The sequence below is a fragment of the Syngnathus acus genome, chromosome 12 (genome assembly GCF_901709675.1).
Source record: "Syngnathus acus chromosome 12, fSynAcu1.2, whole genome shotgun sequence".
Lineage (NCBI taxonomy): Eukaryota > Metazoa > Chordata > Actinopteri > Syngnathiformes > Syngnathidae > Syngnathus > Syngnathus acus.
This window is the reverse complement of record NC_051097.1, coordinates 5,396,039-5,456,568: the sequence shown is the minus strand read 5'-3', so window position 1 is coordinate 5,456,568 and position 60,530 is coordinate 5,396,039. Positions and strand designations below refer to the sequence as shown.

The window sequence follows — 60,530 nt, the reverse complement described above, 5'->3', positions numbered from 1 at the left end:
GATCATTTTTACCACTTCAATAACGTCTTTCAATCACGTTTCATAACATAATTCAAACTTTTTGGTCGAGATTGCAAGTGCTAATCAGTGTCTCGTGTGCAAAAAAACAGCTGCAATTTTCGACTTGGACAAAAGATCTCAAAGATTGTTAATTGCGTGTTCTGTACGCAGAACTTTTTGACCTGTGTTGAAAATTTGTATGTAATAAAAAACTACTTAAAAAATCTCTACTATGAATCTAATACAATAAGCAGTCAACTATGTTCTCTCCGAGATTCAAGGTAATTTGCGAAAAAGAACATCTGACTTCAATCTATCAAATTTTTCCTTGCTTGTTTGGAAAAAGTCTCTAAAGGCGCTTTTGTATGCCGATCACATTATTATTTGTCAAGGTGAAATTCTAAGCAATACTTGAAAGGCGCGAAAGTGTGACTTATCTTGATGCCTGCGTCTGCTCGGAGCGCTTTTTGTTTTTCCCCTGGCGTACGATCACAAGCTTTTTGCACCGCGGAGGAAGCACAGAAGAAGAAGAAAGATGGCAGAGGGGGAGAACAAGCAAAAGGTTAAGCATAACTTGACGACATGTGTTGCGAGACGACATTCACTGTCCGTTTACTCTCAGACCTTGCCCGAAAGCTTCTTGCTCGGCCGGCGCGTCGCCGCAAGCGGACGCCTCGGCGCCGTTGGAGATCAAATTTGCGGAGGTGTCGGTGGCCTCCAAGCCGGCTTCCTCCTCCTCCTCCTCCTCCTGGACCCCTCCTCCGCCCTCGGGCTCGGTAGCCGCCGCCACTGAGCCCGGGCTGCCGTCGGCCAGCGCCGGATGAGTCCTCAGGGGGTCTTTGCGCTCCGGATACAGCCTCTGCTCAAAGCTCTTGAAGTCGGCCTCGAAGGGGAGCGCAACTTGTGTCGGGTTGGCGCCCAGGCCCAGGTTCAGACCCACGGCCACGGGGGCGGCGGCACCCATGGCCATGCCGGCGCGGTACACCTCCATGCCGTCGGGCAGCATGGACTTGATTTTAGGCAGCCAGCGCTTGCGGACGCGCCGTGCGTTGGTGCACATGTCAGCAGCAATCACATTCATTTCGCTCTCCTTGAAGTTAGGGTTGAAGTTTTGACAGTACACTGCAACACACAAAAACATTCATCAACCCTACCATTTCAAAACTGTTGCTAACCAAAACAGCAGCACTGACCAGCTTTCATTACTCACTGAAAAACAAAATTAGCTGTTTATGTCCTCAAGTATTACTCTGGCTCCATCTTGGTGTTGTTGTCTAGTCTAATTCATTGATTTTTTTTTTTTTTTGGTCGGCACCTCCTGCATAGTCAAACTGATGTTTTTGCTTCTCCGTCGATGCAGCAACTAATAGCCTGCGCCGTCTGTTTTGGCAACAACATTTATTATTATTGAGTGTACACGACAAAAGCTTTTCTTAATGACTCATGTGGCGTGTTGTCACGTCAGTTTCCACTCCTGTGTTATTTAGGCCAGTATGGCAGCTATTATGATTATAATAATGTAGCGTACGCCCCAACAGTTAATTATTGCTAAGATATGCCACAAGATGGCGACAAACCACTTCTCTTCCTGAGACCAAAACAGCAAAGGCGTAAAAGAGAAGTCTTCTGCTAATAATAGATCACCCATTAATACATTTTCTATTTGATTAAAAATAACTAGTACCTAAATAAAATATAAATTAGTAAATAAATAAAAGTAAATTCTGAGTATATTACATATTTAAATTCATAACACCAAGCCTATTTATTGAGATTCCTTTTTTTTATTGCTACTGATAACAATTCACGATTACGCAGTAAATTACATTTTTAGTTACTTAAAAAGTCATATGGTTATACTGATGACAGTACCTATGTGATTTTATCAACATCCCTTTCTAAAACACAATTGAGTGTTTGTGGTATATTTTTGTAGCAAAGACTCACGTTTGACAGCGTTGAGGACCCTGCTGTCCAGGGGTTTCCTGCTGGGGTCACTGGTGGAGGAGCGGATACCAGTCCCACAGCTGTTTGCTAGTGTGTTTCTGTAATGCACCACAGTGGCCACAACAAGGCAGTTGTCAAACGCACAGTAACAGAAAGTCTTAACAAACAGCATTGGAGACAGTGGACACAGATGGAGTGTGAAAGTAGTTTGTGTGTGTGTGTGACTTTTACAAGACACAAAAGAAATGCCCACAAAGGAGTCTTACCGATCAAAGAATGTCGCCAACAGACGCCGCAGCAAGACCTTGTGTTTGATTCCGGCGCAAAGATGACAGTTCATCAGCTGACCTCGAGTCATGAACACCTGTGTACCTGGATGGTGAGGGAAAAAAAAAAAAAAAAGTCAAATTAGACAATAAACATTCTTTTATCAAGTGTTATGTTTTCCTTTCATGGTTTTGTGTCAAGTGCTAGTTATTTGCTAGCTGATTTTGGCACTTGCCACAAGCTATTGATGTTTGTCCCACTTCATTGCCAATAAAAGACAAATTAATTCACTACTTTTTTCAAATGACACAGAAGTTTGTTACAAAGGAAAAAAATGTCAGTCAAAACAAAACGCTCCATTTCTGGACAAGGCCACGTGGAAAATTCTTCACGGGCATGCTTACATGAGGCTTTTAATTGTGACGGAACAAATAGCCTAGAGCATTTCTAGTTCTAATAAGTATTATTCCCTGTACCGGCTTCACAACTCAAAGTGGGTCAGACTCTTCTTCCGCTGACCTTTTACTCGATTTTGAAAATGTGGACTTTTGTTCCGAGATGTCTTCATAGGATTCACCCCTCAGCCAGTATTGACTACCTGACTAGATTGACTAGTGATCAAATGACTTCAGTTCCAATATTCGGTGACAGGTCAACCCTTTGAAGAAGCCCTGAGTGATGATGTAGACTTAATTTTATCTTCTTCCTCCAGCCACTAACTATAGTCAGGAGACTAAATCCAACTCTCAATCTAAGACGGCATTGACACGTTATCATGAATCACAGTCGAATTCTAGGCAGGACACGCCCCCACTGTAAAATACTGATTGGATACTGCATCCAGGCAGATTACGCCTTGCTGCAATATGAGTGGCTACTGAATCCAGTCACGTATGACTGCTATATGGCAAGTGGGATTCGTTATAACACGCATTTGAGTTATCTTTCGCAAGGAGGAGCAGTGAGTAAACATTCAGACCACTTACAATTGCTTCTCACACGAGCGACTAAAAAAAACTAGCTGCCATGAGGTCATCATGCATGCGTGTGCCACAGTGCCTACCGGCAACCAGTTCCAGCTTCTCCCCGGGGTCTCCCTCTGTGTAGAGTTTAGGGTGACATCGGTAGCCAATCTGGCTGATGAGGCTAGCGGGTAGTGCCACCAGGTCCCGACGAATTAGCACGCAGTTGCGGTTCTCCAAAGCCAGCGGCACGCCCGTGATCTCGTGCTTGTCCGGCACTAAGGAAGAGTGTCAGGTGAGTTGAAGTTGCGGCACACGATATAAAAAAAGGTTAAATAACGCAAATGAAAACATGTCCAAACGAGCAGCGAATACTGCGCTCCCCCAAAAACATTTGCGGTGACATCGACCTCCAATCTTTCTGCAAGTCATGCTGAGTTGTACTTTGAAATTTGGCTAGACATCAAATGAATCTCCTCCATCAGGCACGAGCCAAAGTCAATGGGAGAAAAAAATACTGCACTTAGCCAAGCCCACACAGACTGTATACTAATGAATGTCTTATTATCCACTGAAGGATGACGCACGAGTTGCGTCTCCAGGACATACTGTGAGGCGAACTGGGTTGAAACACAACAAACAGTGGATACTAAACAGCTGGACAGCAAAGTGTGGCAACCAGGCAAATTGATCAGAGATAATGTAACACTAACAGGTCAGTTTCAAGATTCCATGCCGTTAACAGTAGTTAAGGGAAGCTTAAACCTTGCTAATGTTGGTTATCAGAAAGCTAACGGGATTTTAAAGGCAGCCAGGTGGTTTAAAGTAGCTAACTGTGCAGGTTGAGGTTAATATAATTCTAACAAGTGTCAAAATTCAACACAATTAACAAAATCGACAGGATCTAACATTACATTACTCACTGCCATAGGGGTTGCCTGGACGTGCATACAGGTGACTGAAGCTGTCCTCCACCATTCCGTCAAAGGGCTCTTCCTCAAACTCCTCATCCTCGTTCTGGTACGACGTGGGACTATCGGTGGTGGGCAAACTGGATTCACCGGGACTTGAACGCTCGCCTGTGGCTCCGCCCCCGGCCCCGCCTCCCCCAACCCCCAGAAGGTGGTAAGGGGGCACGCCCGGAATGGTGGTCCCTCCCGCGGTGGTGTAAAAGAGCGAACTGGCCCTCGCTAGACGGCTGCCCAACTCAGAGGAGGAGATTTTGCCTTGGGTGGTTGCGATGGTGAGGGGTGTGGGCTCGCCACTCTCTAGCTTAATCTTGCGCGGCGGCATAAGGAGGGACGGGGACCAGCCAGTGTTCGCAAGGAGAGCGGCCACAGCCAGGCCGTTGCCGTTGTTGCACGGACTCTGTGGCTCCGAGCCCGTCTCCTCCAAGTTGCCGGCCGTCTGTGAATCGCAGTGCGGCGAGTTGGCCTTGAACATCAGGTCCATGCCGCGCTCCACGATGTGCTGGATCTGCAGGTAGCCCGCTGTGTACATGACCACCAGCTGCTCACTTGCCGCCATGGTCAGCTTACCCGTATAACAGAATGAGAGGATCTGCTCAAAGCATGCCGGCGTGACTGAGGAGGGCAACTCGAACTGGGTCTTGGTCGACGTGCTGAAGAGGTCACGAAAGTATAGGCTGCTGGCGGCCAGCACTGCCCGGTGGGCTTTGAATGCCTGACCTGGAATCACGAAAAGAAAAGACCATCAGGACGGCTGATTTAATGAAAATTGAAACTGTCATTTTTAGTCGACAACAAGTGGCAAAATGGCCGACCTCTGGATGGATACTTTTGCTTCACTCATACTTCACAAATGCAAAAATAATCCAAATACTGTGTGTTTTGCTCATGCGGTCACATACAACAAACTATTTTAAATTGTAAAGATTGTTCCCATTGACTTTTCCCACTTCTGCACCTTTGACCAGGATGGAGACATCGCAGTAGTGTCCCAACAAACGCTGCTCATTCAGGGAGCCTAGCACCGTGGCTCCGAAGTTTGGGATCTCCACGTGGAGGAGCTGCGACATATTTGGACCAGGAGACTTCAGCTATGGACCGCAGAACGCGCCAGTGAGGGGAGGAATCTGTAAACAAACAAAATAAACATAAGGAGCGCTGCAATCGACCTGGCAGGAAGAGCGCTGTGAAAAAGAGATGGCTATGCAAACGGGTCTGGTCGAGAGGCGGGGCCGCCGCCGACAAAAGGACGGCTGAAGTCAGTCAACTAAATATAAACAGAGCCGAGCTGTGTGTATATGAGGCCAATGTCAAACGCGTTAGTGTATACGACACTGCAACTCCGAGGCAACATGGCCTCATTTCACGCATGGCCCTTCTTGGCCGGACTGCACAGCAACATGAACATACATGTACGGGAAATTTACCACTTTCAGAATTGAAAAACGATCTGTTCCAGGTTCACTTTTGCCATATTAAAATAGCAAAACAATTGTTACAATCCGGCTAATTTGTATTTTGCCACAAATATTTTTTTACCTGAAAACTCACCTATTGGCATTTTTTTTTCACCCTTTCCAAAACACCCGACATTGCTGCCAAAGCACTGCTTTAATGGGAAAAGCTTTTCTCCCCAAATTATCCATATTCCACTGTTATGTCTTAAAAGATATGCTAAGGTCTTTGTTACTATGTATGATAATTGACCACGGTTTTGAGCAACTTGTGGAAATTCTTTCCTGTAACTGAAATTTCTACTTTAATATGTATTATGAGATAAGGGCTTCGTTGTCAAGCATGACCAATGCTTTGAAGACTTATATAACTTGCGGTTTATTTTTTTATTTTTCCCAAAAATTTACATTTTCACTGTTCCTTTATTACATCTAGTGAGATTTGCATGGCCACAGTTTGAACTCCAAAGTTTTAAATGAACTGACTGCCTCCCGACACCACCGTTTTTTTATTACATTTTATAATAGTTAGGATCTTTGCTGTTATACGACTTGAGGCAATTTCTTCCAAAAATGGACCTTATTTCCACAATACTTGTCAGACACAATGAGGTCTTGCGCAACATTGTTGTTAACCATGACCACGGTTTGAACTTGACAGTTTTTTCCCCCAAAAAATTAAGGCACAACTCTACATTGTATAGTATACTGTGCTCGACTTCTGCAGCACCAATCTCATATTAATTTACTTTTTTTTTAAATTATTATAAATTGTGTGGCCCTTTCCCCATGCACGTTCCGTCTTCCCCGACATGAACTTTGAATCCCAACCATGCCCCACCACACACCACGGATAAATATATATATACCACATACCAGTTTCATCATTGAGCAATGGTGCAGAGCAGTTTCCAGGAATACAAAGTGAAAAAAATGTCACCGCCTCTCACGTACTCCCTCTTTTTCTCACTTCATGCGCACGCACGCGCGCACAACCACGCGCGCGCGCACTTTGCCTTACTTACATAAAAGTATGCACGCCTAAACACACACGGTGTGTCACACAGCGCAAGCTGAATAGGGAAATGAGTGTGGATTCCTGCACGTAAGCGCTCACTCACCTGGGGAAAGCGGCACATAACCGTGCACTAATGCAGAGAAACGTGCTCAGACAGTCTTTGCAGTCGAGGTGCAGACAAAGCGTCGATGGGCTGACTGGTTGCCGGTGTGAGGTCCCAAAAGCGGAGTTTGACGCGCACTCTTAAAGTGTCACTCCGATTGAATCCCCCTCAAAATGACAGGATTCTTTTTTTTTGCTCTGCGACATGACTGGACTGACTTTCCCGTCTCCTATTCGTCTTTTGTCGGTATTCCATTCTGTGCTGTAAAGACTCCCCCTGCCTGCCTGTCATGAGCTCTCCGCCGCTCTCCCATCTCTCCGTCCTTCTCCGCAGGCTCAGATTCAACAAGTGCCGGTGAAGAAAGAGACAGAGAGAAATGTGTGATAGATAGAGCGAGAGAAAGCAGTGTAAATCAATGATGAAAGGAGTGGGAGGCTCACTTGTGTGCGTGTGTGTGTGTGTGTGTCGGATCAATGCAGTATCTATACGTCGCAGGGAGTGGGAGGGAGAGGGGAAAAAAAACACAGGCTACAGTTACAGACGGAGTCAGAAAGTGGGCAGAGCTGGAGAGAGCGTGGAGATGGAAGGGGTGGGGAGGAAAGGGGAGAGGGTGGAGTAGAGGGGGGGGGGGGGGGTTGCCGAGACAGACTGAGAAAGTCATATGAGGACAGTACGAGCAGAGAAAGACAATTAGGTTGAGGCAAGTTGCGCCGCTCGCCCCCCTGGACGAGGCGGCGTCGATCCGCATGGGATCGTTCACATGACTGCTCACATAAGAGGGCTATAAGTTACCGTGACGTAGCTATAGCCACAGTTCTTTCCTGTCCAGTGAAAAAAAACGGAGCACTCTTGTCGTGTCATAACGTGGAAGCGTGGTCCCATGACTTATTCATTCCATGACCGTACTCATAACTCAAAAGATTCATAGCTTAAAAATAATCAATTTGTGCATGATGATAATTCAGTGGGCATTGTGCTGCTCTTCATGGCGTGCACACATTGGCCACTAGGCGGCAGTGAGATTCACAGACTTTTCATGTAGATTTCATGTTGTTATTGCTTTTTCGATATTAGTAAAAGTTGTAGCAAGTTATCATGGTATAAGCTATTTTCGACACTATGACCTTTTTTTTAGCAATGAGATCAATTTTCGAGGTTTTAACTACTGTCAACACGATAACACTTGTTTTTGTGCCAACAATGACAAAGGGTTGAGCAAGACAAATAAATAAATAGTAAATCACATGTTTTGTCAACAACATGGAAGTTTTTGGGTGGTATTGTAGTATAAGCTACTGTTGACGCAAATATTTTCTGTTTCCAAAAAAAAAACTTAGCACTGCATCACTGCAAAGCCATTGTTGATGCAATTCTGATTGTTCCCTGTCAACAATATGAAATGTTTACTGTCTGATCATGCTATAGCGACTGTCGACACAATAGTTTTTTTTTAATTTTCGCAACAAGAATCATTCTAGTGCTGTATCATGAGGCTGTGCATGCTATCACAGTATACAGTACCTGTGTTAATGTTGACCGCGGTAGGCTCACAAACAGGGAGACAAAGGGAAAGATGACTCAAATAAAAGGAAATATATCTTTGTGAGGCAGGACTAATCGTCTGGACATCCAATGATGTAAACTGCTGAAATCCCTGCTCTACATGCACGTCAGAGGAAAAGGGGGAAAAAAAAGGGGCCAATTCTTCTTGCTTGGTATACAACAATTGTTTTTCTTTTTCATGTCGAATGTAGCCGAAATGCATCGCGGCAAAGTTGTTTGGAGTATGGTGGAGGACAATGTTTTTTTATTCTTTTTTTTTTTTTTTAAGTTGACTTGAATAAGTGTTGTGTGCTTTACGGTGAATCATGCAGACCTTTCCTGCGAACCACCTACACGGAAAGAAAACACTGTCAGGGAGCCACACGTAGCTTGGATTTATGCCCAAATTGTGACATGATTATGTTTATGCATCATTGGATGATGCTTGAGTCGCCGCGTTTCTCTGAAGGTTTGTCGCAAAGGGCAAAGCAAGAATATTACAAACAACTGTCTTTCAGACTGCATTTTTAACACCTTATTTTCCACACTCGATGCTGTGTATACCTGCTAAAGGTATTGAAAGGTTAGCAGTCGATCGCAAAGCACATATACTGTCACACGACCATTTCGAGTCTTCCATTAACCTTCTAACATGCAGTTTTTGGAATGCTGGAGTAAACACAGAAAGGGGAGGGGGGTGGAGCCATGATTGAAACCCAGGACCTCTGGACTGTGAGTCAAATGTTAAAACCGCTACCTCACCTGGCCAAATTTCTGCTTCTGACGTCGTAGTCTCACTAACAAAAAAGAACAATTATAAAAAAGTTACAAGAATGACGTCCCAAGTCTTTCAAGTGGCGCATCATCCACACTGTGGTGCAGCATGATACAATTAAAAACTATTACTAGAGAGTCAAAGGGTTGGGGATTTTAATTTTTTTTGGTAACAGGTGCCAGTAAATAATGTTAAAATGTTACTTCAAACTAACCCTGCAAGCTTACTGATAGCCATAGCTTGACCCTGCAACAGATTAATTTACTAATTCCTAAGACTGAGTGTTCTATTGGTTTTACATTTCGATTTTAACTGGCTTGCACCAGATATGAATGTTCAAATGTTACTTAAAAAAGCCAATAAAGGGTTGCTGGTGGCCAGTTTGACGACTTTTTTTGTTTTCTGTGGTAGGAAGTGTCAAGGAAACAAACTACTTTTGGCGTTTCCATTCGGATAGACTGCATTGTGTTTACTGAGAAAGTTGTGCTCAACTTTATCTCAGCTGTGGTAGGAATAATAATAATAATAATGCAAAAAAAATAGTTCTCACACACACAAAAGCAGCAGTACTGACTGCGGCTTTTAAGAGCTTGTGCCTGGCACCGTGATATCTGCACTGCACATATAGGCTCACATGAGCGAGCAGGCACAAAAGGCAGGAGACGCAAATCCGCTAATACAATCGGACATATACGACACACACACACACAGACACACGCAGAGATATACACACACTCCCCTCCTCCCTCGCTGTGTTCTTTTATAGACACAGTCACGTCATCTCCCTGTACACACTGAGGAATGCACACTCTTGTTTGTTGCCGTGTGTGTCGTCGTGAACCTGCTCATCCATCCATCAGTTACCGTGACGATTGTCCTCATGTTACCCCCCCTCCCTCTCTTCACTCTCCCCCTCCTCGCCTGCATAGCACGTAGCCGCTGTCTCGCTGCCAATTAATGCACAGAGGGCTGCATTGCAGTGAAGTTGGCGCGCTATTGAGTCTACAGACATGCATGTTCGTGCCAGCCAAGTGAGAGAGAGAGAGGAGAAAAGAAGGCAGGGGTGTGTGTGTTGGTGAGGGGGAAGTTAATGGAGGGGAGGGATGTAGAATATGTTGAGTCAGGCAGACAGAACGGGCCGAGAGTGTTCACACAAATGCACACACAGCCGCATATTCACTGTAATATATGCAGGGAGTGAATAGCGGGGCACGTATGCATGCGCCAACATTAAACTCCCCTCCCATTGGCATTAAATATAAATTCTGCACATGCCTGATGAAAAATAAAAAAGCCCCCCCCCCCCCCCCGCCTTCTTTCGTGTCCTCATTTTCGCGCCCTGCGATTGCACCTCAAACTTTTCCCAGAGTTTTTTTTTTCCCCCCAATTCGGTTGTCTCGCCATCTTGAGTCACGGCGGCGATGTTCCCCCCCCTTCTTTTGGCAGATTTTTTATTAAGGATTTCATACCGACGCACGGTGGCATTCTCTCTAGCAGCAGGTCCAGACATATTTGAATAAAATCAAGACGGAGACAATTGACCAGACGGCATACACACACGACGCCTACGCACACACGCATGCAGTACATTCTGATCTTTGATAACTAACAAAAAGACTGCACTGGAATATAAAACATGTAGATGGAAGTGGTTCTCATTTTACGACAAGTTCTATTCCTATGGCGGCTACATAACCTGAGTTTGCACATAAATCTGAACGTGTACTAGTCTCGTCTAATCTAGGTTAGTAGTGGAGTACAACCAGAATGACAGAAAATGCAGTATTTTGTGGAATCATACGGTCATAAATAAGGCACCTGTCGCTAAAGCCAAACTATGGCACGGTTTTTACTTTCTGGACATGACCTCGCAGCCATTAGGTTGACCGTAGATATTTTTGATAACATTTTACACTACATCCCAACTTAACTAAAAATGGGTTTTTTATTTTGCTTCAGGTGCATTAAGACACAAATAATAAATCGCGCAGGAGTTTTTGACGATGAATTAATCTACTTTCGAGAACGCATCTGAATCCAGTACTGGAAAAAAGAAAAATCCTCAGTTTTGACTGACAAACCTATATTACCGTAACACTGAGTTTATTATTGCGGTTGCACTTTACAGCTAAATTGTCTGCCCAAAATATTAAAAACAGCTTTTGGTCTGATGCAGTGCAGTTGTAGAAAAGTGCTGACACAGACGAAGTTGAGATGTTTGTAGTTAAACGCTGTTTAAAAGTCAGAATGCCTGCTGTTTATTTCTCCATCCATACAATGCCAATGTGAACAATGGCCATGTTATAAATATTCAGATCCTGCAGTTGTTCTCATGTCTAAAGTGTACCAGACAACAGATTCTATCCACGTTGAGACGGCAACGCTCCCTGGCAACAGTTCTACCAATGGGGACCAAGCGGCTGTCTGCATGTCTGAGTATCATTATGGGATGTTGAGAGCGAGAGAGAGACAGAGAGAGAGGTTGCTTATCACTGCTTATAATGCAACATCACTTACAGTGAGGATAGCTGGACCTTACTGGGTGAAGTTGTCTGCGTACGCCAAGGGTCAAGAATCATCATTTTTTGTCTTTATACAAAAATACAACAACAAAACCCTCCATGATTCACGCAGTTATGTAACAAACAGACAGAAAATAAATGATCCGTAGTGGGTTCATTTGTGTCTGGTATCTTTCCACTCAAAACGTAACACTGTTAGAAGGAACGTGGGTGGGGAGGAGAAGATGGGGGTGAATTCCAGGTTGAAAAATGGAGTGTAATCTTTACAAAGCAGCTGAGTTATATGATGCTTAACGTTAAACTTTTATCATCCGTTAAATGCAATCGTAAATATTAAAGTGGCTGTAAACAAAAGCGTTCTGGTTTTGGTCCCTTCTCGGCACTCACGCGGTAATCGGCTTTGGCTGTTGAAGCCACACAGAACCAAAGAAACTGAAAAAAAAAGGGGGAAAAAAAAGTTTGCACCATCTGGGAACAAGATGCCTTCATCAGGTCACTTTCAAGACAGTTGGTAGAAACTTAAGTCTGGTTCACCCATACAATCCAATCCGAACAACTGTGCATTTTTGCTTTATTTTCCACTTCTACCAATTTTTTTTCAGGAATTTTCAAGAACGCACCTATAAAACTACACCCAAAACACGTCAACAAACGAGAATTATCCGCGTTGGTACAAGCTAACTTTGATGCCATTTTGTAGCAGTACAAACTGCAGTAAAGCGGCAAAGCAGTTATTGCTGCCAAATGGCAACTGTTTTTCACGACCTAGTATTTTTTGTCTGCATCAGGCAAACTACTGCTACTAATGTCTCACAATATAGTAATAGTGATCCATTCATTTTCTATAGCGTTTGTCCTCATCAGGGTCACGAACGGGCGAGTTGAAACCAATCCCAGCTGACTTTGGTTGAGAGGCATGGTACACACTGAACTTGTCACCGGCCAATTGCTGGGCAGACAATAAATTAGAAAACCCACACGAGCACGGGGAGTACATTCAAACTTCACACAAGAAGGCCAAAGCTGAGACTTGAACCCGGGACCTCAACTGTGAGGCAGATGTGCTAACCACTAGGTCTACTCTGCTGCCTCGTTAAATCTTACTTTTTCACAAATTTTATATGGCCCAGTTAGGACTTGTAAAAACTACAATGGGCCCAATTCTACCACCCCTGATTCCCGATCCACACAGCATGACTGCCATAATGAAACCTGAGACGGGCCAATGCATGATGTCTTTTTGCGCGAGCATCTTTGTGTGTGTGTGTGCGTGATCCCTTGAGGCAAAGGCAAATGGACTCCAAGTGGCTGCGGGAGGTAAACAAACAAACAAACAAACAGCAGCCGCATCTAATGCCTCAAGAAGCACGCAAACGCATAAAGCACCTCCATTCTAAATCTATGGATGGCATTTGTAGTCCCAAGCTCAAGAGATAGAAAAATTAACTGAACAGCCGTGAGAGCAAATACACGAACAAAAGGAGTGAGGAGCGATAATGTGCGTGTGTGTGTGTGTCAAACGCAAACAGAACAAGTATGAAGTTGCAAAATCACAGTTGCGGGGAGAAGACAATTAGACACAAGGGGAGGAGGAGGGAGGGTGACAAAGAAAGGTGAAGCTGCCAAAGAGAAGCCTGCAGGGAAGATACATGGATATGCTTTGGAAACAATCTTCATTCACTCCAATGAAAAGCTTTTCTTTCATACACTGGAAAGCCTATCAGGCGGGGAAGCCACGTGGCTTATATATGCTCCTCTTATTTATTATGTTATTTGTTTATTTATTACTTATTCATAACTCTTATTTATTCATTGTTTGTGCCTTCTTGTTTTTATTTTCTTGTGTTATTTACTTGTATGTATATTGTGTACTATGTCTTGTCACCGTGGGATAGTGGAAACGTAATTTCGATTTCTTTGTGTGTCTTGGCATGTGAAGAAATTGACAATAAAGCGGACTTTGACTTTGATATCATAATTCATTTCAAAAGAAATGCAACACATTTAGTTACGCAGTGTTGACGTCCAGCTTCTTGGAATTTCAACACGTTTTAAAAAAGCCATTTTCAAAAACAGTATGAAATCTATTTACGAAGAAGTAAAGCTGCTTGCCTTTCATACTTTGTTACGCAGTGTTGACTTCTTGGAATTTCAATACATTAAAAACAAAAACAAACAAAAAAATAGTATGAAATCTGTGTTTACGAAAAAGTAAAGCTACTCGCCCTTCAAAACAGTTGAGTCCTTATCATGTCCTTGTTAGCTTTCCAGTACATGCTATTTACATAGGAATATGCTTAAAAATAAAAAAATAAAAAAAATAATCTAAGCAGGAAACAAATAATGGACGTAAAATTGCTTAATTTTTTTTCAAACTAAAAGCAGATGTTCACAAATATCACTCTCCTTTTATGGAAGATGGCAGAAATGGCTGAGTATTTACTGTCAAAGAAGTTGAAATTTCGAGGCTTGGGACAATTTCAAATTAAACTAGGTCTCTAAACAATATATTGATTATCAAAAATAGTTTTGGATTTATTTGGTAATTTGGTGTCTACTAATCATTGTACCTCTCAAATAAATGAAGCAAAACACTTTAAGGTCACTTTGATGCTACTCATTAGCATTCGGGCTACATGGTAGTTATGTTTTAACTAATATTTAGTGATGTATTGCACATAATTGTACAGCCCGGTCACACATTTTTTATTCCAATACAGAAAGTTGGTGACCCCTGTACTAGACTTTTTCTTTTATCGCATTTCTCTTCCATGGAATATCATATGGAATCAATATGCTAGCAAAAAATTGTGCAGAATTAACGCTTTGAACACTGGCTGATTTGAAGTCTGGCAAAAAATTTTAGACATCATGCAAAAAAGAAAATGGCAGTGTTCTTTGGGTAACGGACGACATCACATGAAATGTGCTGACACGCCACTGAATCAGCAAAAAAAAACAACAACATTCGTTATCTAGTGGCAACAAACTTGCAGGGAGCCCAACATAATAAGTTTCTGCGTGACAATATCAATTATCATCACCATAAAAAAAAAACACCAGGCAGTTTTTTTGTTGGGTCATATCCAGCTCTTACACACTAACACACACATACACACAAAGTGACACAAATCAGCCAGCTAACAGATGAACAAACAAATCAACACTGGCTATAAACTGAGGCACAACCAAGAAACGTGTATTCAGCACATACTGAAGTTTTTTTGCAATTGAAACTACTCTACTAGAGATCATAATGACTTGCTTAAAACTATACATAATGAATAAAACAACAACAAATTAGGAAATTCATTAAAACTGAGTGAAAAGCAACTAGGATCGTAACAACAGATGGCAATAATTGATTAGTGATCGTTGAATAATTATTCTGACTGTGTTGAATTAATTGTCAATTACTTTGAAGCTACGGAGGAAAAACAAGACCGCAATGAAACAAAAAGTGCTTTTATTGACAGGCGCAGGGAGAATATGCAAACTCGACAGAGAAATATTGAAGCTTATGTGCTAACCACTTTTTCACCGTGTTGCCTGTGGTAAATATTCGTATGAAACGCACTTATGAAGCAAAACAGTAAGTAAGGCTGCAAACTGAGTGTGCCTTCTCTGTCGTGTGACAGCGTTTTATTGCATTAGAGTTCAACGCACACCGTTCATTCACGACCTCAACCTCTCGTGCGTCACTTCCATCGGAAACTCAATATTTCTTGTATTGAACAAAATATGATCTAAAGTCCAACCCGTGCTTTGTCTCTTCTAAAAATCACAAATCAGAACTGGTCAGCTTCCCATTTCACGCCGATTGGCAGCATTTTCTCTCAGCATCTCATGCTCTGCGAAAATCGAATCATGTTCGGAAGAAATACATGGCGCGCGTCAAAAGATGGAGACGTCCTGTGAAATCTAATTGAATTGTCGCAAAGCGTGCGACAGCCAGTGACACTCTGCAGGCCGCCGCTGTCCTAAAAATCAAGGTCATGCCTCACACAGTCGACGAGCAATGATCGCTTGCCAACGTGCATAACGTTTGGACTTTTTTCATTGGTAATAACCAGCTAAAATGAATAATCTAGCAAAACAAGTGTAGCCAATCATCAAGAGTAAAATAAGAAATAAAAACAAACATACAATCTCCGCCCTAGCACATTTGAGATACCGTGACTATCAAGAACATCTTCCCGAGAGAAGTGGAGTCACACAACAGCAAAACAACCCTCGATACCCACCCAAGAAAATAAGATCAGCTTTGGGGGGGGCACTCACTTCTCCCCCATGCTTGACGTTAACATCAGTACTTTCAACACTACTGTTGTTATTTTTTTAGTAAACTTTTGACATCTGTTGGTTCCGGTCAAATAGCAAGCCTTTACTCCATCCTAATAAATATAGTTTGATTTAGGATTTTTTTTTTTTTTTTTTAATAACATGTGGGTCACTTTGTTCTTAAAAAGCTATGTCAAATTATGACTTTGTCAAAATGTTCTAGGGTGATTTAAAAAGTGGGATTTTGAGCTTCTTTCTCGGAAAAAAAAAGTACGTTTTTGTAAAAATGCCTTTGTTTTTACTCAAAATTTTGTACAACACACCAAAATATTGCTATCAAGATTTTCTACCAGCAAAAAATGTGAAATTAATTTTACATTTTTTTTTCCAAAAAGCATCATGCTAATTTTAGTCAACAAAACAACTTCAAACTCTAAAGAAGCTAGCTCGCTAAAGAATGGCCCCAAAGTATGAGACGTAAAAGTATTTTGCTCAAGTGAAGCAGGTTGGCAATTCTACAGTCGCGTTGTCCTCAAACGACCAATTTCTTCATCGTCCTTTCACAGGCAGGAAAATGTTCAAAGTCTGGCATTTTTATTAGTTCAGCCCATCAAATCCATCATCTGCTGGCTCATGCCTGCATGAAATTAAGACCCTAAGGCCGGTGGAAAAAACGTACAGCCCTGTGTTATGTTTTGGACACAGGCGATGGTCACAAGGCGGCTATGAGCGGATGGTGGTGTAACAGATTTATTGCGTGACTGTTGCTGTGCTATCACATGCGCATTGCATATGAACGTATTTGCTTGTACTTTTTTTAACCCGCCAAACTCTTGCTTTTGAGTTTTGCCCTGTGGGTGTCTGAATATCAAACACCCCCCAAGAAGGTGAAGTCCTGCAAGCCTCGCATGTCAAACCACAGTTATTTGCACAATTCACGCAAGTACCTAGAATGGAAAATCATGCGCTTGGCCATCGTTTCGAAATAGCATTATTTGCACTTTATTAAAACGGTTTCAATGTTTTTTGCTCAGCAGAGCTAATACTGACATCACGGTGCCGTTTCAGATCTGACACATATGCGTGACATGTCAGCGGCCACCAGAGTACACCAAATGAGGACACCACTTTCAGCATCAGTGCCCTACTGTCTAGTGTGTCACCCACACGTACACACAGTCACACGGACATGTACAGTCCTCACTTTTGATTGGTTTGAAAGAAAAAAGAAAAAAATCACAGCGCGTTGCGGTAGGTGAATTGAAAAAAAACAAAATCTCATGATGCTTAAAAACACACAATGGCTTTAAGTGTTAAGATATGCACACTTATTTTCAGAGCACCCTTAGCGTCCGCCCACTTGCACACACACGCACACACATTACTGTGAACTAAGCCCGGTGTACATGTGCTCAAATGACATGTCACCTTGGATAACCTGCGTGCATGGCAAAGCGCCCCAAATGACCTGGGTAAACACTGCTTGTTTGTGCCGGTCAGACTTAATCAAGCAGTCAAAATAGGCCACTTTCTTAGCATGGCGAACACCGCTACCTCCCCCTCGCCGCCCTGTTGCTCTCAACAAGCATACCTTCTGCTGAGTTATGTGAATGTTTTACAGTCTAAAAGTCACACAAACCTACCGTCCGGCCGGAGAGTTGACAGACACCTCAGTACAAAGCAATACGGTACTGCAGAAAATTCTGACAAGCTTTTTGAGCGTGATTTAGAACCATCTTGTATAAAAAAGATGTAATGGTAAATCATGGGTATATTTTGGGAGTTTGCAAGCTTGCCTCTTGGTCGAAGTGGTTTGCATGCAACTTGAAGAGATTATGCAAAAACGGCAGTTGTGAACGGTTGGGCAAGGTGATTGACGCATGGAAGAAACCAAGATCTGAATCGACGTACACTTACCTTGCTACACTTACAAAAAGGCCTTTCAGGGGTTTTTAGGAAAAGTAGGAAAATAAAAATGAAAAAACCAGTCTGTCTTTGCAGATCAAAAGGACACATGGAAATAAGATTAGCATGGACAGGACAGGAGGACCTTGAGAAAGCGATATCTTCAGACATGGCCTGTTGAGTATTCACAATCATACAATAAAAAATCTTTCATCTCAAACAAGGGAGAAAAGAAGGGGGGGAAAAAATTCAACCCACATTCTATGCTCAAGTGTCCTGAGGCTTCCATTAACTCAAATAACTGCTACGAATTATGACTGGGCCCTTAGGAACTTGAGCATAAATACAAAATCACGGGTTATGAGTGCTCCAAAAGAGTCTCTTGAGTTAGCGACATACAATACAAAACAGGAAGCGAGGCTCCAACAACGCAAATATGGCTAAAACGTAACTAACAACTCCGATTTAGCACACTCGGATGTTTTCGAGTACCTAACTGCACTGGTTGAGTTTTGTTACAATTGGTCTATTTATTTACTTATTTAACGTGAAGGGAAGAAGTCGTCCATCTCGAGACTTTCTCGACTCAATCAAGAATGACAAAGTAGGCTGTAGGAATGATGACAATCTGCCTATAGAATTCCAGACACTCTCTGCGGGGCTACCAAGTAGAAGCACATACCGTACATAGGCAGCGTCTTTGTCAATTAGCCTCCCGCGCTTATTACTTTCCTCGCTAATTTGCAGGCTCTGTTTACCAGCGCAAGCCTTGAGTGAGGCTTGAAGTTATCAGCAATTTAATTATGCACAGTGCGCAGCACAAGAGCCCACAAAATGGAGGTGGGCTGCGAGAAAATATGTCATTCACGCAAAGCTAATACTTGCCTATTTGAGGTCTTGGAGACTTGGGAGTTTTCTTTTTTTTATTTCCTTGCCTTTGTACGCATCTGAGGGCATCTCGCACCAAATGATAGGTCTTACTTGGCGAGTCGTCTCACTGCAGCTGAAAAGATGCAAAGAAATGTGCCGAGTCAGACTGTGTGCTGCTGGGGCTGGCGAGACAATACATAGACGAGATAGATGTCGAGAGGTCGCTAGATCTTAAGTTACTGATAGAACATGAATCTTTGATGTGTAGAGATAGCATTGATAGTATGGATAACGTGTGCAATCACATCGAGAGGGGGGGGGGGGGCAATGTGATTTCAAACTAGTACTCAAAACCTAATTCAAAATCAATATGTATCAAGAAATTTGAGTTATTTCTCCAAAATATGTTCCAAAGTTTATCGAGGGCTGGCAATTATTCACTTAATTGCCTCTGCTCGCAGCAGCGTTGCATAAACATTTAGATAGACAATTTTTGTATAACATGCATGGCATGACAAATTCCTGAAGATTTAGTCGGGGGTCACAAGACAACAAAATTAGACGATAGAAAATTGATGATTTCTTTTTTTTTTAATGCGCTTCAAATTAAAAGGCACATTTGTTGGACTTTCAAGTGTCATTAAGTGGCAAAATCCAATTTTCCATCCCGTTTTGAGGACAATCTCATGACTTGTTTTGGACTAAACGCATGCTACATGCTGCCTATTCAGGCTGAAAATACTCGTAACAATCAACCCCATGCGCATGCACTCACCACACCACACCGCACTCTTCCTCCACTCCTCTCCTTTTATTTTCCTCCCCATCCTTTCATTCCCCCAGCCAGCCGCAAACGCACGGACATGCGGCATCACACGAACGCACAACACAAATGCAGGCACGACATTTCATGCCATGTGATCGCACTAGCTCGGCATCACGCCAATGACCAAACATGTCACTTAGCAGTGAGCTGACACACACATACACGCAAAAGCACACGCATTGAGCAAATGCATTTGTCCGGAGTTTCTCGCCACACGACATTTAACTGTGAGGAGAATTCTCAAACATTTCCTTTATAAAAAAAAAGAAAAAAAAGCTTGCATATAACATTGTGTTTACTGTTCATTGTCTGCCATCTTGGAATGCTTTTAAGAGGAGCCCACCATGAAAAGTCAAACGGGATAACTTTTCAAGAGGCCTAATAGCGTTTTGCTGAGCCTATTTTTCCAAAATGCACAAAACAAAGACACAGAGCCAATTGGAGACTAGTGTGTCTGATGAGTGAAAATCAAAAGCAACTTTATTATCCTGGCGAATGTGTGAAATTACTTGATGATCTTATATAACACCTAGAAAGGCTCTGAGCATAGTGAGGTCAAGACAATGCTATCATGGGAAATGTATCTTATAGTCACAACTTTTTAAAATAAAGGTGTCAAAGCATTTTGATAGTCTGGTTTGCGGTGTTGGCCTTGTCTAAAGCACTTAAGCCAGGCCTCTACTGAGTCTGGATAACACATCTCGGAGTTCTGAGGGTCAGGGTCCGAGGCTCGGCTTCAGCCTTTCTGTTGGGAGTTTGCGTCTTATCCCATTGCGAAGGGCTTCTGAGCATAATTCCTTCCAACATTCTAAAAACATGCAACCTAGATCAGCAAATAGCAAAGCAATATATTTAAAGTACTTTAACATAACTTCCTTCTTAAATCATTAGCATTGTTCCCCGCCGCACAGACAGCAACAACAACCTATTGAAAAAAACTCTCGGGTGGCTTCATTGGGTACACTTGCGCAATCTAATGAGATGCCATTGTTACAGAAACCTCCTGGGTAGCAGGAAAGAATAGATGTATGCAGTGGAAACATTTTCAGCCGACATGTACGCAGAAGATTCATAGCTACGATGTACTCTGTATCGCTGAGTGAAAACAAAGACAAGTGGGAAGACTGCAGTTGACTCACAGCCAGCGACAAGTCGGAACACACGCATGCACACACACAAAAACACACATGGCAAGGAAATACAAGAGCATTGTATGAGAATGTGACGTATGCCCTCTGCCGCGTATCGCATGCCATCCACGGTGAGTCAGCGCTGTGCCTCAAGAAGGGGAAATGGTTGGCGCGTCAACATACACGTAAATCAAGAAGGGCCACATTAAGTTAATGAAAAGGTGTGCTGCCAAAATGGATACACAGTAAAATACCTCTCCGTCGCAAGTTCTGGTTTAGTACATTTAATAACACTTATGGTGTTCTAAATCTTGTCTTTTGCTGGTGTCGGTCTATTCTAATCTTGACCACTAGATGGTGGCAAACAACTTTTTCTAAGACGATGTAAATTTGAAAGAAGAAGAAAATTCATAATTTGATTCATCTTGCGAAATGCTCATCCTCGCGAAGGTCGCGGGGGTGATGGAGCCTGTCCCAGCTGTCTTAAGGCGGGGTACACCCTGAACTGGTCGCCAGACAATTACAGGGGACACAGACAAATTACAACAATGAAAACCAGCCTTTTTTTTTTGTTGATTTTTTTTTTAAATGTCATCCTCCATATTCCCTGCTTTAAACACCAGGATAAAAGACAATGTGGTACTTCTAACAGAACACCCACTAACATTTCTGTCCAGTCTGGTCTCTGTAATGAAAACTCATACACGTCTTGTCATGATGTTGTCATCAAAAAGCTATATTGAGCTCATCACCGTCATGTAGTCATGGAAAAAAGGAGTGTCAATAAAATATTTTGTCATTGCCATTATTTACAAAAAAAACAATTGTAACAATAATTGCATAGCAGCTCGCGTGAGATCTGATCTGACATGAAACTAAAAATAAAACCCCAAAAAATGGAGGCGCATTTAATGCACTGTGAATTTTGTTTAAAAAGTGTCATGCAAATAAGGAAAAAGCTGTAAAAAACTAAATATCTTAAAAATTAAGGGACTGTTTTTGTGTGTTGCCGAGTAGACCAATGCAGTTTTTTTCTTTCCTGTGCTTCTCACCAGTGCTTTCAAGCCTCAAATGGGATTGAAAAGTGCTGCCGTTCTCTCTGCTTGACACACACACACACACACACACACACACACACACACACACAGACACACACACACACACAGAGACACACACACACACACTCTTTTCCACCCTCCTCCTCCTCTCCCTGGGCCCCCTCATGGAATGCTGTATAGTACAAGGCCTATGGAGGAAGGGCATCCCGGGACATAGCTAGCACGCTAGCACACGCACACGCACGCACACAAATACAGCTGCCGAGTGCTGTCACGACCCTCTGGAGTAGCGCCAAGGCAAGGAAAGGTTTAGTGAGAAAGGAGACAAGAAAGCACATGAACTTATTCACGTGTATGTGCTTGTGTGTGTTAATCATAAACATAAAAGTCGACTCTGTGTCTGACTTACATAACGTTTCATGTCATCTCCCAAGTGAAAATACAAAAAACAGGTATCGCAACTCAATATTCCTGCGGCAACTTAAATTGTTAAAATGCTTTGTAAATCTTACCCATGCAATCTTTCCATTTTAGCATACCGCAGTGTTTTTCTTGTGTTCTCAATAACATTCAATATCAGCAAAGTTATCGAACCGACCAAGTCACAATCATTAAATCCATTGAAATCTTCGTCCTCTGTGTCACGTATAAACAACTCCCCTGACTCAGGAAGTAGATGCGACGCTTCCTCTTGTACGTCGCTGACATTAGACTCATCGTGAGTTGCAGTTCCAATTATTCCACAGGACCAGAGCGCCCTCATGTGGTTTAGTGTGAAAATAACATGTGAAGTGATATACTAGTAAGTAAGTAATGTGTTAATGATCAAGTAATAATTTCACATATAAGTCGCTCCTGAGTATAAGTCGCACCCGGCCAAACTATGAAAAAAAATGTGATTTATAGTCCGGAAAATACGGTAATCAAATAAACAACGAGTCGCAAATTTGCAGGGACTACAGATACTGCGTCAGTGTTAACCGTAGAACAAAATTCAATCGTGATGTCACACACACTCAGTAAACACAGACCTCAAGTTTATACATTCTTGCTTTTTCTTTGGCTTTTTTGTACCTTTTCCTGTGTTACATTATGGCGCTAAGACAGACACTTAGACGTTGGCATCGCCAGATCTGGCAAGACCCTTAACAGGATAAGCAGTGTAGAAAATGGATGGCTTGATAGATTGTAAATGATCTGATACAACAGCGGGTGTTTTGTTATGAATTCGCACAAGCCTTCAGATTTTCCAATTGCCCAAGAACATCAGATGATTTATTCTTTGTATTACCCCAAATTATTGCGCAGACCTGCATTAAGTTGCTAATATCATAGAATTATACTATTTTCCTTCAATATTTTCCATTAATTCCACGGTGGACTAAAGGGAACATTCCAAAAGGGGCTGCTGATGCACTTTAAGATTCTGTTTGGCCTTGGCAGAAGTCTGATCTGTTATATTTGGCTGCGCTTTACTTTCTGGCAGTCTCAAAGGCTAAAATGAAATGTAAAGAGTAATGTGTACAAAACCACATCGACCTGGAAAAAACGCACCACTTCACATTAGTCTGACTGACAAGGATGAGCAGGTTAGGGGGAAAAAACTCTAAATGAGTATTGCTGAGGAAAGGACTGGGAATCCACACACACAGTTTGATATTCTGATACTTATAAAAAATGTATAATGTGTATAATATGTATTAAAAAAATCTCCATAAAGAAGTGAAGGTAGAACGATTGTGACCTCAGGGTTCAAGGAAGGTGAACAGCCACACACACAAAAATGACATTTAAATCCTTCTCACCCCAAATGCACTTCTACAGTTACAGTGGCACACAAAAAGCAGCCATTCAAAGAGATGATGTGTTCACTGCAGTGGGAGAAAAGGGGAAAAAAGATAGTCTGTGCATTGCAGGACTCCCACGCTTCAGTGTGGGTGGAGATTTGGGTTTTGTTTTGACTTCACTGTGACGCAACTTTGGATTTTTTTAGTTTTAAAAAGGCACTTTCCCCACTGGTAGTCACCGACGGTTAAAAGTATGCCAACATTTGAACAAATTAATAGAACTAGGGGCAACCATTTTGAGATGACTTTTGAAACTCGAACGCAGCACCGCAGTGTCATGTCAGCACATTCAAATGAGACACAGAGCCAATGCGTCACAGACGCAAACCAATCTATATGTATACACAATATATATATTGAAATATATATTTACCCGAATAAATGTGGCTAGTCCATGGACTGTCAGTCGGCAGCGACGACCAATGAAGTTAGGTGGAAAAATGCAGCTCCCGCCAGTTCTTGCTTCCGTCCTTTCTATCGGCTCTTGTGGCTCCTTCGTGGCCGTCCGTCGCGCACCTCCCTCGGCCACGCTCGCCTTCCGAGTGCCCGATGCCTGGCCGCCTGCGCAGGAAGTGGAACTCAGCTCACGCGAGCAGTTGACGGGGCAGCCTGACATCATGGCCCGTTTGACAAACGGCGCTTCGCGTTAAAGACGCAGACATCTTGTTAGTGGGGAGTTGGTTAAGGAGGGTATGGTGTATGCGGAAGCTTGCTAACGCGACGGGAGAGGTGTCTTCGTCGATCCGCCTTTTACGGACACATGAACTCGGTGCACTCCGGAGCTTTACAAGAAGCCGGTGAACCACCCCCTCCCCCCTTCACTTCACTTGACTTCACTTCTCAACCTAGAATATAGCAAAAGCGGCCTTTTGTTGGGCCAAGTGTGTCGTGGTGCTTTCGTGAAAAGGCGAAGAAATGACACTGCACAGGGGTTCCTTGTGCGCGAGAACAACGTGAACATGTGTAGTCACCTCACGTGTCCTCAGATGACAGCTACGGACGAGTTTATGCGCATGCGTCTTTATTTTGTTTTTCCTCTTGGCAAAACCGGCAGCGCCTGCTGGTGGTGATATGGCTCACTGCAGCCAGGAGCCAAAGTTTCTCTTTCTCCAAATTGTATGATGGAATGAGCACATCAATCGTTTATTATAATTTGTTGATTTTGTTTATTGGCTTATGATTTATTGATATACATTTCATTTTCAAACTTTCATAAACCAGTGGGCTATATTAACCAACTTTTTATGTAGATTTCCTGTGCTAGTTGTGAAATGACAAAAAAAAAAAGTGAAATGTATGACACGGCATGAAATGAGGCATTCTGAGAGGTCAGCTTCTGTTTTTGGGAAAAAGAAGAAATGAAAATACATGTGCCATGACTTCATGATCACCAGCTTCTGAGTTCATGCACAGTCTAAAGCTCAATAATGAAAACAATATGAACATTGAGCTGCTCTTCTCCACAGTAGGCAAAACACTCAGGAATCAAACTTGTCAATTCTAGTTGAGGTAAAGTGCAATGACAGTCAATAATAGGTAGCCACAAAATAAAATGTGCAATGGAAAAAGGAACTGAGCCCTGCCACAGAACGCAAAAATCTGACACGGCCCCTGTCAAGATGATGTAAAATGGCACCAAAGCACAACTTTTGTCTGAATAAAAATCTTCAACTTCAACACTGACACCGAGATGAGTAAAATAAATGTGAACTTGCAAATGTCACACTGTAAGTATGCTGAGCTTATTTTTTGTTTAAATGGAGATTGGTTTGAATAAACATCTTTCTGTCCTTGTTTTGATACCAAATATAGACATTAAACATTTCAAAGAATTTGTATTAGCTGACTTTACCTTTAAAAGGCACCTACCTTGAAGGCTATATAAGGTGATTGGGATGCAGCCATTGCCATTGTTATGCTTGGCAAGAACCTTGCTTGTCAAGTGTGTGTGTGAATGTGTGTGAGTGTGTGTGCATGTGTGTGTGAGAGAACCTTTCACACAGTCTTCATGGCAAATTTTTGCATCATAACGGTGACATGCGAAGGGCAGTGGACGGAACGGTCCAGCCGCAAGCGCATCTCCATTTGAAGTCTCTCTTATGACACAGCTGCACAGTGGACCCATTCACCAGACCGCTTTTTTCCCCCATCCGTCATTGGAACATTTATTAAATACAGAATAAAGAAGCAGAATGTCATATGTACATAACTGTGCAAATGCCACTGACCAACAGTAGCTTTGTTGTTTAACATTGAATAAGCGGACACGTTGGAAGCTGAATTTAGTGCATGATATAGGTGCTGATAGAATTGAGAGTAAAGTGACAAATTTATGACTTCCAAGTTGACCGTTCAACATTAGGAAAAAAAAAGCTAGGTCAGAACCTTTGCACTGAGGTGATCAGTGTGACCTTTAAAATGGATTTGGCAACATTCTGGGTGTCATAATTTTCCATGCTTCAACATAATTTCTTATTTCTGCACTGTACTGCCTGTAAATGATAATTTTAAAGACATAAGGTGGCACTGCTTTCTGTGCCTTTGGCTAATTGCTCTCATGGTGTCACATGATGACACATCAACCACATGCCTTACGATCGTCTGCACAAAGACAGCTTTTGGTTTTCAAAGCATGTGACCAGATACATGTAAAATATATCCACATACACATACATACATGCGTATTGCAGTAGGCATCTAATTATCTTTAACTACACAATGTTATAAAATTTATTCACAACAAAGGATATAATTACTTAAATTTGGTTGCCATCCATTTTACGCAATGTTTAGTCACATTTAAACAGTCGTACGGAGTAAACAAGAGTTCCGTATGAAAGTGAACTCGCAAAATAAAACTTACTCTGTTGAAAGACCGACACTGACACCTAGTGATGTTCTACCAGTACTGCGGCAAATGACAGCGCACCAGCTTCATTTGCATAGATTTGAATTTGAAATAGGCAGATTCGAAACCGCTGTAAGAGCTTTGGTCATCACCAAAACATTTTCATGCTCTGAATTCTCACAATCCGCTGTAATACACAAATGTCTGACACTTGGAAGTTTTTATTCCAGTAGTAGAACAATTTTAATGCACATAAAATTGCTTGACATTCAATGGGTGCATGAGTGGACAACTTAGTCTATTGCCTACATACGGGCCGTAGCATTGGAGCAGCCTACCATACAATTCAAAAAACCCCAAAGGAACTCTTATATAAAAATCCCCGAAACATGAAACCACAAACACGTTAAAGTGACAAAATTGGTACATTTTAACACTCAACACATGAAAATCACAGAGCTTTGTGATGCTGAAAATTCACAGCTATTTCCAAAAGAACCTCATTGTTAAATTTCTGGTCCCTTGCAAGTTTTTGCTACCTCACCTTGATCCCAGCTACATGTCCACAAACACCATGAAGCACCATCCCAGCCCGCCCACCATGAACATGGTGATCTGCATGCTGTAAATAATCAGGTCGTTGACGGCGGCAAAGTCCAAGCGCCGATGGCCAAGCAGGAAGAGGATGACGGACAGCTTGTATTGCAGGCGTAGGAGGACGCGCACGCCTATATACTGCGCGAGGAATAGCGCCGACAGCGCCACCCACAGGAGAGAGGTGAGCAGGCTGCAGCCAAAGTAGAGCAGGAAGCGCAGGAAGCTGTAGATGCAGCGCGAGCGCACGTAAAGCTCAAAGTTGTTGTACTTGCTGCGCACCAGCTTGGTGGTGTGCGCCGGGCCGCACGCCGAGTGCATGCAGGTGGTGTGGGGGCCATGAAAGCTGCGCACCCGCCGAGGGATGGGGATCACAGGCATGGGTGGGCTACAGGAGCCCCCGGTTGGACGACGTGTAGTCTGTCGTGCTAGCTGCTGCTCTTTGCATCATGCGGTGGCTGATGGTCTTCTTTTAAGCAGAATCCACAGACTAAAAACACAAGAAACACATTAGAGTGTTTTTGCAACATCAGCATTGTATTCAAGGGTGATTTCCTGCAAAAAAATCTGACATTGTCAAAGAAATGTGTTAGGCAGTCATGATAATATGACTATATTACATATTGTATTACTATTACTGCTGTCATGAATTAAATTTGATGTTTATTTTAATTGTTTGTACAGAAACAGTTTGGTGTGCCTTTATTTATGAAAATGCGTTAGTGAGTGAGACCTTCTATGTCACTAATACGTCACAATTGAAAAAATTGACATAAATACCAGTGTGCTGCGATTTGTGCCCCAAAAGATTAACAGCGTTGTGAACAATAATTATAATTTTGGGGTCACCCAAAATAAACTTGAGGATCTATCATCTGTGGTTTGGTATCATGACACAATACTGTGAGTCAAGTGTCACTTAGCAAACACAATCCGCTTCTAACAAAACTCACCGTAGCTCAGCTTGCAAGAAGCTACCACTAACAAATTACTTATTTCGTATTTGTGCACAAGTCGTGTATTCCTCACAAGCATTTACCGTAATTACGACTTTACAAGTAAGTCAGACAATAGCTCATCTCCACTTGGAGAGCAATTGCGTATGACACGAGTGTTAGCAAAATGCTAGCCTGCTCTAATGTTTGTGGAAAGCAGTGCCTTAATTGTCATTTAACCACCTTGTAGAATAATAATGTCATTTTCAGTCCTTTTATTCTATCCATTGAGCATAGTTATAGCATACTAAGCATACTTACTTACATATCGAGCATACTTACATGCGACAAGCCAGATGATGCCGTTCCTGACGGAGATAAAACTGCCGGAAATCACCCGATGTCGCAAAGTGTGGCACGACAAACGGGTTGACGGCACTGCGCATTTAAAGGGCCAGTATCACAAACGAACGGACAGACAGACAGACAGACAGACAGACAAATGCGCATAACTTCCATAAATAAACAAATTGATCATTTTGCTGTTGGGGATTTAAGGGCAAGTGCAAAATTAGAAGAACAAATCATCTCTTACATCTACCTTGACATGGAGTAAGCAACGGAAAGTAGTTCACACACTAGAGGGCGCCATTACTCCAATTGTGAGTTTCTCACTTAAGGCCCTGCAACTGCGTCTTCAAATGAACATGTGCAGTTTACGTTAGAAATAGAAATTTAATTTATAGGCTCTGATTGGCCGAATGTTGCGAAATTGGTGACTTCTCATCGGCTCTTTGAGTATTGTACTTCCGTTTAGACTTTTTTGGTTTTCTTTAATTTAATTTTTATTGAACTGTCCAACACAAACAAACGGAAATACCAAAAACAAAACAAAACTCCCCAAACTGTCAAATGTCTTCATTTAAAAAGCAGACATTCAAGACATTAAAATGGGATACAACTTCAAAGTTTTGAGTGCTTTCTCGTTTCTAGCAGCACGCACGCACGCACGCACGCGCACACGCACGCACACACGCACGCACGCACACACACACACACACACACACACACACACACACGCACACACACACACGCACACACACGCACACACAGGTGCTCAATCAATTAATTCATTAACTAAGTAGAGGTGAGAGCGGGAGTTGTTGCTAGACAAATTAAATCAATTATTCAGGCTAATAAGATGAGGGAGTCTTTAATGATTGAAAGTTTTAATCAAAAAGTCTGTTTGGTGTGTTCTGAAGCAGAGTAATAGGCTGGTGTGCCTTGATGTTAATTCACTTTATCTAACAGTTTATTTAGTTTTCCTGTAGGTGTTGTGTATAGGATGTACTTTTTAGAATACAAATGGAAAAAAAAGTTTCTGAGGTGATGAAATTGGCACAATGGAGTAAAGTAATTACAACTAAATTTAAAACCAGTGTTTTGAATCTTTGCTGCAATTCTTTAATTTATAAACATGGTGACCTCTGACCAAGACGGTTGAATCTATATTAAGAAATCCATTTCATTCTGTAAAAACATTTGCTTTTCAAACTTCTTATACCAAGTTCCTCCTTAAAAAAAAAAAAAAGATAAACCCCAACTTGCCAAGTATTACCATGACCAACATTAAAATACAGTAGCATACTTGGCCTAAGTGTTCATCAAAGATGACACAGGTTTCATTCCTAAAACATACATAGGCTAGCACATCCATGTGATTGTCACAAGAGCATGATGTGTGTGAGGGCAATGCTAATGACTTGCGAAGGAAGGTGCCATTACAAGCCGTTAAAACCGAGGTTAGAAACCTTGTGATGGAAAAGTCTGCATGTTGTTTACGCTTGCGCGGCTCGCCACCATTAGCCAGATTTTTCTGAGCCGTCAGTGGCGGTCAACTGAAGGGTCAATCACCTTGTCAATGGCGTGACCCACCAGTCGGGCCGGACTTGCCTTCCTCCGCACCTGAGTTATTGCATGTGCTCGGACGCTACCATACATTAACAAAAAGAGGGTTAAAAAAATCTATCTTGATCACTTATGCTGATTTACACTGCGACTCTCTCGAGCAGCTTTCAATTGAATGTTTTTAACGCGCTGTGATTTATGCAGAAAATCTCACAGTTGTCGAGCCCATGTTTGTGTCACATGGCTTTTTCAATTCAAACGTGCCTTCAGCCTCTCATGTCAATTAGTAACAAATAAAATATTTGTGTGGAGTTTGCATGTTCTCCCCGTGCCTGCGTGGGTTTTTTCCGGGCACTCTGGTTTTCTCCCACATCTCAAAAACATGCATCGACCATTAATTATGAACTCCTACAGTATGTGACAAAGGAAATACCAGCACACTCCGTTGCAGTGTGCATGATGTCAGGGGTCAAGGGGCTAATGAGGGGTCATCGAGGCAGGTTAACCTCATGACATCATTGCTAAGAATACGATGATGAAAGAATTAAAGGCGCTTACGTGTGACAAAATCCACAACTCTCCACGTTCAAGGGCCTGAAACTCCACACAGTAAGATGAAAAGAAAGTTTGGAACCCAGAACCTCAGTGTGCAGTTTTTTTTAGGCTGTTTATACAATAAAACGTATTGCAGACGGAAAGAGTTCTTTGTTTTGAGCATACAAACATTCCTCTCTTTTCATGAATAATCCAATGAGAGTGTCCATCAGATGGGGCACTTGTGGGGGTCCGAAACCCAAGAGCGACACCTGACACGTTGGATTCAGATAGGACCCGTCTGACTTTTGGCTAGCAGCCTCTGGGATCTGTTCTTTCTTAAAGCCTGTGTTAAATTAACCACTAATAAACATACAAAACACACTTAAACCTTAATAACAAATCAAAGTTATGTTCAAGTCTTTACAGTATTCTTAGCTGCCATTCAAGAGTTTCTTGTTTGCAAAGGAACAACAGTATTTCGAAGATAAGGAAGAAGCTTCTTTTACACAGGCCACAGCAAAGTCTGTAATAAAAGTAGTGCTTTGTCACCATCTTGTGGCAACTATTGGCAGATTTTGAACCTTTTAGGAGTGGTGTGAATTCCTCACCAATTTTCAGGGTTTGCGGCAAGGGTCAGTGTCTATCCGCCTGCAAATGGAGGGAGAACACAGAGAAAAAGCAAAACATGCAGTTTAATCCTCGGCGGCTCGCTGAACTATGTTCTAATGACGTTTGACTGCATTTGCAGTATTGCTGTGTGATAAATGTGTCCACACAGATGCAATCTTTCACTTTTTATGTATTTATTTTTTGCACATTTGCCACCCAAACATCCCACAGTACGGCAAACGCTCCTGTCGAGCAATCACAATTACTGTGTACGCTGAACGCATCGCCAGCTAACTTATCGCTAGAGGTCTGGCTTAATCTTTCTGGGCAGAGAAGGCATCCATCATCTTAAAACACCATCTATTCCGCTCTGGCTCCATTTCGAAGTGTGTGTATTCGGAACCACCTTGTGTGTTGGTTTGTGTGTGTGTGTGCGTCAAACACAACTTATGGGCTGTCAACACAAAGTGCGCAGCCTTGCCGGAAACTGACAAGCACAGAATGACTGACAGTGACATTGTGCCATTACGCTTTCTACTTATGTGTGTGTGTGTGTGTGTGCCATGTGTCTGATTAAAGCTGCACTCAGTAATATTTCTCCCTTCCTCTCAGAGGATGCACATGGCACAGCCACTTGTCAGCATGATGGCGCCATTGCTGTCAACAGCACATGCGACCGCTCCGAATTACAACCTAATGTACCTCATCCCTTATTTTTACATATTAAATTCCGCAAAATTTTGCCCAGCAACAATTTGCTTAATTAATTAATGAAAAAAAAAAAAGTTCTTTGCCAGCTAACAGCAAACCAGAGTGGCCTTCGATGTTTGATGCCGATTCAACCAAGCGGCCTGACTTAAAAATCTCCAATCGCTTTCCCAAATTTGTGCTTGGGCGTGGTCGTTAACTGCTGCAAAGAGTGAAGGTCTACATTTTCACCCTCTCTGCCTCAATATGGCTGCCCGTTTGGCATCCTCCTCCTTTTTTTACAAGCTTTTCCTTGTTTTTTTCATCCGCCATGCAATCCCTCCTCCTGCTCTCCCCCTGCCTGATGAATGCATGGCCTCCTATTGATCGCGATGGGTGATGGATGATGGCCGGGAGATGAGTGATGGGGTGCAGGCAAAGGTGCCAATAAGAGGGCAGGCAGAGGGCGGGGTCTCCGCTGCTGGCGCTAATGGGAAAAGACTTGGGGATTGAGGGCGAGCGAGTGGTTGCGGGGCTTTGACGGCGGGGAGGTGGGCGGCCACCCTGGCAACCCACGCCGCCCAGTAGCGCTGCGGCGTTTCCTTCCCACGCACGATACCTATGGGTCACCCACTCATCTGGGTGCCCGAAAAGATGATGGATGGTGGGCCAGGAAGGGGGGACTGCCGCTGCAGTTCCAAATTGATATCACAGCAAATGTTTTTGTCTGTTGTGAAAAATGGTACCGCAGCTTTCATCTCCTCACCCCACCTCACCTCATCATCTCTCTTCTGGCTTTTTCAGCCTACCACCTCCCCTTCATGGTAGACCCCGACCACTTGCTGGCCTCATGTCATAACCCTGCCTCCCGTGACCTTGTTGTCGGAGAAATCCGCCCTGCCCGTTGTCATGACTGAGTGAAAACTGAACTTTGGTATTAAATTAAACCAAATCATTTAAGAGACATTTACTTCTTAAAAAAAAATCCTCAAGTAAATGCACATTTGATATTTTTGCATAAAATACAAAATAAATTCATTCATATTATCGAATAATTTTAAAAAGGGGTTTTAAAGTAACTGCCAAAACACAGCTTTTTGCAGCTCATCTGCACGAGCACTACGCTAAGCCGACATACAAGACAAAATAGAATTGTCTATCTCGTAAACACCAAAATGTTTAGCTAAAGCATGTGCTAATAGGATGTGAAATACCATAGACGAGCTAACGGAAGTTAGCATATATGTTCGGATCATGAAAAAAATTCAATCACGTGCTACACAAACAAACATTGTAACAATACATGCAGGATATAGTTTTTCTTCTTTGTGTGAAAAACAACTAATACTAGTATTTAGTTGGGGACCTTCTTTGCCTCTTCTTGCATGTCTTCCAGCAAACCAAATAGAATGAAAGAGTTGAGCTCTGTTTAAAAAGATGCTTTCAATTAAAAGAAATCCAAGTGTGTAATGCTAACAATGAAAATTAGTTGTTGTTCTGGGAAACTATAGGGAAAAAAAAAAAAAAAGAATCTTCCGGATGAGAAATGAGGGAATAATGTTGAGAGAAAGGGATGCGGGGGACTTGACGGATAACGTCGGGATAACGGGAAAGGGATGAGATGGGATGAGCTCACTTCTTTGGCGGTGCTTAAAGGAGCCGAGCCAGCTGCAGTGAGGGATTGTGCCTGCGATTAGGAGGCAAAAGGAAAGCTCCAGTGGAAGGGGATTTAGGCAGGAGAAACAGACGCAAACACTGATAGAGGACAACCCAGCTGACGTTTAACGCGTACTGCGAGACCATTAAAAGCATGCTCGGGATGAGAGGCCTCCATGAGGCATCGCGCCAAAAGCAATATTTGGATGACGATAAATAAAATGTCATAAATATTTATCTGCGCCCACTTCATAAATCAGCCTCATTATTCCACCGCTTGACGTTTCTCTACCTGGGACACCTTGTTAATTTGTCTTTTATGCCCGCGACGTTGCCGTCGCCCGTCAACACGGCCACTCGTTGGATTTAAGCACTCGTCTATAGCTTTTTATAGCAAAGAATGGGGTTGTGTGTGTGTTGAGCGGTGTTTGGCTCCTGGATATGTCGTAACGCTTAATCCGCTAACTGGACCAGTGAAGGGGCCAAGAAGGCGACTACCCATAAGACCAATCTCTTCAACATCTGCGTCGTTGCCTTTCTCCGAGCTGCAGACAGATGCTGACTAGGGGTTAAGCTGCCAGGGTTCTAAGCATAAGAAGGTAGCAGCGGGTAAACAAAAGCTTTTTGAGAGGAAAACAAAAGAAAATGCTCAGTGCATTGTAAGCAGGTGCTTTGGCATGGTGAACAAAAATAAAATGTCTTGCCTCTTTTCATGCAAACAGCTTAGGACAGGCTTTATGTCACACTGCTGCAACACACCTGAGTCGCATGCATCTTGAGCAGTTGGGTGTGTTGCAGCAGGAAGCCATGCAGAACATGCAGGACACTGAACCCAAAGAACCAGGAGCGAAGACCCCTGCTTTAGGATTTCCTCGTAGGTATGTTGATTGATTGTCTTGTACATATTGAAGGGGAAAAGTCATGGTTTGGAGTCTGGGGTTGAAACGTTTGTGATTGCCAGATAATTACCCCTAACAATTAATAAATGTGGTATGGTCCAGTCTTCTTTAAACCACAAATTAGCGTAATGGTGTTTGAATGGACAACTTAATCATGAATATGGCAGACTATTTTTATTTTTTTTGGGCCATTTGACCTTTTGACCGGTTAGGAATTTCCCCTTTTCTCTGTTTTGTCCCCAACAGAACTGCTCCCCAAACATTGGCATTAAAAATGGTACAGTCCAGTTGTTTCACATTCACGTCTAACATACAAGCATAAATGTGTTTAATGTATTTAAACGTAAATATGTCATCATTTCTTCTACTTCGCACATACATTGTTGATGTACCTAATATTGTGGCTGGCGGGAGTCAATGCTGCATAGTGTGATAAGATTCTCTGATTATCTCGTAATGTCCAGTTGTCTGTCCATAATGCCGATGATATAGTTTGATTGGTGGATTAAACACTTATCCGTCCCCTTAGTCTACTTTATTGATTTCCCCATATTCCCCCTCCTCCCTCCACCTTTCCTCAAAGGTGAGCTGAACGCTCGGCCTGATAAATGGCGGGCGATTGATTTGTATTTAATTAACAATTTACCTCAGACTGTCGCTCTCTCCTTCTCTGCCTGTTTCTCGACTACCCCTTCCCGTTTCTATAAGGTCCCCGAAGGCGAGGAGGGGTGATGCATTGGTAATTTATGGGCTGATCAATAAGCCCTGGCCTAACTTGCACGCGGCCCGGATGTCAGGGCCGGGGACTGCTGTCGGGGTGCACAAACAAGGCGGGAAGTGAACTACGGGGAATTAAAAGAGTGACAGCTAGGGAATAAAGAAAGCTACACACACTCCATGGAGCAGTGGCGGTTCTACACTAAATTACTCACTGGGCAAGACTATTTTTGAGCTGCCGGTGCCAAAAACTGCCATGGAGTGCTTTCACCTTTTGAATGACTCTCATAATGGACAAACAATATTTCAAATGGTGTCTTTCTCACAAACAGGACACAATTTATAAAATTTCCTGCCAGGTTGAACTGCAAGCAGTTCCCAAAATGGCTGCAAAGAATTTTGCCTTGAAAAACATAAGGTCACACACATTTGATTATTTTCCTGCTGTTATTTGGATCAGATAAAGCATTTTTTTTATTGCACAGGAATGAGCATTGCATCATTCCTACAGCCATGACACTCGTGTTTGCTTGATAATTACTAACCCGGATCAAGGTGACAACAAAGACAATTAAGAGCAGCCACTCCTCCCTTTGAACCCATCCGAGCTCTGATTCCGGACACCCCCAGAAAATGGGCCTCTGAGTGCGCACAATGGGTGTGTGTAGTGACACCGAGGCATTTACAACCCTCCCTATAAAAGTGTTTTATCACATATCTTGTAATGCAACACATTAAGGTTTGCTGTTGTTATTTCCTTACAAGGTCGTTCGTCTGCAGCCGCCGCGCTGTTACCCCCCCCCTCCTTTTTTTGTTGTCACATACCAACACATAATCTTATTGCTAGAAAAAGTGCAATTTAGCGTTTACTCTTCAGAAATGAACTGAACAGTTATTGTCGTTTGCACGGAAACATTGTGGGAGGTGTTTAATATTAAATCAAGTCTCACAACTGCAGAGAGTACCAAGCTAGCTATTTTTATGACAATAATATCATACATTTTCTGTACCTTTATATCAATAATATACAATTTTTAATTATTACAATGTTCCCGGGCGGCACATTTTTTCTAAATACAAAAATGCTACAAAAAATAACCAAAAATTGCTTAATACATAAAACATTTGACTGCACTGAGCATTTCATATGAAAAGAAATAGTCCAGTTATTGTCCACTGAATATGCATGATCCATATTTTGTGTTGTTTATCCACTTTACTTGGCTTACCCTGGATTTCTTTTGTCGATCACCATACACGCGTGTAATCAAGTGAGTCGTGTTTTGGAATGCTTTACGGCTCATCCTTGGATTACAACTCTTGTGTTAGACCTTCTTTTACCTGTTTTTCACCATTCTAGCATAATCTACATGAAGAAAAATCATTATTATTCTTCTGTTCAATTTTTAAACCCTGGGGCTTTTTCTGGTAATCCTATCATTCTGGGCTCGCCCCTGTAACCTCGCTGAGACTCTCCTGCAGCTCCAGTAATAAAAGAAAAGTATAATCTTCTGATGTCAAAATATATAGTCATATATTATATGTCGGAATCTGGATTAAAGTTCCAGACGAGGCAATAGATTGTTGGTGTCGGGAAGGGCATTCAAGTTGTAAAATATTACATTTCCTTTTGAGAACAATTTTTTCAAATAATTTGTCCAAACTGTTATGAATGAATGATACAAAATTAAGTGTAACCATGCTCTTAAAAACAATAATACACACTTCAATGACAAGTGAGAAGTCATCGTCAACACATCTTCATTTTTTAAACAAGAATGACCACACAAGTATGAAATAAAAACGTCATCCATTTTCTATACTGCTTGTTGTAATGTACGAGGGAGCGAACAACCACGGTTGATTTTTTTTCTGGGTTTGGTCACGTGACTTGACCCCCCCACTTCAAACTATCTTGATATAAATAAAAAGAGAAGAGATCTATAAACTGCTGCCTCATCGCGTTAAAATGTTTACATGGGTTTTGGGGATGGAGTGAAGAAAAGGGCTAATTTCAGCAAGACAAGTGTCTAAAGTGTGCTAGAATACTTGATCCCGATTCCTCGCAGTATTTCGACAAAAGCATGAAATGAACGTAAATCCTTTTCGCCTTTTCCCTCCAAAATGTACACACTTTAAGGTTGAAGTTACATTTTTGTGTGTAGTGTACGTAAGTAAAAGCAGCTATCAAGCAAATGTGTGTATGCGTGCGCGTGCATGTGTGTGATTTATTTATGGCTGCCAGGATTTGAGCTGATAGAACAGGAAATTGGGTCGCTTTTTTCCCCTTCTTTTTCTCCCCCTCTGTCCCTCATCCACTAGCCTATTTTACCGCACCTCTCTCATTTCTTTAATAAAATGTAAATCCGTATGCACACATGCATCCCCCTCCCACCTCGGCCCCGTCCTACCCCCGATGTGAATTTTATGTAAACCCCCCCCATAACTCAAGTTGACGACGTAACATATGACTCTGTGTAATTTCATTATGTAAAAGGGTTTTGTGTTTGTTGGAGAGCAGCAGCGACGTGTGTGCATGTGTGTGTGCGTTAAGAAGATAGAAGATGTGATTATCGGTAAAGCCCTAAGTGATGTAAAACACAGTCTGATCTGAACTCATATGATAAAGCTCCAAAATGAACAATAGAAAGCATGGAAATGTATTTTATTCGGCAAAGTACCACTGTCAACATGTTTGTGTCTATTCATTTGATTCTCCTTTTGACTCACAGTGTCAGGGTACATATTGATTTAGCAACATATTTATTATTGTGTTTGGAGGAGTTCGCAGTGGGCTGGGTTAGAAAAACCAATGAAAATATTCTAAATGGTCGAAATCTGAAGCAGGACACTGTTACTCTAAACAACTTTGTAAATGAGGAGTTTATATCCCAAGCTGGTTTCCCTCACCCGTGCAATGCATATTTGGCTTTTTTTTTTTTTGGGGTGACCTGAGCCTTGGGTACAGAACTAATTATCCAGGGATTGTCCATCTTGTAGGAATTCCAGAAAGTGCACAAAAACTGTGTACAGGTAGTCCGCAATTTATGAACGTTTGATTTACAAATATAGATATACGCATTGGCGGAGCGAGAGGGGGGGTCGTGGGGGCACTGCCTCCCCCTGAAATACTATGCTTGGACCCCCCCAGGTGCCAGGCCAGATAATTGACTTTTGGGTATTTTCTGATTTTCCAGGCTTTATTTTTTTCCCCACATTTGTCACTGTACGGAAAATACATAGCCATGTCATTAAAAAAATTATTTTCATTTAATTTATGTGCTTGTGTAAACAGTATATAATATAATTGATTATTTTTTAAATGATTCATTTTATTTAAAAAAATCATTTTAAAACTAAATTGAATGCGTCTCAATTTGATTTACAGTACAAGCAGCCTATCGGAAACCATTGCGTTTTGTAGTGTGAGCATTTGATCAAATAAGAGTTTCACTGTTAAAAAACAACAACACACAAATAGGTAATTTGTGAAAAAGCTAACCGCGAATAGGCTGAGGGGTTTGATGTACACCGAAATACGTGCACCTTTTCTTTTATTAAGCCCGTGCCAATCTATAATGTGGAAATCATGCGCTGCCGTTATTGATCGCGGGAGGCCGAGTTGGCGCTCTCCCGAGTGTGTCCGGGAAGTATCCGAGCATATGTATTTGCGTGGACCTTGTGCGTGCGGTGTAGCGGACACTCCAGTCTATTGGATTGAGATTCATTCGCTATTTAAGGGTCAAGGGTTCGGACCGGTGCATGCCTCGCTGATCAATACCTCCGCCGCACACCCCGGCTGACCCCGGCATTTTATCACCGTAAATCCCTCGAGCTGCCGCAGCCCAGCCACCCACCTTCCTAATCGTCCTTGTTTTGCTTCTTGAGTCATTTAAAAGAAGAGATGGAGTCAAGAGGGGAGCACTTTGTTGGATACTGTATCAGACAAGGCCATGGAAAATGGCCGTTTGATGGCTAATCCATCCATTTTGGTGTCTTTTCAAGTTTATTGTATCCTGCGCTCACTTAAGGCTGGATTTGTAGCAGTCAAGCCACACAATTCAGATTTTAATTTTAATTTTTGATCTCTCATCAGTTGATCAGAATGCAATGACACCTTCTCTTTTACTTTTCGCGTAAATAGTAAGCTGATCAAATAGTGAAGAGGCGGAAGATCCACACATACACTTAGCATGCCAAAATCAAAGTGTCACAGTATCCTGCATGGTTTGCATATGTCCTTCAGTCACCCTCAAGTGCTGCTCCTCATTCCAAACAAGATGCAAAGCGTGCACGCCACCATTGCCCCTTCACCTCCCATCACTTCTGTTGCACCCCCATCCTCCATCTTAGGTCCTCCGGTGGCAGCCGTCAAGAGCGGCGCGGACGGCATCCTCCCGTTCTCTCGTCCGTGATATAGTGACGCCGGGTTCACCTGATCGCCAAGGTCAGGGACGAACAATCTATTCAATCCACTCATTCTTATTAGGGACATAAACACATTTGGTTGGCAGACTGCACCTTGAACTTTGAACCGGTACACTTTGAGCAAATTCATCTTTTGTAGTCATTTTTTCCCCTCTGTCGCCAAAAAGTGTCCCTTGCCGCTTGTTGTGCTCCAAGCGTCAAACGCATCCATTAAACGAATGAGATGGATGCTGCCACTCTACATATGCAATATTCTGAAATGCGGTTGAAATAATTGAAATTATACTGATGTATGTGTGCACTATTATTGATTTGGATCTCATAAATCACATTTGGACTGTGTGTTGGGATCCAGTGTTTCAAAGAAATGGCTTTTCTAAAAACATCGATTATGGTCATTTCACTAAATTATCTTGTCAACAAAGGCATTTTTAGCTTTGGCCTTCTTGTGTTGATTTTGAAATTGTAATATTACAAGAAATCGCATGAGCTTAAATAAAGAGACATATTCATCATCCAATTTGTTTTCTTTGTTATTCCTGAATGTTTCTTTAAGCTGTGTATTTCGTGTCTTTATGACACTGTAGATCACTAAATCCTAAATGCTTGTCTTCTGATGCCATTGTACTCCGCACAGATACAAGACGTCCTGTGTCACATGGAGCAAAGCAGCCCCAGAACACAATCTTGCTCCACGTGTGCAGTTTATAGTGCACCACGAAAGTTGTGATTTTTCTTGATTTTCCTCCCTGATTTCCATTTCGTTGGTTGTATTTTCAGATTTTGATAAGTTCAACATCCTGGAAGACTCTCCACTTTGATTAAATTTGAAGACTTCTCATTCAGTAAGTGAGCCATGTAGTAATATCAAAGCGTAAATATTCAAGACATTTAATATTTTTGGTGTTTTGTATGAAACATTTTGTCTGCTGAATACAGGTTAGTGTTTATGAATACAAATGTTTGTTATAAATGTTTATGAATACAAAAAAATCTTTGAACTGTGGATTTACTATAAATTTAATTCTTAAGGATAATTTTGCTCTTTTTTTTATTTTAATTTTCTCATTAAGCTGTGCAACAGTTTATGATCACAGCCCAAACTGATGATCATATACAGAAATAGAAAATTTGTGGTGTTAAAAAACAACACATGGCAAATTTAACATATGCTAAAAAGAGACACTTTAAATTTGAATCTCACAGGGTCACGCTGCTTCTTGTGTAGAAGATCACCGGACTATGACTCTCCTGCTGTAAACAATAGTTCTGCTTTGTGTCTTTTGTCCCGCAACCCTCCCCTCCAAAGCCGCCCCCCGCCCCGACTCCCCAGAAACCAAATTATAAAATCATCGAGAGCATGATTGCTGCTCGGGTTATTAATCTTCAATAAATACATCTTGACCCAGGGATTAAGTGTGTGCCCTTGCCGCCCCTTGTACACTACCCCCCCCCGCTACTCCACCTCCCTTACCAAACCAACCACACACACCATCCTCACTCATCTCTCCAGAGATGCTTTAACATGAATTATGACGAAAAATGGGGAAAGAAAACAACAATCTGAGGGTAGAAGGGAGAGAACGAGAGGCTGGAACAAATGTTCCAAAGGGGATTGGGCCTTGGCGAGTGATGGCTGTGACCTTGGAAGGGAGGGGTGGGGCGGAGGGGTATTGCTCTCCAGGTTGAAGCTGGATTGCTTCTTGGAAGACAAATAGCAAGGTAGGGGAGCATGGTCTACTTATAGCTCAGGGAGGTTGTCAGATTATGCTCTGCTATGTTGGGGTTAGCAGTGGCTCAGTCGTGTCAGTTGTGTTTATAAAACTAAAAGTAAGAAAAATTGTCGTAAAAATGACCTTTGTTTTTATTTTTGTCAATTAATTTCATGAGCTTTTGAGGTTTTATTTAAATGTGTTTATTTTGATTTTAATGTGTGGCCATCCAGAAAAAAAGTATTTTAGGAATTGCAGTTTAGTTCATTACTTTCTTTTAAAATACTTATTGACTTACTCAGACTCCAGAAGCTGATACAAACTAATAAAACAAAGCTTATGCTATCTAAAAAACTAAAACTAATACTAAAACTACAAAAAACAAAAACAAAGTGAAGCATTTTTGAAAACAAATAAAGGCAAATCAAAACTACCAAACCCTTCTAGGAACAAATTAAAACTAAAAGAATTAAAAAAATATATATATTAAAAATGAAATAAAATCTGTAATAAAAAAATCCCAAAACTATTAAAACTCTGCTATGAAGCCCAAAGTACCGTAATGTCTTTTTAAAATCACTGTGCGACAAAAACATCTAAATGTGATGATTTTTTTTCAAAATATAATAGTCAAGTTATAATCGTATAAAAATATTAAGACGTAAAGGCCGCAACTTCATTTGATTAAGTCAGAAAGAACGTAACGTAGAATTGTAATGTTTTTCACGTTAACCCAAAGAAACAAATCCAAAACAATTATTATTATCCTCCTTTAAGGATTGTACTCCAATCACTGTTCAAAGCCTTTCCCGTTCACCTGAATAAATGCACAAACCTTGAACTTTGTAACATCACCAATGACCCGTGTGATTGATCACTTCCGGGTTTGTCAGGCTCCAAGAAGGACGGGCTTGTGGAATAATCAATTACCTGTTAAAATATCCCCCAGGCAATACCCCCTATATCAACTGACAAAGCAGGAGTAATAATAAGAAACTGAAAAGAACTGCCTTGTTACAAAGATGAATTACATCTACACGATCGTGGCAAAAACGTACGGACCGAAATGAAGCAGAGATTTCTTTTCTTCCAAGTCGCAGCCTTTCCGATTTGAAAACTGAATTCTGCTTCATTGCGATATTGATTTGAATTCAATTAACTGTTCAGCCCTGGTTCAGTCTGTTACGTAAACAGCCACATGATCATAAAGTCAAAATAAAAGCCAAGACATGCAGTGCTTTTATTTTGAAAGTTGTCCTTTTGTTTTATCTGCATAAGTATGGATGATAGAAGTATCGGAGATTCGTAGCAATTTATTGAGACAAGACAATCCACTTGTTATAAATTGGCAAGGGCCTGGGCAAGCGTTCCAGTTTCTCAAAATTAATTGTCCACCCCTGCCCTAAATGCCACCAGCAAAAATGATCTCTAAAGTGAAAAATGGCCTCCTGAAGCAAGACCAAAACCAATGGAAGATGTTCCCGGTTGGTCGCAACGAGGCGCTTTGCACGATAGCTCGATTTCTGGTCTTCTTCCTCCAGCATGCAGGAATTCGGCGTCCGCCATCCATCCCGCTGACAGCTGAGCGATGACCTTCCCTCTGGCTCGTGCTGGTAATTGAAAAGCACGCCAGGCCGGCTGCTTGTGTTGCAACCATCTGTGAGTCTGAGTGCTCTGCCGAGTGTCGGGGGTGGGGTTGGTGAGTGGGTGTGCGGGCGATGCAAGTGCCAGACAGCCTCCCTTGGGGAGCAGTTAACACCTCATAGCCACAAAGTCCCCCCCCCCAAACCCCCAAGATGGCCCTTTGCACGTCCAAGAGGCCTAATGAGAAAACGGGTGATTATCGCGCTAAGTTTAAGCGGGTGTACCATTATGAAGCCTGACAACAGTAAGAAGGACGCAGAGTTAAACATTCCAAGAGTGCGGAATAGTGGAGGGAAGATTTATTACCCATTAAAACTACTAATTTATTCACAGAGGATTAATTGAAACCTGATTCACTAATTATTTGTTGGGGTCATTCGTCAAAGGCTTGCTTGGGCTCAAATGAGCAAATTGGTATTTTAAGTTTTTTATCAACATTGATTTTTTTTTTCTTAATGTAGTGGCACAATTTTTAAGTCCAACTAACATAAAGTCATTCAGTAGATCGCTGAGTTGTATAGTTGCTATTACCCAAGTAGTATTGACATTTGTAATATAGCGTGACTAATCTCTGACTTCACTAAGTAATAAATAAGAAGTGAATGGGAAAGAAATTCGTCAGGCCACATTGTCAAATAAAGGAATTAATTGATGACGCTAGTACATACATTATTGCATATTATAGCAATCCGCGTTAGCTCATGATCTCACAGAAGCAAGAAAATATTATACAACTTGCTGGAAAAAATGTTTTCTATAAATTAATGTAAAGTAAAGCACAAAATGTGAAATTCAAGAAAATTTGAACTTTTTTTTAATAATTTTTTTATTTTGCATCGTTACCGCTTGTAGACTAAAATAATGAATGATTATTATTACTTAAATAACATTATAATGTTACGATTTAAAGAACCAACGCACTAATTTTGTGAGAATGTAGTAGTAACAGCCCACAAGCTTATTTTACGTCAAAATTGTTGTAATGTAACACTTCATTTGTGTTTTTTTAAACATGATGTTGGAGTATTAAGAAAAAAAAAATCTTCTTGGAATTTTTTTTTTTAAGAAAAGAGTTTGTGTCAATTAGGTCATAGTGAAGTCAAAAAAGTTAGTTTGGTACATAATGCTAAAAAATTCCAAGAAGTTTTAATACGAAAAGAAAAATTGACAATCATAATATTGGGACATTAAAATGTATTCTAGGTGAATAACCACATCATGTCAAAATGTGGTACTTATGACAAAAATAAAACCTCACATTTATTATAAAGTAGTTGAGCCCATTTGCAAATCAGTATGTAGCTCACAAACACACTCCCGACTTGCATATGAAGTGCCGTGAGTGTTGCATAAAAAATGACCGAGGACGGTGTCGCCTCGCAAGGAGGACACGAGTGATACATGGCTGATCTGTTTCTAATATGAATGTCCCAGAATACATTTCAATCAGGCACCACCGACACATTACCGCATATTGCATTCCCGTCTCGGGGGCGGAATGAAGAGATAATTATGCAGACGGAGATGTAATGGCCAGGCCTAACAGGAGCCGTGATAGATTTGATTAAGGTTGTCAGTGACAACGCGCTAATGACCATGTTGATTAGTTGCACTGCGTGAATGCCGCCAATATTAATCTTGGGCGTAAACAATAAACTGAAGTTGTGTTGTCCGCTGTTTTGTCAACAAATTGTGTGGAGACTGAAACTTGCTTCTGTGTGTAAACTTGTAGAATAATCATTTAAAAATTACGTACCTTGCTGTCAATCCCTTTCCCAAATTTATTAGTGGGCGTAAATGGGTGAATATGAGGCATTAACTGCGTGACTTTAGGAAGTTGACTGGAGTTGACAAGCATTAGTTTACGGAGGGCCCCTACCACATCAAATATGGCGGACACGCTCACGACAAGAAAAGTACTTAAAAGTTGAGTCTTGGCACGGAGGTTTATGATTAAATAGTAGCTACTCCTAAATAAAAAATACTTTCAATGTTATCGTCCATTATACTCCATGGTGCCTTACTTTATTGTACCGTATTTTCCGGACTATAAGGCGCACCTAAAAACCTAAAATTTTCCCAAAAGCCGACAGTCCGCCTTATATATGGACCAAATTCCTAAATTTAAACTGGCCCGAAGCATTGTGTCATGAAATCAATCATAAATGGCCCGCTGAAGACTATGAATCATGAATCCAAAAGACTATGGATCATTATTTTGTGATTATAAAGTAATTTGTTGCGTCTGAAGTTGAAATAAAAAAGATAAAATGGCGAATGATTTGATTTGGATTAAAAATCTGACATGATGCATTAATGGTGCGCCTTGTAGTCGGGGCGCCTTATATAAGGACAAAGTTTTAAAATGGGCCATTCATTGAAGGTGCGCCTTATAGTCCGGTGCGCCTTATAGTCCGGAAAATACGGTATTAATTCTTAATTAAATGCAACATCAAGTTTAGTTCAAATTAAGGCAGTCATGAGTGAACTAAACTGTTGTGCTAACCTAGCTAGCTTAGCTTTACAGTTCACAGAGCTAGCCTACCTGAATCTGACAAATGAACGTAAACATCGTCACACTGCGGCCATCCCAAACCGGTAGCCAGAGTTGTCGGGGCTGAACGATGACACAAAGAGATAAACAAATTACTTTTCTTTCAAAGAACACAAGGCACACTATGTCAAATAATGGATTTCCAAATGTAAACTTGTCAAGTCACAGAGTTCAAGTTTAAGTAAATTGAGTCTTTCCTCCCCTTAAAAGTTTGTTAGACATCTGAAGTTGAATTTAACTCAGAATTTTCAAAAAAAATGAATGACTTTAATGACCGCATATTGATGAGATACCACAGCCCAAAATGAAAAACAGCATTTAACACACACACTTAGATACACACGTATCCGCTTCGTCCACTGCTCCATTAGGTCTGAATTGTAGCTGTGATGTGTGAGACCCGAGGGAGGTGTTATTGTCACAACTGATTTACTCGCCACCATCTGACATGGGTCGCAGGGCCTTGGGTATGATGTGTGTGTGTGTGTGTGTGTTTGCGTGTGTGTGTGTGTGTGTGTGTGTGTGCGAGTGAGAGAGAGACAACGGGCTAAGAGTCCTTCACAGAAAGCACCATTAAAGGTTGTTAAATGCTTAACTGCAGACTCATATAATGAGAATCGGTCACCGAGAGAAAATGAATTTGTGCTACATAATCATTCAATTTATAGTCACATGATTCTTAATTATACCGCAAGTATGCACATTCTAAATTCTCTCGTGCTAGGAGTGCCATAAAATGAATCTCACAATACTCTTTGAAATGAAAGTTGACAAGAAAAAAAACTGAAAATGAAAAGTTATCAAGCTCTAGTTATCACCATCCTACAAACAGAACTTTGATTAAAAAAATAATTACCGTAATTTTCGGACTATAAGTCACGGTTTTTTTCATAGTTTGGGTGGGGGGGCGACTTATACTCAGGAGCGACTTATATACATATATATGGGTTTTTTTCACTTTTTTGGGCATTTTATGGCTGCTGCGACTTATACTCCGGTGCGACTTATAGTCCGAAAATTACGGTAGATATTATGATATTTATTTTAAAAACGGCCCATACATTATAGGAAGAACTCCCTATAGTGATAATTGAACACAGATCTCCACTATGAGGCAGATGTATGAACCGCTACCACACCATGCCGTTTAAAAATGATCCAAAATTAATCAATATGAAAAAACAAGTTTATTTATGAAGAATAAAATGGAAAATTAAACATGTATCAGACAAATCAACCAATTAAAATAAAGTGAACTAGTACAAGAAAAATAGCTTTCACGAAAAAGACGATTTTACACTTGACTTCCCCGATAAATCAATTTAGTATGAATGAATTGTATTCTCCAATTTCAATGTTAATATAATACTTTGACATTCTCGTGAATTTTCTTGCATTTAAACTCCCCTGGAGTTGTACGTTTACACTGCACAAACACCTGTCACGACTTCCTGCCATTGTGTTGTTAGTCATCCGACAAATTACCTGCCTGACTTATTCTAATTCTTTACTTTTGCAAAAAGTGTCAGGATTTGCAGCGCAATCTGCAAAAGTGGATTGGGATAATCCCTGTTATTTGAGCGCGGGTTGACTTCTTGGTCACCAAAATCTCACGCCTGCTGAGATGTAGAAAAAAAAACTAGGTCAACTAGATTCCAAAATTTCCTGCTGGTGACAAAATTCTCATTTTGTTGATTCTGTGACAGGTCATCATCGAGTTGAATGATTTTTTTGACAACCGTTCCCAAACTTGTTCGGGGTCGGGTTTCACGACTGCTGCCTCAGTCACAACATGTTCACCTGCTGCTTGACGGGAGACATTCGAACCAATATCCTGCCTGTCCTACCTTTTCTTTTCCCGGCAACCTGAGAGGGGAAACAGGCGGCCATTCGTGGCTGAGGAACGACAGCTGGCCACCCAGAACTCAATTGTTTATTCATCCATTTCAAAATGTTCCCAGGTAGAACTACTGGTGTCAATTTTTGTGGTCTTAGAGTTTATTGATTTTTTTTTTTTTATTAAACTCAAAATGATCTTGCCACATTTTTTCATCAACCATAAATATAAAAACCAAAAAGGAAAATATATTGATCCTATTGGAGGTAAACAATTCAAGAACATTAATAAATTCCAAAATTACACAAATAAAACAAATTTAAATACGCATTCAAACTCTTCCTTCAACAGTTCCCATTTAATAAAATAAATAAATAAAATATGCCCTAAACACATCCGGCCTACATTTCAGTACAAATCTTAAATTTCAAGTCCACCAAACAGGCAAATCAAGTCTTATGAGCATTCTGCAGAGTTTGCAAGAAAACATCTAAAATATGCAAGTTGGTGGTCCTCGACGCCCCGAGTTGCCCATCCATGCAGTAAAATCTTCCTTCCCTCTGCAGTTGAGTAAATAAACATCCCATAAAATCTGCCAACCTAATGACTGCAGTAACGTATGATATCCGCCCCTAAAAATGTAGCGCAGTTCAACATCATTTAAAAACTTCAGGAGGTTATCCGATCTCCATATTTCAAAGGCCTCATTATCAATTAATTAATTAAACAGGTCAGGTTTCTGCGGAAACGCTCCGCTAATTATTTATGGAAATGAGGGGCAACTGCGACACATAGCGTGTGTATGTGTACTGTATATACAGTAGACTATATAAAACAGCTGAGGAAATTAATATAACACACACATGCACACACACACACACACACACACACACACACACACACACACACACACACACACACACACACACACACACACACACACACACACACACACACACACACACACACACACACGTACCCCCAACCTACCTTTCAGTTTTAATCCACTTAATTGAACCTGACTTTGAATGCCTAAACAAATGGGAGGAATTCACAGGGGGTATTTGATCCCTCCCAGGCTAATGGATTGCAGATTCCTTTCCCATAAGGGCATCTGAGCGCAAACAAGTCCTAGTAATCCCCCAATTGATGAGCGGACTCACTATCTGCATCAGGGGCCCGTTAAAGGGCCCGTTAAAAGCATCCGATGCAGTGTCGATTATTAGGCAGGGACTCAATCGGCAAAATTGAAGCTGGTTCGGAGGAGTCGATCTCATTGTGTTAATATCGGTATCAGTCAAAATAAAAATAAAAAAAGCGAGGCAATTCAAGTAAAATACTGCCCTGTGTTTTGCATAAATAAAAAAGCATCTCGCTAGATGTAAAGAAAGCCAAACAAGTGACAAATTTATTAATTTATTAAAGTCCTGCATCAGGAATCGTCATCATCATAATGAACGTGGTCATCACCATAAAGGAATAAATTAGACATAAAACATTTCTCCACATTAACAAACATATACATCACAGCCTCCGAGTTGCTACAGCAAGCACCTCTTCGGGTTTTTTTTGTTTTCGATCAGAACGAGACACACAAATGCATAGATGTGACAGGACCCGCCCCATTTGGAACGTCGTATGTCTGAAGAATGTACAAAGTCCTCCCTCGCTGGATTTTCCTTTTATGGTCCTCGTATAAAAATAAAGTCTCCACAATGATAAACCATTATGTATATATTTATATTCGTATATATAGACATTTGGCAACAACCAGACACTAAAAGACTTCTGCACCTGACCACACTGTCAACGAGAAAAAAAGCAGTAGGAGGAGCCAAGTGACCCTAAATTCTCAATGTTCATATTGAGACGCCAATGAACACTACTTACAATATTAGGCCAAGTGCTTTTTACGAAGGAGTTTGTCCTCCATCCAATCAGAACTGATGAGGAGAAACTGGTTCCACCAGTCTGCCATAGAATCACGGTCTTATTTAGTCCAGTCCAAACAGAAGACAAAAAACATAAATATAAGTCCAGTTTCTTAGGATCAAATGATCAGAACTGTCCGTGGTCCACTTCGTCCAACCAGGAGGCGGGACTCGCCGGGAAGTCCGGGTATCCGCCGCTGCTTCCGGTGGAGAGGTCCGAGCTCGGGCCGTTGGCGGCGCTGATGGAGACCCTCACAGCGGGGTTCATCCCCCCTCCTTGGGTCATGATAGAAAGGCCCGACTCGGGGTAGACAAGCCCGGTGATGAGCGGCTGATGCCGAGGTAGCGTCGGGTGAGAGCCCGGCGATTGGGCTAGGCCGTAGGGACTGTTGGAGCGCATATCGTGGAATTGCTCTTGCGAAGGCAAGGCGGCGTGCTCCAAAGGGAAGGAGGCGTGGTTGTTGCCCCCTTGGCGGGCCCCCATGGCTGGGGAGTTGCTGCTGTAGATGCCGTTGCTGTGGCCCAGCTCAGACATGGGGGGTTCATCTGTTTCAGAAAAGACAGATCAAGTTTGGTTTTTGCATCGTCGTCTTTTCTGGAGCGTGCAAATGTATCGTACCTGTAAAGGACACCTCGGCATCGCTGTCCATGCCCTCCTCCTGGATGCTGTCTTTGTCTGACTTGGAGCTTCCACGTGACCTCTTCATGTTACGGAAGTACTGACCCCACCTCTGGCGCCCAGCGTCCTTTTTTAGCCTCTTTTCCTTGGCTCGCCGGTTTTGAAACCAAACCTGTGACGGAAAAAATATTTCATTTCATGGGATTAGCGTCCTTGCTGGATTATTTGACAGCTTCTAATGCCTGCACCCTGAAAATGCTTCTTCCCTTTGGATAGTCTGCTCGGGTGGCCATTTTAGAGTGCCTTGTTGTTGGCCTCGACTCTATTCATGTCATGGCGAGAAAACACAAGAGTGTGGAAAAAAAAAAATCGGCACCATTTAATCCCACACACAAACGTAAAACTCAAAAAGGCCTTTTACATCCGCCTTAATGAGATTCCGCCCTGGGTGAACCTTCCTCTCTTCCTTTCCTTTCACGGAATAATGAGGAGCATTTTAGTGGTTTCCGTCCCCCACTTTTGTCCTTGCAAATAAAACAATATATACGGCCGCCGGCGTGGGGGGCTCCCCGGCCCGGGCGACGGTACGAGAATGGGGCCGGCTCTCGCCGTTGTTAACGAGCTCGCACTTAAACCACGCTGACTTTGATGTGGACTTCATTTTGCTCCATCTCGCCGTAAATTCACTCCAGCGTTCGGGTGTACGGAGTGCTACGGTGCCAGCTCGGCCGCCCATTGTCCCGCCGTAATGAACTCAGGACACTAATGGATCAGCTTCCTAATGGATCATAATAAACCTTACCTGCACGACCCGCATGTCCAGGCCTGTCTCAGAGGAGAGCTGCTCGCGGACGTGGCGGGCCGGCTTTGGAGAATTATTGTAGGCGTTCTTCAGGGTCTCCAGTTGTTTGGCCGTGATGGTCGTTCGGGGCCTTTTTGCGGTCGAGTCAGCTTCTGAAGGGCAGAGTAGCACGAAAGGCACAATGTCGTAAAGAGCATCTTTAACTGTTGCCTTAAGATTTTTTTTTTTTTTTTTTACACTGGACAGTTTTTGTAGCGTGGTAGAACGCAAAACTCAGCAAGAGTGTCCATATTTGGCACCATTTGTAGTAGCCTGGTGCCTTTTTTTTGTACCAGCTTTAATTATAATGAAGTAAAGAGCATTCCTGTCCCTAAAGATTTTCCCAAATGCCACCAATTACCTATAAGTGATCCAAAAACAAGTTGGACTAAAACTACGAGGCTAAAACAAGTTTAACAGCTAAAATGACCCATTAAGTAAAACCTGGCATCTTACTAATTACATCACATCTGTTGGCAAAACATCCTCCAAATGGATGCCCTCCCTTCCCCTAAGTAATGGCACCCTTTCATCAGTAAAATAAACGTGTGTGTTTTTGGGGGGCGAAAATTAACCCAAACAGATGGGGAAATATAAAAAGGGATTTGAAATATAGTGCACCACGAATTAATGCGGGTCTTTTGGGCCTCTTATAGCTAAGTGCATCGTGTAGCTTAATTGTATTAAAAGGAGTACTGAACAATATGACACACACACACACACCTCTCTGTTTGGCGGTCTCATAGTCGGCCTTGCACACCAACCGACTGTCCTCCATCAGGTAATACTCGTCGCCCGTGGCCAGCTGCCGCTTACACACGATGCAGGCGAAGCAGTGCAAGTGGTACACAAAGTCTTGGGCCCGCCTCACCACCTGCGTGGGCGGGATGCCCTGCTGACACGCCGCGCATTTGGTGCCAAATCTCCTGTTGGGATACGAGTGTGGACAAGGCGGATCGTCACTTCACGTCTTGTAGACAAAATGCTAAACTATAGTTGTAAAGGAATCAGAGCCAGCATGGCAGCTGTACCAAAAATGATATTTTATGGATGGTTTTTAGCTAAATTGAGTCTTATTTGTTTTTAGAAACGGCCACTATTTAGCCCGTGAGCTGAAGGTTGCTCACCCACAAAATCATGTTGTGCCATATTCACTTCACCAAACGATTTAATAGCAAGAACAAGAACAAGTCTGCCTTGCATGCACTACCTTTTGTAAAATTATGTTATAATGAGGGAAAACTGCACCAGAAATATATACTGCACAATCAGATAGGTCAATAGTCATCAAGTTTTCTTTCTACACTCTACTTTCACGTTGTAAACACAAAAACAAACATCCAAGGTCAAACTGAGAAAATTAACAATCTACAGCAAAATAATCCTTATTACTCTTGATAGAAAATTTGACGAAATGAGCACTCTTACATTTTCTACATTCAGTCTTAGGTCATTATAGTTAAAAGTGAAGAGTAAAACTAGAATAAATAAAATAATTTTCATAAACATAATCCCCTGAAAATTAGCATTTAAAAGCAGATAAAACTACATTTATAATTGTAGAAAATATGCTTTTTTTTTTAAAGCCAATTAAATTCTCATGATGGTCGTGATCATAACATTTGAACATGATTTATTTTCCAGCGGTTATTTTCGACCAAAACCAGCCTGACAAGAAACTCATCTTTCTTCCAGCAACAGTGTGATGCATCCAAAGTCATTGTCATAAAACAGTCATGGTGATGAAAATCTGCTATCACACCATCAAAAAAAAAAACCATTGAATGAACACAAAATTTGAACACACAGAACTGGGCAAGACTTTCCTGCATTTCACAACAAAAAAATACGAGATAGGTTGTCCTTCACTGAACCCCAACTTTATTTTCACACATTTTCCAGCATTTGTTCATAACAAAGCCAACTATTTTTGATGCCAAAAACTTTGCCTTTAAAATCTCATGGAGCTCCTGAGACTTTCATTTTAACTATGTGTGTGTGCTTGTGTGTGTGTGCGTGCTCTCACTTGAAGAAGTCATCCTTGCAGTAGACACTGTCCCCCCGGCTGAAGCACTTGTCAGCCAGGGGAGTGTGGCAGTCGGCGCATTTGAGACACTTGCTGTGCCAGTGGCGCTCCAACACTTTAAGGATGAAGCGGTCCACGATGTATTGGTTGCAGCCTGCACACACTGGGATGTCTGAGCATGTAAAAAAAGGATGCAAAAATTAGTTGCACACTGAATAAAGCCAATATGCAAGAATTATTTTATGGGGCAAATTCAAATTATAAAAATATAAGAATACAAAATGTTAAATGTACTTGGTAAATTGCAACCTGGCATTACATTAAAAAAATGCATGTCATTTTTTTATACAAAAGTTATTTGCCATATAAGCGATACGACATATTACAGTGCAAGATGTTTTTGAACTCTTATAAACATAATAAATAAATAAAATAGTGATAAATTCTATAATCCGGTATGTTGCCATCAAATGTGCTTGAAGGTAATGTAATAATGTCCGATATTTTCTAGATAATCAAGAGAGAATAGCAGACAGGTCATGGAGGCGTCACACAATCGGCTTATTATTTATTGAAACAAATGCTGCAATGAATCTTATCATGGCCATTGTGGATGGTGACCGAGGCCATGCAACATGCATGAAGCCCTTTCTGTAGTTTGGGAGTGCATACGGGGTGACGTCATCTGACAGGTGCTCGATCAGCTACTCAAGCATGCAGTAAGACCGTCCAACAAGTCATTTGCTCGCCTTTGGAGCTCCATTTTGAATATTAAAACAACAAAAGAGGCACTTTACCCGAACCCCCTTTTAGTAGAAATAATTCAGTGTGGAAAAGGTTGGGCAAAGTTTATTAAATGTAAAGTAAAATAAGAATCAAAATCAAAATGTCAAATGTGTTTTGTGGTTTTCGTAAGCATGTCATCTTAAAAATATTATTTTCAAATGAAAACAAAATAAAATATTTACATCTAAAAGCGCAGAAACAAAAGTGGTAAAGAAACGAATGCAGAATATATAGGCCACTTTTAAATATATTTAAAGTACAGAGGTACCGAACCGGAGCCTCGCAATTGTTTTTGCATCTACTTATCTACTACGATATGAAACACGAAATCATAAAGGAGCATGGATCATCGAGCTCGCCACGGATTTTGTCCGAGGTTGTGCCAAAGTATCCGCTGCTGCAGGAGCGCGCACGCATTGAGTGAAAAACCAAAGCCGTTGTCGTGCAGCAGACAGGACCAGCTTGTTTTCAATAAAAACATGAAGAACACACTTTTGTGTTTGTCAATTTTCATCATTAGAAGCTAGGTTCTTTTCTTTTTTTTAAATTCTCACTCGCTTTCTTCCCGAGGTGCTTTCAACGACTCGGAAAACTCAGTCTCCGGTTATTGTATCATATTGTCTTTAAGCAAGACATTGGACTTTATTTTGCTCCCTGTTGGGCTTGGAAGAACCGTTCATGGCAGCATCACTTTACCTTTTCTGTGTCATCTTGGGGGTATTTTTTCTAAGTGTAGCAAATTTGAATAGATGTCCCCCTCCACAAACAAAGTTACAGGGGTACTCATTCTAAGAATAGCCCTAGAATAAGTCAACCCGTGAGAATAAGTACTAAAGTAATTTATATTAACTATATTTAATCATTAGCAGGCAATATTCCATTGCTAAAACCGCAGGCAACAAGCTTTATTCTATCGGCAATTATTATGCACAAGTATCTTTCACAAATTGTAAAAAATCTTTTTCACTAAACAGTATTTTTAAATACGAGTCTGACTACGTTTTGACACACTCGAATCATCGGATTTCCCATTGGTTGCTTTGGAGTCCTGCGAGACTCGTGTTTATTTAGGGCCGATGCGTGCTGTTCAATAGCAATGTTGATCGGGCCAGCACCCCAATGAATTTTATTGACGCTGATCTTTGGCACAAAATGGCGCCTGGGGAAATCATGCGGAGTGCAAGCATGCTGAGGAATCGAAAATCAATTGCGCCATTTGTCCACATTTGAGCAAGTGTATATGTGAAGGAGGGTAAACATGTCTCTTTTCTTATTTTGCAACTTCTTTAATCGCTTGTAGATTGTTCACTTTATTTTTATGCAATTTAGGATCTGTCTAAGATCAAATAAAGCCACGGAGGAACTGTTATGAAAACCATCGCAAATATAAACTATAAATGCTAATAAATAAAGGACTTTTTTTTTTTTGCAATATATCGTTTTCGTTAATTTTGTATGGACCCTTTATAAAAATGTAAGGCTACTGGTAATTAGAAAATAATTTATCTCATTTTAAATATACTCAAAATGTTTAAAAATGTTTTCACATCTGTTTCAAAAGAAAAATACCGTTAAAAGAAACATGAAAATGAATGAATTAATTAATGGGATACTTAAAAACGGGTGAATAAAGTTGAGCTTTATTACATTATCAGATTTTATACGTGACTAATACCGGTGGTTAGTTGTGTGACTTAAGTGTAACCAAAATACCATCAAAAACGTTTCAATGAATCGTTTCCATTTTCGACGAATTTCATTTTTTTTTTTTTAAATTAACATTTGTTTATATTCTGCGTGTGCGTTAGCTTGCGCGTGTGCGCGCGTCTGTTACTAATTTTGACCTTCAAACAACTCGTAAAAGTCTTCAATGAGCTATTTGGGAGTAGCGTGTTAAGATTTACTCTAAATTAATGCAAATATTTTCAATTCAATCCACCTGACCAGGAAACGTGCGAACATGCTTAAACATTATTTTAATATCTCTATTTTTTTTTTTTTTTTTTTTAGATTATTTTCTCACATATCACGGTCATATTTGTGCTTAAATGTTTGTTCAGATCATTTAGGCCTTAATACGTTTTTCTTTCATACATTTTGTCTGGTATTGTATTGAATCATTTTTAGTTGGATTATATATGCATGATGAGTTCAAGGTGGCATTTTATGCAATAATGAAATATTAAAATTTTGTGTGTTTTGCCCCTTTACTTCTTATTTTTATTTGGGAATGCATGTGCATTTTCCCCGATTCATTTCTCTTTTGACCCCTTCAGGTGTCCCACCTGTCGGTCACGGCAGTGGGAACGTGACACCTGTTGCAGTACCTTGCCTATAGCACCTTTTTTGGGTCGTTCCGGTTCAAGCGGTGTGTGTGTGCGTGTGTGTGTTTGTGTGTGTGGCAGGGGTGGGAGTGTGGCAGGGGTCCACGCACCATATCCGTTATCGTGACGACAACATGGCGGCAGCGGCGGTGTGGAATGACAGAACGCGCACAACATCTGTTCCGGCCATTTGTGCAACAATGGCAGCTCATTACGCATTCATAACGTCTCCCGCACGCATGCTGCGCACTCAAACGTGACAAAAGTGCGCATGTGTAGCCTAGAATACCAAAAACACATCTGAAGGCAATTTTTGTTTTAAAGAAAAGTTATTATGGAACCTTACACACCCAAAAAAAAAGCCTGCATGCGGTCTGATCGAACAGCCTCGTACTTGTCTACCACCTGTGTATAACTTATTAATATTCAACAATATTTATCCCAGAAATAACATAATATTCACAATTAAACGAACAAATCCGTCATTCGACACTTTAATGCTTTGGCTCTGCTCACACACTTTTAAAAAGTCGAGTTATATTTGGTGAAATATTCCTCGATTTTAAATTGTACTCTCATATGTTTTTAAGAAGCAGCTTCCATCAGGTTTCTAACAACATGAAATCAAAATAAAATATTTTATCAAAGTTGAAAAGTCACCAAATATTAATAGTTCGTTATCAAAGTCCTACCTTGGCCTGCGCTGTAGCGGGAGAAATTGGCGTTATTCTGACAACTTGAGCCCGGGTGTTCGAGCAACATTTTGTACTTCTGTTGCTGTATCCTCCTCCCACTCCACTCCAAAAAAAAAAAAAAAATGGATGCACTTGGCTTGTTTAACAACAACAAAAAAAGAGCAAAAAACAAAAGAAAACAAAACAAAAAAGTGGTAGTCTCTCCCGAGTGTTGTCACCCAGAAGAGGGAGAAGTCAGCAAATGTGCATGTGTTGCTTCCGTGTGGCCGTAGATGATGCTCAGGAGGAAGGAGGAGGGTGGAGTGCAAGAGGAGGAGGAGGAGGAGGAGGAGGGGGGCGTTACTCGTACGCGGTCAGCTGATCCCGACTAACCTACACCAGAGTAGGAGGTAACTGTCCATGGTCCTGAACGCTACCCGCACACATATTTAGAGGACATTGCATTGTATCAACAGATTTATGCCCTCCCCTCCTTCCTCTTCTTTTCTAGATGCTGTGATGCACGTGTCTGTCTTTTCAGGCCACACAATAGGCCAATTGGACATTGTTGATTGTGCTTTTGTTTGCTTTAAATGTGCACCATGCAGCATCCATGATGATACTCAAAATATGCTTTAAAATCATCAGTTTAGTTTTGTACAGACTCTGACACGTTTTTTTTCTTCTACATCCTCAAATTAAATACTTAAATGTGTGACATGTTTTAATTTTTTTTTAAATATAACACATGAAATACTGTGTTACTGTTTAATTGTTATTTTCGACTCATTTTAAATAAACGGTTTAGCACAGACTATTTTTGCGGAAATTAAAGTAGAATTTTCATCATTTGACATAAACCTGTTCAGTTTTATTATGCTTATGTTTGGATCTATTCATTGATTCGTTTTTAGAAACTTAAACATTTTTCAACATATTTGTCTCTCTTCTTCAAGGTCAGCTGGGACAGATTTCAGCTCTATATGGATGGACGGTTGCACTAGAGCGCAGTTAACTTATTTTTTCACTTTAATGACATCAGCAAGCGTGGTGAGGTCAGCTGCCTTCAGTAAGTCTATCTGTTGTCAAAAAGTGAGTATTTTTTTATTTTATTCCCATTACGTTTTGTAACAGTTGAGCAGCAGTGATGAGCAAATCTGCTTCACAGTTTTAAAGTTCTGGATTTGAATCCTGGCTGGGATCTTATGTGGCGTTTAGGGATTAAAGGTTGGCTTTACGTTCAGTGTTTTGAACTGCATTCCAAATTACATTCAAGTGTCAAAAAATAGTATTGTATATATTTTTTACGAGCAATTACATCATTCATTTGTAGTTCTTTGGCTGAACAAAGCTACTTGAGTCATGCACATGCGTGACTGGGATGCCTCCTTTTTGGCCAAGTGCCATGTCGCCATCCTCATTGACCATGTGCCAATTATCAGCCTCACTGCTCTATACAGCTTTGATTCTATTTGACTCCAATTAGACCTTTCACCTTCAAGGCCAATTAGCCTCCATCATTAAAAGAAATCATCTGGTTCCTACCATCAAAACGCCTGTGATTTGAATTAGTGGCGGTTTATTTTTCTATTTGTTTAAAAATAGTGTTTTTTTTTTTTTTTTTGCTGCATTGGCGCTAATCTCCAGTCAACAAGTCAGTGTGCATCTCTCCGCAGATTAAGGTTTGTAAATCTGCAAGGAGGCGCACATACAGTAAAGCCTACCGCCGTGTCAAAGGAGCTTAGAAGGCGCAACACAGCGAAGCACAACAACAGCGAGGACGGCGACGAGGGGGGGGTGGCAGCATCTTCTAAGCCTGCACTACCATGCAGGTCAAAAAATATCTAGCACATGTTGAAAAAGATCAGGGATGAAATATTAGAATTTTTCAACAAGCTTTCCTGATTTACTTTAATATTTTACAGTTTATTCCTTTTTCACCACAACCTTTGAAACGTAACAAACATTTTGCCAGAGTTCATCTTTTCGTCAGTACTGGAGGTAAATTAATTTTTGAAGTTGTAGGCAACTTTTTTTTTTTTGTGTGAACCTATAATGTCAGGAAATCAGAAAAAACATATCTGATTTAACCATAGAACCAAAAATGAAGCTTAATTTGACATAGTTAAGTGTGAATGGTAAAAGGTCAGTACAACATGGCTCAGAATGTCAAGCAGGTACTAAATCTACAATAAATCGCAAAGTCAGGTGTGTTGAATGAGAAGAAACTTGCCACGCAGGCACACAACATCATTTATCCTGTAATAATTTCTTTTTACCCTTTTAGGACGGATTACACCTCATCTGCCACTTCCCTCCAGGATACTGCCATCAAAAGGTGACTTTACGTCTGAATTTAATTTGTTCAGTAACTTACAATAATTGAATTTGCACTCTCTTGTAAAATATAAATGTAAAATCTATTATAATAAAACATCAGGAAAATGTAAAGAAATCTGCATTCATAAAGTGTAATTAAGATAAATGGCTCACACACACACACACACACACACACACACACACGCACACACACACACACACACACACACACACTGTACAATGTGTTGTGATGGGAAATACCAAATGAAATATATATAAATAAATATTGACGAATACCAAGAGGGAAAAAAAATCCTTGCTCCGTCAATTTCTTTCGTGTTTAGGTATTTTTAGAGACATGTTAGTATGACACCTGGGAATTGTTTTCAATTCTGAAAAAAATGCATGTCACCTTTAAAGTCTTGCCCATACAAATATTTAATCCTGATAGCAGCAAAAACAGATTATGTAGGGAAAAGGTGGCTAAAGGTGCACCAACAGCTTTATTTTCTATATTTTTCTTGACTTATGGCATGCTGTGATATCATGCAATCACTGCAGCTGCCTTCTCGTTCATAAACAAGCCTTTTCATGAATATTTTTTTTCCCATCCTCTGCCCAAATCTGAAGCATCATCGCACCTAATTGCTAAAGATGCCCACACAGCTGAGGCCCCACTCGAGAAAGCAGGTGCAAGCCGCCCCTGGCTGTCCTTCAGCGAGGCTCTCGTCCTCTCGCACCCTTCTCGCTGCATGATTTTTCACCGTCGAGCCTCTTTCCTCAAGGGCCGCTTCAAAAGAACTAACAAATACGGCACAATTGGAGCCCCTGATAGGCGCAACACGATTCCTTGATGTTGTTTCTCCTGGAAACATGCTGTCTTGAAAATGACAATGTCACAAAGGTCAGGCTTGTTGTTTGCAGTGAACCGCACAGAAAAAGGCAAACGGTAAAATGTGTTCATGTTTGAGGGGGAAAAATATCTCAAAATGACAAGTTGCGAGCTGGAAGCAGGCATTCCTTGTGGTGTTTGTCAATTTTCTGTGCAGTCATCATGGGAGGTGTTTCTAATATTTTGACCGGGTGTCGCAATGCATTACAATGAATTCAATTACTACTTTAAATTTACTTTAAATTTAATCCTTTAAATTTTAAAACACCAAAATTATACATAGTTTAAGAAAGATATCCTAGCGATATTCAAATGAAAATTAAACCTGACTTAAAACTGATAAGTAAGATTAATTCAGCCCGAATGCAAAGGAAAATCATTTGAAGATATTTGAAAATGTATGAAATTACAAATGAAAAAATAAAAACTTCACGAAGGTTAAATGTATAAAAAAATTACGACAGAAAACTAATCAAATATACTGTACATAAATGATTACATTAAAGTCATTTATGTATGAGTCACTATGTGAATAAGAGAAAAGATTACATCAAGAGTACAACGCACATATAAAATATAAATACTGGCGTGTGAATATTATGTATAATTGGTAAAATGCAGAATCTTCCGCGTGCTATGCATCTACAAGTACCTCAAGAACGTGTGTACAAAAAAACATAAGCCGCTGAGTAGAGGCGAGCAAAAAGGGTGTGGGGGGGCGAGCATTGCCGCGGGGGTGCCGAGCGCACCCATGCCACCCTCCTGACACCCGGCCACCATTGTGCTGCTGTCATGATCCATCATGTCCCCCACCCAAATAAAAAAAAAGACGGGCCTTGTTCGTGAGGGAGGGGACCAATCACACGCCTCATTAGCCAGGCTTGGTTACTCCCAAGCAAAGTGGTCCCAAGACACCTCGGCCTGTTGCGCATCGTGTGTGCAAAGCAGGAGCAACGCTGCCGTCCAAATAATACAACTGTCTCGGGATAGCGGCCAATGTCTATTTCAGGAAATTCTTAGAGATTCCAGATAAACAAGTGACCAATCTCACGTGGCCATAGACTGTAGATGAATTTCC

At 41.3% G+C, this 60,530-nt stretch overlaps 3 protein-coding genes across 8 annotated transcripts; all 3 read right to left on the bottom strand.

Annotated features, from left to right (window-relative positions):
• Window positions 1-471: 471 nt before the first annotated feature.
• On the bottom strand, window positions 472-24,410 carry LOC119131650 (nucleus accumbens-associated protein 2). Of its 5 annotated transcripts, XM_037266277.1 has the most exons (8): window positions 23,849-24,410; window positions 18,630-18,747; window positions 5,103-5,271; window positions 4,100-4,864; window positions 3,278-3,454; window positions 2,214-2,319; window positions 1,948-2,045; window positions 472-1,122 (listed from the first exon to the last, which is right to left on the bottom strand). In XM_037266277.1, the coding sequence occupies exons 3-8, from the start codon at window positions 5,212-5,214 to the stop codon at window positions 602-604; spliced, it is 1,779 nt and encodes a 592-aa protein (XP_037122172.1). In that variant the 5' UTR covers window positions 5,215-5,271; window positions 18,630-18,747; window positions 23,849-24,410; the 3' UTR covers window positions 472-601. The 5 variants fall into 5 exon arrangements, with proteins under 5 accessions (XP_037122172.1, XP_037122169.1, XP_037122173.1 ...); XM_037266274.1 differs by lacking the exon at window positions 18,630-18,747 and having other exon boundaries at window positions 23,849-24,409; XM_037266278.1 differs by lacking the exons at window positions 18,630-18,747; window positions 23,849-24,410 and adding an exon at window positions 22,141-22,361.
• Window positions 24,411-25,942: 1,532 nt separating this feature from the next.
• LOC119131651 (transmembrane protein 250) lies at window positions 25,943-28,302 on the bottom strand. Of its 2 annotated transcripts, none has more exons than XM_037266280.1 (2): window positions 28,195-28,302; window positions 25,943-27,407 (listed from the first exon to the last, which is right to left on the bottom strand). In XM_037266280.1, the coding sequence occupies exon 2, from the start codon at window positions 27,296-27,298 to the stop codon at window positions 26,879-26,881; it is 420 nt and encodes a 139-aa protein (XP_037122175.1). In that variant the 5' UTR covers window positions 27,299-27,407; window positions 28,195-28,302; the 3' UTR covers window positions 25,943-26,878. The 2 variants fall into 2 exon arrangements, with proteins under 2 accessions (XP_037122175.1, XP_037122176.1); XM_037266281.1 differs by lacking the exon at window positions 28,195-28,302 and having other exon boundaries at window positions 25,943-27,206; window positions 27,246-27,407.
• A 20,138-nt stretch (window positions 28,303-48,440) lies between these two features.
• On the bottom strand, window positions 48,441-56,637 carry lhx3 (LIM homeobox 3). Its single transcript, XM_037266062.1, has 6 exons — window positions 56,260-56,637; window positions 52,458-52,629; window positions 51,155-51,357; window positions 50,393-50,544; window positions 49,591-49,762; window positions 48,441-49,517 (listed from the first exon to the last, which is right to left on the bottom strand). The coding sequence occupies exons 1-6, from the start codon at window positions 56,327-56,329 to the stop codon at window positions 49,099-49,101; spliced, it is 1,188 nt and encodes a 395-aa protein (XP_037121957.1). The 5' UTR covers window positions 56,330-56,637; the 3' UTR covers window positions 48,441-49,098.
• Window positions 56,638-60,530: the final 3,893 nt, after the last annotated feature.

What these genes read in the sequence shown, in the direction of transcription:
- LOC119131650 (XM_037266277.1), bottom strand. Translation starts at nt 5,214, where the DNA reads ATGTCGCAGCTCCTCCACGTGGAGATCCCAAACTTCGGAGCCACGGTG. An exon ending in GAAGCTGGAACTGGTTGCCG is followed by an intron (nt 2,320 to 3,277) that starts GTAGGCACTGTG and finishes CTCACCATCCAG; the next exon opens with GTACACAGGTGTTCATGACT. An exon ending in GGTCCTCAACGCTGTCAAAC is followed by an intron (nt 1,123 to 1,947) that starts GTGAGTCTTTGC and finishes TGTGTGTTGCAG; the next exon opens with TGTACTGTCAAAACTTCAAC.
- LOC119131651 (XM_037266280.1), bottom strand. Translation starts at nt 27,298, where the DNA reads ATGCCTGTGATCCCCATCCCTCGGCGGGTGCGCAGCTTTCATGGCCCC.
- lhx3 (XM_037266062.1), bottom strand. Translation starts at nt 56,329, where the DNA reads ATGTTGCTCGAACACCCGGGCTCAAGTTGTCAGAATAACGCCAATTTC. An exon ending in CCGCTACAGCGCAGGCCAAG is followed by an intron (nt 52,630 to 56,259) that starts GTAGGACTTTGA and finishes TTACATGCTCAG; the next exon opens with ACATCCCAGTGTGTGCAGGC. An exon ending in TGCAAGGATGACTTCTTCAA is followed by an intron (nt 51,358 to 52,457) that starts GTGAGAGCACGC and finishes GTATCCCAACAG; the next exon opens with GAGATTTGGCACCAAATGCG.